This window comes from Carassius auratus, chromosome 43 (genome assembly GCF_003368295.1).
Source record: "Carassius auratus strain Wakin chromosome 43, ASM336829v1, whole genome shotgun sequence".
Taxonomy (NCBI): Eukaryota; Metazoa; Chordata; class Actinopteri; order Cypriniformes; family Cyprinidae; genus Carassius; species Carassius auratus.
Window position 1 is genome coordinate 20,053,254 of NC_039285.1, and position 72,089 is coordinate 20,125,342.

At 37.8% G+C, this 72,089-nt stretch overlaps 1 protein-coding gene across 5 annotated transcripts; it reads right to left on the reverse strand.

The window, feature by feature from the left end:
• Positions 1-7,786: 7,786 nt before the first annotated feature.
• LOC113061862 (semaphorin-6D-like) lies at positions 7,787-27,017 on the reverse strand. Of its 5 annotated transcripts, none has more exons than XM_026231336.1 (19): positions 26,808-27,017; positions 19,564-19,729; positions 18,354-18,465; positions 18,150-18,210; positions 17,850-17,912; positions 17,646-17,747; positions 17,426-17,516; positions 16,670-16,789; positions 16,315-16,403; positions 15,570-15,787; positions 15,351-15,482; positions 15,011-15,166; positions 14,326-14,499; positions 13,849-13,989; positions 13,610-13,687; positions 13,255-13,313; positions 12,872-12,928; positions 12,231-12,389; positions 7,787-11,290 (listed from the first exon to the last, which is right to left on the reverse strand). In XM_026231336.1, exons 2-19 carry the CDS (start codon positions 19,676-19,678, stop codon positions 9,999-10,001), a joined length of 3,219 nt encoding a protein of 1,072 aa, XP_026087121.1. In that variant the 5' UTR covers positions 19,679-19,729; positions 26,808-27,017; the 3' UTR covers positions 7,787-9,998. The 5 variants fall into 5 exon arrangements, with proteins under 5 accessions (XP_026087121.1, XP_026087119.1, XP_026087120.1 ...); XM_026231334.1 differs by having other exon boundaries at positions 12,219-12,389; positions 26,808-27,015; XM_026231335.1 differs by lacking the exon at positions 26,808-27,017 and adding an exon at positions 26,235-26,764 and having other exon boundaries at positions 12,219-12,389.
• Positions 27,018-72,089: the final 45,072 nt, after the last annotated feature.

Genomic DNA, 72,089 nt, shown 5'->3' on the forward strand with positions numbered 1-72,089 from the left:
GCATGTTAAATGTTGTTTTATCATGCATAAATGAAGCAGAGTGTGAACCATATTTAACATATTTAACTCTTTATCTTTTTATAAGTAGCAGGCCATAGTTGATTAGATTGGCACTCTAATGTGGACTGGTGCATGTTTTTTTTGTAATTAACATAATACTTGTTCACTTCTGATTGCCACTATGAACAATCGTACACATGCTGGCTGGGCTGTATAGAGACTTTTTAGGCATCTATGCATCCTGCAAAGACCCTAAGAAAGAAAGACCCCCAGCAGGCTTTTAATAAACCTTACCCAGACCCCCCACCCTAAGACACACATAACACAGAATCTGAAGTGCCCCTTCTTCTCAGAAATGGAGAATAAAGCTTTTATCACAGTCAGGAGAGTTGGAGAAAAGAAAATATCAGACAAGCAGGTCACATTTTTACAAACCTTACATTTTTTCTTTTTTAATTCTTTCCTGCAGCGTGACAATTATGTTTTTTTGTTGTTGTTGTAGTTTTTTTTTTAATTTTTTTTAGAAATGAATACAAATTGAAAAATAAATTAAACATTCATATGTCAGAAAGAATATTTCCTTATATATGATATGATCAATTTATGACATGATCAATCCATTAAATTATTTAAATGTTTATTGAAAAATACAGAATAATATAATGTGTTAATATGTTGCAATTTATTGAATACATGCATAAGCAATTGTCACTTGTCATATATTGAAAAACATGATTATATATTTCTAATAGATACATATTATTTTAATCATAATGTATTCCATAATACACTTCTATATAATATATAATCAAAATTATGAGGATTTATTTATTTGTTTATTTATTTTCTCAATCTGTTAAATTAAAAATCTCATTTTCCACTCACCATGTTGCCATGACTTTAACAAGGCATCCAATTGTCCATATATATATATATATATATATATATATATATATATATATATATATATATATATATATATACCATATATATTTCTTTTTTTTTTTTTATCTTGGTAAATAAGATTTTCTTCACATCATCATGCATATTTTCATACATGAAATGCGTAACTATGCAAACAATACAGTGAGATGAAACCTTTTTTTTTAATGTGTTCAACCTTATATAATCTCATAATTCAGTAAAACTACATATTACACTTTTTGTTTTCATCACATGTACTTTAAATTCTTATCAATATATATGCATATATTGTATCATGTTAAAAAAATATAAGAACTATATATGGAAATAATAATTATTTAATATATCAAATATGTTCAGTGACTTAACACGGTGTGCGGAGGAGGCTGATGCAGTAAGAGTTTATTGGTCTGTAGATGTCATCATACACGCAAGCCCTTTGTTCTGCAGTGAATGTGTTTTTAATGCTGTGTTTGTGTATTGGGATGGGATGGGAGTAGCGTGTTATGACAGTGATCAGGTGTTCTTGTGTTGTCTAGCTGCTTTTTTGTTGTCGGGTTTTTCCGTGACCCTCCTCCTGAAAGCACGCACATGCACTAACACACGCTTTGCCCCAGGGACAGGCCCAGCTGAGTGCGTGCCACAATTACGTATGTCTTTAGAGCTCCTTTTGATTCTATTTAAGAAGTGAAGTATAAGCATTTTTACATGTGCAGACCAACACACACAATGCATCAACACAGCTTAGCAAGAGTGATTTTATATAGTGTAAACTTGTGTGCTTTTAACACACACTTCATTTGAATGATGTGTTGGCTTAAAACAAGGGTGTCAAAGTTATCTCATTTTCCGGAGCTAAAAAAGTCCTGATTTAATTTATGCTGCTTTTGGGAATTATTATTGGTCAAATGTTTATTACTGTTTAAAGGAGTAGTTTACACTCTTCTGTGTTTGTATGCATATGGATGAAAGTGAATAGAACAGGTCAAGTGTGACCTCACTTTGATCTTTTTGATGCTTGCTGACACCAGTCACAATTTTATCTGCTCATTGTTTAATGATATATAAAAACCTCCAAAAAAATGTGTTCAGACATCAGCATCACTTTCAGTCTGCAGCCTTGCAACACCTGTGGGAAATGCTGAGTTAATGTGTCTTTAGCATCACACATCACTGTGTTATAATCAATCATAATTTTTTTTTTTTTTAAGTAAACATTTGAAATGAAAATGAATAAGTCTGTCATCACTTACCCTCATGCAATTCCAAACATTAAGTACTTTATGGGGCTTTTTCTTGGAGCCTGACAACCCTGGCCCCCATTGCCTGTACAGTATTTTTTTTAATTAATTAATTTATTTATTTTTAACATTCTGTGTTCCACAGAAGCAAGGAAGTCATGTGAGTTTGGAATAATGACAGGTGGCTCTTCCTTCAAAAAAATGGAGCTGAGCATGTTGATAGATTAAATTGAAATGACAAGAGATGCTTTAGTTCAGGGGAAAGTGCTTTTTTTTTTTTTTTTGTTGTCTAAACTGTGAAAAATTGGTTTAAAAAGCAGAACTGAATGTTAAAGCCTGTATCTTGAACATACAGTATATCTACTGAAATTACTAAAATATCCTTGTAGCGAATATGATATGTGCTTTTTATTCTTCGAGTGTATGTTCATGAATTGAATGTTAGGTGCATTTTAAAATACTTCTCGTTGGAAAAAGTATTTTCTAGTAGAGCATGAAGTGTGTTGTAGACACCTTTCCCAGAATACAGGCCAAATGATAATGATACATTTTCTAATAAAAGACAGAGAGGAAGTATTTGTGCAGCGCAGGGTAATTGCTACTTTCTAATCACCAAGAAAAGACTTTAGACATTTGTCAAGAGTGCAGCTTAAGGGGTTGGAGGAGCTTATGTTGCATTTATTCCAGTAGAAGTGTGAATGTAATGAAGAAACATTTAGGAAAAATTTCATTCCAGAAAAAAAAGAAAGAAAGAAAAAAAGAAAACTCTAGTGTAAAAAAACCACTTGTTCTCATTACTGTAATACTATTATAAATATCATCCTGTCAGGACACACAAATCGATGCATGAATTAAATTTAATCAGCACACAAATTAAATGTAGTGTTCAGTGCTATAAACCCTACCAATGGCATACGTTGTAAAATTAGCTTTACATATCTTCATTGGAAAGGGTTTAAACAATGTTTTGCATGCTTGCTCAATGAACCATAAACAGTTATTGCAGATCCACTTGTGGAACAGACAGCTTACAGGCGGTAGGCAATTAAGGTCACATTTACAAAGAGACCTTTCTACTGACTCTGGAAAATACCAGAAGAAAGATCCACAGGGTCCCTGATCACCTGTGTGAACGTGTCATGGTCCTGCTCCAGGGAGGCATGAGGACTGCAGATGTGGCCGAAGCAATAAATGTCTGCAATGTAAAACGTATAAGACAATGCTACAGGGAAACAGGAAGGACAGCTTTTGCATGTTTTTGCAGTGTCAAACAACATGTAACCATGTGTCCCTCCAGTAATGTCTAGGAACTTTCAAGTGTCTTGGAAGAGTGGAGTAACATCTCAAATTTACAAATTTGATGAATGAGGATGAACTTTAGATTTTTTGTTCAGGTACCATTATTCTGTTTCTGTTAGTAAATTTCAGTGAAACTTGTTCAATTTATGCCTATGCTGCTGAGCTAGATACATTTTAATAGCAAAATTGCAATGATCAGAACTTGCTGGGAAAATATGGGACAGTTCATTTAAAAATTATTTAGATCAAACTGCTTGATCCATAAATTATAAACATTACATGATGCCTTTATAACCTTCATAAATTTCATTCAGAACCACTAAAGAAAAAAACAGTGCAAATCATTGGTAACGTTTTTTTTTTTTTTTGTTTTTTTTTTTGCTGTTTTTAAATGCCACAGTTTTGAATAAGAACCACTTTTAATTCTCAACCTTCTTGGCAACATTGGAAATGTCCCCTAGGCTCAATATAGCTCAGTAACAATAATTCAATTATTTCAGCTTTACAGTAATTTGGTGACCTTGGGTTCCTTTCGAGCAGCTTGTATTTGTAAAGGCAAACCCTATCTCTTCTCTCCATTCGTCTGCTTTTCAGAATATCAGATCCCAGGCATCCCAGATGCCCTGTATAACATTATGGGGATGTTCAAACACACAAGAGCATCTGAGAGCAGCAAACACCCAGGAATGTGTGAATGCAAAGGATGTGGAACGCCTCGCTCCAAAAAAAGAGACTGTAGCAGTGAAAGAGCGAGCGGGGATGGAGGCTGCATATAAATGTGGCTTTCTAGAGCTGGGCCTCTCTGGGAATTTGCTACAGCTATGTGTGAGGAAATGTAGTGACCCCAGTATGTGTGTGTGTGTGTGTGTGTGTGTATGAGAGAGAGAGAGAGAGAGAGAGAGAGAGAGAGAGAGAGAGAGAGAGAGAGAGAGAGATTTTTTAAAAGGGTGTGATTCTTCTAGAATGCCTGCTAAAAACAAATGAAGAGCCTCTTGTGCTAACAAAGACAGGGCAACATTGACTCACAAACAGCCATCTGATGTCTGTCTCACATCAGATGTCTCAAATTAGGCCCATTTAAATCCCCTCAGGCCTGCATTTGGCTTTTAATGCATGGAGCACTGTGTTGAATGGGACATTGATTGGTTGAGGTTTCAGTCAGGGGTCACATCAGTGAAATCGCATGTCCAAACACTCTTCCCTTGGATAAACTCCTCACAGAGGATGACAACATTTATCTAGGAGGAATGTGGGATTACCTGTAGTGTGTATCTACCTGTGCTAAGATCAATAAACACTTTTGTATTTTAAATACAGGTTGAAGGCATTTGGTTTTATTACTGGTTCTAGGACGTATGCACCTGCCAATTAACTAAATTACTACTATTCATTTCAGGTCAGTTCAGTGTTGTTTCAGTTTAGTTCAGTAACTCTGTTCATCAATTATGATATGAAGCATGTTTAATTCAGTTATATACAGCTCTACAGAAGGCAAGTTATAGTGTCATTATTCAACTCAAGTAATTCAGTTCTGTTCAATAGCAGGGCCAATGTTGCAAAATGTTATGAAACAAATCTTATTCAGTTATGAAGTAGCTCTACAGATGAAAATAATGTAATTATCCAGCTCAATTCATTTAAAGTTTTGTTCATATCCAATAGAGTTTAAAATGATAGCCTAAACTTGCAGCACTGTCAGTTTAAACCAATTTAGGAACTAATGACTCTATTAAATCAAACAGACTTATAAATTAGTTAACCAAGAAAGTCTAAATAATATTTGATACAAGTTGTCTGTTAGCATGGTCATTTCAATGATAGTTGCTTGGCTGGCCATGCAGCCTTGAAAGTATGATTTGAAATCTGCCATCTTTGTGGGTTTTCAGTTCTGTATCATCCTACTTGTTTTGAGCCAATCACGAGCCACAAATACACACACAGTCGCAAACTCTTTACTAGCCAATATCCAGAGCTGTGATGTCAAAAGACAATTTAGTTTTTATTGCATCAGAGTACTTATCAAAAAATACTCATTGCAGTCAGATGGTGTAGTTACAGCATCTACCAGCAGGGGCAAACAGGGTTACGCATCCAAGCAAAACCTTGACTCTTTTTCTCCAACAGTATTGGGCTCCAGACATTTTAACATTTATTTGAAATTTGGGGTCCTCACACAGATTATAAGTGATTCAGAAAGAGGAAAGGAGTGGGTGAGATGTGACAACTGGATTATGGATAGCTCACATTTAAAGCTTTGAGATCCAGGATGTTCTGGTACTAAGCATCTATTGTTCCCTCCTCACATCCCTGAGCTTGTTTGTGTGGGTTCAAAGTCTTAAATTTGAGGTGAAAATGATGAATGTCTAACTCAAGGTGCTTTTGTGTTCATGTTAAATGGTGAGAAATGACTTTTATGTGTGTATGTGTCTGGAGTGTTTGGTCAGACTCCATTAACCAATGCTTGGTCTGCAGGTACAATGACAACACCATGAATCAAAGCCCATAAGCCTGAGGACTGTGTGTGTGTGTAAGCGAGATGGCAGTGCTTGTTGAAATATTTCCCCGCAGGCTGATGTAATTACAGATCACGCAAACCCCCTTTACAGTGACTAGCTGTGATTTCTCACCATTTAACCTATTATTTTATTTTCATTCAAGTGCTCTCCTCTAAAATATTGAAATAATTCAGTACTTTGAAAAGCAGCTACGTGGCTGCAGATTAGAGAAGTGTTTAGATTTTACGCTATATAATCTATTAGCTGTTAGCTCGTCATCCAAAACTAGTTAGCTGATGATATATTGACTAGTCTCTTTACAGTATGCACTTTTTTCACAGTTTTAACAGAATTGCATTGAAGTTGATGAATTTAGAGATGCAGATTCCCTGAGACGGTTTTAGCATGCTTGGGGGATGTATAATGTTAGCCTTAGACCACACTGTCCACATTCCCAAACTGTAACTGCACAAAACTGCAGTTCTTGCCCAGAATCAGCTACAGTTTGATATGGCTTTCTAGCTATTTCTCTGAAATTCTATAAAGAACAGTTAACCATAAAAAAAAAAAAATGCTAATTTGCTGAAAATGTAGTCACCCTCAGGGAATCCAATCTTCATTGGAACAGATTTGGTGAAATTTAACATTACATAATTTGCTCACCAATGGATGCTCTGCAGTGAATGGGTGCCAACAGAATGAGAGTCCAAACAGCTGATAGAAACATCACAATAATCCAGAAGTGACCCCCACAACTTCAGTTCATCAGTTAACATCTTGTAAAATGAACATATGCATGTTTGTAAGAAACAAATTAAGGCATTTTAACTTTAAGCTGACACTTCCAGTCAAGATACCATTTATTATCCATAATAATTCATCCTCCAGTGAAAAATGCTGACTTCCTGTTGTCCCCTCACATCAAAATTAACCAACGTATTTCTTTAGATCTGTTTTGGACCATTTTTGCTTAAAACAGTGCTTGAGCTGTGCATACTTGTCTACTGATTCAGATGAGACAACCTTTTCTCTACTTTAGCTGGTGACCCGAGTTCAATTCTCATCTTGTGGTCCTTTGCTGATCCTGTTTCCGTCTCTCTTCCCTATGCTTTCCTGTTTGATCTGTTCTGTCCTATGAAGGCACAAAAAAGGCCAAAAATATAACTTAAAAATTAAGTTATGATTATTATAATTAACCATAACTAAATCACTCTGTGGTAAATTCTTGAAGATACCAGGCCAGATGTGACTGACCTAATGATTCAAAAGATTGGCCACTACTGAAACTCAAGAGAAGTCTCTCATACAATCTTGGATATCTGATGCTATCAGTGTATTTTCTGTGTGTGTGTGTGTGTGTGTGTGTTTGTGAGCTTATGTGTTTGTGGCTATAGTCTGAGCCAGTGGAGCAGATGTTTGGTGCTCAGCTTACAAATGACTTTGGAGGATTTCCCAGTGAGATGTGGAATGGCTTATTCTCCAACAAGAATTCAAAACAAGGGTCTAAAAATAAAGTATGTGCTAAATCTCTCATCAGTGAAGACGATAAAAACATCAGTCATGCAGCTCTTGAGTTTCAGCCCACAGATCCAGCATACAAAAGGATTGTCAGCGTGTGTTGGGGTTCGGTGATTATTTGCAAAATATTTGCATTGCACTGAAACTTCATCCAAATATGAACTGCTGGGTTTGGCATCAAGAATGACAAGTGCCATGGTTCCTGAGTATCCCAAGAACCACAAATGCATATTATATTATCAACTGTCTTACAAGTATGTGTTGGGTTGTTTCATTCTTAATTAACAAAGAAGGGGGAATAAAATGTAGTAATATTCTGTGCAGTAATATTTTATTTCAACTATACATGCTGTGTTAAAAAAGTCAACAAAAATATTCTTAAACAATGACTGTAATTATTTACACTTTCACAGTACAGCTTTACAATATCTACACATGAAAATATTCCAGAAAAGAGAAGCTGTATTCCAACTGCCAATTTTTGCACAGTATTAAAAATAAAAGGTAGACCAGTCTGGTTTCTTTGCACACAGAGTGGTGACTGAACAGTAAAGGCTTGAAGTCAGATTTATATTGCAATATACAAGGCAGTTCAACATAGGACAACCTGAACCAGAGCACAGGATCTACTCTTACTCCTTTAATAAAACTTAACTTTAGCAGGTGATGATGCACCAGTCTCCACTTAGCTGCTTTAATACAATCAGAACATGTAAACAAACATGAAGCTTTGGGCTTGAACAGGCAAGTTTCCCCTTAATATACTGACATTCCCAAGTAATTTCAAACAAACATTGTGTATCTAATTGCAGATGACCCTCTCTAAAAACACTCAAATCTCGATTTGACCCCATTAAATGTTGTGAAATATGGTGAGCTGAGAGTCAGGTGATATACATTTTAGATTTATAATACATTCATTACATGGCATCTCATCATCGCAAATTAGCACCTTCCAGAAATGCATAAGAATAAAATTACAATAAGAAAATGTCTTAGTAATTATAATCTTTTCCTTTTCCTAAAAAAAAAGAAAAAAAAAAAAAAGAAATTTTATTATTATTATTTATTTCTCTCAAAGAAAACCATTCTGAAGGTCCAGCCAAATCATGGTATTCCCATCCAGGGTTAGATTACTGGTCATATCCAACCAAAAATCATTTGTTTGATGATAGTGAAATGTTGAAAATCAAACCGCACTCCCATTACTTTAATAAGGCACACAAATACACTGATCCAGGTAAACTTGCCTTGAAAATATCCATACTTGAATAGTTGTATATTCACAATGAAGCTATCACTGGCACAACTCTGCAAGACACACTGGTAGGTACTGTAGTAATTGTACACTTATAGTGAGTATGGAATTGAGGCCTCTTTTAAACAAGCAAAGTGAAACGTAACTCTCAGATAGGGTCTAGTATGGAGCTGAGGTTGGGTTTTGCCACAGAGCTGAAAAGTGGCTTGTAGTAAGGAATGTGCTGTTTGCAGTTTTATGTAATGCTTTGCCCAGGAACTAAAAAGCAAACTCTCTGAAATGGTGTAAACTGCAAGGAATACTTAAGAACGTAAAAGGAGACTTCATACACCCAACAGCAGTGCTTGGCATGTAAGAAAGGAGAAAGCTTAATAAATGATCTGCCGTATAGCATAGTTGAAAGTTGACTTTATGGGTTTACAGGATTCCCAGTGATTTACTGAAACTAAAAATGACCAAAAAGAATATTGTACATTTGGCCAGCGTGATCCTGTGCTGAGCCTGTGTGTTTAAAAGCTTGACGCAGCTCGACACACAGAACTGCTGCATGGAATGCCACACTGTAGTCTGTTAAACATTGTCATCGTCTACACTTAGCAGCACAAATGTTGAGGGCACTTTTACACTGTGAGTTTTTAAATCAGTAGTCCAAGCAGGAGCCCTGGACATTTCTTTTGCACGCATAAATGATTAATTTATGTCTGGAGTTCTGTGTCCAAACACATCAGACGTTAATGCACCAAAAATTTAATTTATTTTATGACAGCGATGACTCAAGCTTGTTCAGAAAACAAACACATGATCAATGAATGCACACTGGTTAGCCCCAGGGACTAATCAAACAGAGACACGCAACATGTCCCTTTCACTCTGTCTGTCTTCTGGAGAGATTTCCAAGCAAGAATATCATATTTTCCAAACAGTAAAACAAATACAGTTCACATTGATGGGGTTGAACAGTGCACTGGGAGCTTACGCTGCCCGATCGCCGCAGCAACTACGCAGCTGCTTTATGCTGCACGTCAGCTGAGACCTGTGACCTCAGGCGTCCCTGCCGCCTTGAAGATCAGAATCTGTCACCTGCCACTCAAGCATGACAGGACAACGTCATAGCGAAATAGCACAACTACCCCAAAACAGAAGCTCTGGCATCCAATTAATTTCCCTTCATAGGAAACAGAGACTGGCACACCATATCTCTGTGGACCGAACACTTTTACTCCCACCGTCCATTAATGCACGAGTAAGATTCGGCTAAGCATTTCAGTAGCTATACTTGTTCACTGCCCTCATTTGTGCAGTCTGTGGTGCAAAGCCATTGGGTATGGGTGGCACATCTGGCTTTGACGATGCTGTCCGTTTGATGGATGTTCGTGGTAAAGACCCATGACCACTGTAGCTGCTCTGCCGGGATATGGAAGGTGTCATAGCCATTGGTACCCCGTGAGAGTCTAGTCTAGTGGGTGGGGTAGGAGTTGGGGGCATGTACCCACCTCTGTTCAAACTAGGTTGCCGGGACACTATGGCCCCACCAGGTGAGTGCAGCCCTTTGGGCGGTGAGGAAATGGAGTGTCGCTGGGATGAACTGCGTTGATACCGCTGTCTCTCGAGAGTGCCCATCTGCCCTGTGGGCGATGTTGGTGTAGTTGGCACATCCAGTCTCTTGGTTGGGCTATTTCTGGTTAAAGAGGAAGATGGAGAGTACAAGGAGGCCTCTCGGCTTGGGACTTTGGGTGGAATCTCCGTTGGGCTTACAATGGGTTCCAGCATTAGGTGCTGTCGGGATTTGGGCATCTCCACCATAATAGCTTTGGGGTGGTTCTCATTCAGGTGCTTCAAGAGGTCATTCAGTGTGTTCCTGGCATCCACATTACACCGCTGGTCTTTACGGCCAGATCTGGAACCATGTTGATCACTATTCTGGATCTTCTTTTCTGCTTGAGACCCTTCAGGAGTACTGAAGGATTCCCTGTTCTCATGTGTGGCATTGGGCAGTACCACGGCACTGGGGATGTGGGGGTTGCTGACAGTGGAATGGGGTGGGGGACTGGAAGGAAGGTACGGATGGATTTTGGTTGGTCCATCTTTGCGGGAGCCACTCATCTTTCCATGAGCTCTCTCCCATTGGTTCTTAATTGGCTGAAGACTCTTTTGTTGCAGCACTGGTGTGGACTCTGGTGTAGGCAGTGCTGCTAGTTCTGGTGGCTGCCCACTCAAGAGCATCGTCTTAGTGTCTCCGGTGGTTGGTACCTCCCTCCCATTGGTCAACAGGTTGGTGTAAAGTTTAGGAGTATCTATATTGGGTTGGTACTCTTTCACAGGACTGTCGAACAGACCATTGAGCTTGGCAAAACTGCCAGTGGAATCAGTGCATGACTGTGCTGACTCTGCATCTTTTTTGATCTTGCGTGGAGTGCGAAGGAAAGCATCTCTATAGCAGTAAACGACCATGCCCGCGATGAATGCACCGAGCAGGAATGCAGCTAACACACAGGAGACAAGGATATTCATATGCACCATCTGGTTAGATTCACCTGCTTGTATTTCCCATACACCTGCAACACAGATAGCCAAATACCATGTTAACACACTCGCACCGTTGATCACTGAACAATTCTCTCTTTAAGCAAAAAGTCCCAGCCCCACCACAATTTGGTGTGAATCAAAAGCATACAACTGTTATTTCCAGCATTTAAGAAGCTTATTAAAGAAATATACCAAGAAAGAAATTCAAAAAATACAATGAGATATCCTGTTTATCTATATTAGTAAAGGAAGCAAATTAGTAAAGAGGTGGGGTGGAACATTTTATTGCAGAAGGGTTGCATTATCAAGTGAGTTAATATGTTGTTGTTTTACACAAGAGTTTCCCAAAGAGAATTAAGCCCGCTGTCTTTGTTTAGTACCCAGGGGTGAGTGTTGTTAGTGTCCGCATATATATTCGAAAGAGTTAGTTGGTGAATAATGTTGCTCGAGAGGTGCTTAAAAGTGTTGCTCAGTGGCAAGGCCTTTGGAAGATTTCCTAAAACCAAAAACCATTGGCAAAGAAAGAAAAGGATGGAAGAAGATAAATATGTAGCCATTTAAGACAGACTGAACAAAAAATGTCATAGAAAATGCATTAAACTAAAATATATATAAAATAAAGTTAAATGTGGAAGACAAATCATAGTAACATAAAAGACATTTAAAAGTAGGAAAACTAATAATAAAAAGCTTTATATGCTGATGGAATCTAAGTATAGCTGCCTGCATCATCTCAATAGACTTTAAAAAAACAAGGCATTGTGCTGACCTGAAAGTTTTCAAGAGCACTTGCATCCCTACTTTGTTAATGTAGTGTGACTGACTGCAGTATTGCTTATCATGCCAATGGGCTGCTATCAGAGATGTATGCACTCTCTCAGTAGACTAGCAGCACTAATAGCAGCTATTACCCAGAATTCCATGCAGCAGCGCAAAGCGCACCGGTCAAGGCCTTACCCTCCAGCACACCTGGTATATGCTCAACAGAACGTGAAGTGGCTGGGTCATCGTGGAACACAAATTTCCGTGAGCCAAAGAGTTGGGGAATCTGAGTGGGGATGGTTTGAGGTGATTGTATGGGTTCAGAGGTCACGGGCACTGTGACTGACGATGATGGCAACTCCATGTCTGTAGCAACAAACAAACTGTATCTGAATCTGAGCCCATGATTGGCACAACGTAATGATTGGGGTTAGTGCATACTGACAGGATGTCATACGTCAGTTTATAGGATTCTTTGAGGTAAATTTTTAGAGATTGACTCTGATGTTATGAACCATTACAGGGATGTAATGGCTGTGCAGAGTCTCAGGTAAGGAAAATTTCAGCTTGAAAGGAGGGAAAGGATGAAGATTATCTCTAATAGAATGAGGAGATGACAATATAGTCCAGGGAGATGATAAAGTGGAGACAGCATATATCCATGCAAGAACGAAAGAATGAATGAATGAAATGATAGACAAGCTGGTGCTGAGAGATCAGGTGCCTCTCAGTGATAATGGTGATGATATGATGAAAAGCACAGGAATAAGTGTAGGTGCAGCAGTAGAGGAGAAAAGAAAGGGAGAAAGATCTCAAGGAATGAATCCAGTGCAGTACAGGAAACTAACCAGAGGTTGGGTCGCCATATGATTTGAAATCTGGCGCTGATGTAGTGGCCAAAAATTCTAAAAGAATTAAAGGAACAGGAAATCAGCATAAAATAACAAAAATAAAAGTCTGAAATTATAAAAACGCTAAAATAGTTTTTACTACAAAAGAATAAAAAAGTGTTTGTTTTCCTCTGGTTTACGCTGTATCGCTCTTTCACTTTCTGTAATGTTAAGCCCTACACAATGTATGTGTAAATATGTGAGTGTTTAATTGTCAAAGGAATTAATATGATGTTCGTGTGATATGTGTTAATTTCAGTCAGCTGAGAGTGTGAGGGGGTTATTGACGTCACAACTTCTAACTAATGTTTCTGAAAAGGGGCATGTGTTGATGAGCTCACCATGACAGTCGCCGAGGTGAGCCGTGTTGCCGTATTCGACATCTTGCTCATAACCAGTTCTGCAAAACAGGAAAAAGAGTAATAAGATAAATGAGTTTGTACTACGGATACAAGTTCTGGGCATCATCATTAACATATACTGTTTTGCCTGTTTCAAAAATAAAAATAAAAACTGCAGGCATCAAAACTAAAAAATATATTTTTCATGAAGAAAATTGGAAATGAGAACTGTTAAGTTAAAAGAAGAAAGAATCTAGCTCAGCTTTTTAGGAAATCGGTTGCAGTGTCAATTATTCAGTTTAGTGTTCTCAGTATATCCTCTAGGTAAATCTGAATATTTTCGTGATTGACTTACTGCACAGCTGCAGGAATGCGCTCACAAGCTCCATGTGACATCCAGCCGCAGTAGGGGTCTCTAGATGCAATACAAGACCTGCAACACACCAAAAATATTGTTTATACCAACACAATATGAAAAAAGAACACACTACACAATGGTTAATGAGGCTTTGTGCTGTTCAGACTATAAAATTGAAACATATTTGAATTGGATATGCCAAAAACTGTATAAACAGTGTTGCATTCAGGACTCACTTTTGACAGGAACTGTGTCGTTCACAGCGGCTGAGAGGTATTCTGACCACACAGCTAGAAAAGGCCACATAGAGTGTGTGGGTGTCTTTATGTAGATGGAAAGACAGAATTCGCCGATCGTCCTCATTGCTGGATAAACACCTGGGAGAAAAACAGAGGGAGGGAGATGATGAAAAACAGATAAATCACATGTTATCGGATCTATCCGTCAGTCGCTGTTTTCTTCAGTCACAATTCAGCAGAAGGAAAACAAAACACACACACACACACACTGACGAATGAGAGTGAGAACATTTCGCTTTCACAGTAAACAGATCTAATCTCATCTCAAAGGTTCCAAAACTTTATTCAGGTCACAATTTGGGACTCATTTCTGGCTAAATAGCCAAGACTACTTCATAAAAAGACCCAGAATTTTAAGTCAACGAGAATGTGTCTAAAAACTAATCATGAGACAATTATAGGATGAAAACATACTTGGCTTGGTTGAAAACATCGATCTCCTCTAGTAGGATGCTGTCATTTAAAGACAGCGGGGACGTCTTAGCCAGCACTTTTAGGACGATGCCTGCCTCAGAGCCAATGAAAACCACCGTGTAATTCCTCTGGGGTCCTGCAGTGTTATCAACGGCGAGTGCCGTGAGCCTGTACCTACAAAGACAAAGGAAAAACAGTTGAGTACAGGGCCGCTTTTCAGTTGCAAGGAGACGCCTAATTTACAACAGCTTAACTTAAGCTGACACAAGACAAAACATGTTGAAAAGAGACACATCTATCAAGACCTGAACTAGTTAAATTAGGCGTGCCAGTTGTTTAGAATGTGAAACCAACGCTCTTTGCTGGGAGGGTTAAAATGTTTACCCAGTATTTATTTAACAGCTGACATTGGGTCAAGATGGCAAACTATTCAGTGTGTTGTATTGTAATTATGTTTTTATGTACAAATCTGTGCTAGTATTAGATTTCTTTCTGATGGATTGCAACAATTTTTTTCTGTTTATGAAATATAACCATTTCAGTTAAATCAAACAGAGCTGGTGGCTTTTCCTGTCAAAGCGGGCAGACTTTGCAGTTTGTCAGAAGTCTTGGTTGCAGCATATCCTGCGAGAGTGTCAGACCAAGGTTCTTCAGACTGGGCTGAATGGTGGCACTGTGCCCGTACCTGACTCTTGTTTTGGTGAACCACGGTTCGTCTCCAATGGAGGGGACTGAGGAGTCCATGAGTGGGTGTGACTTGATGAACTGAAGGGTCTCGTCTGGAAACTCGATGGAGGTTTTGTAAGACTCTGCTGAACCGTGTCCCGCACAGCAGCCGGGTCTGAAAGGAAAGAGAAAAGTTGAGGCAAAGGGGGCAAAGATCCATGTGCCCCATGCCTGTAAATCTATACCCGCCTCCAAATGGTCACTGCGCACACAGGTTAAATATGCAGCGTGTCCAATTACCTTATGTTAATTTTTTATGTCGCAATGATTAGCTGTCATGCACTAGTGCGTTCACCAACCTGGGCTTTGGCAACTTCTCCTCTGGAAATGGTGTCCACACCGAATCTGCTGTTTTTTGCTCTTTGAAACGGCCATGGAATGCTTTCTCAATGTCTGCCATGGAGAACGCACACACCGCAGAGCCAGGGATACTGAATAAGTCAAGAAACAGTGACATTAGCGCTATTCAGCCCGTTTCCATGTGAAGATTTTGTGGAAAGGCTTGTGACAAGCTTTACCTGTTCAACTGGGTGGTGAAAACTCCAACCACAGAAGGCACCCCATTAATGTCGATGATGTCCGTAATAGCCTGAAGAACGTCAAAGTAGAAAAACGATTCTCCGGGAACGGAACAGTTCAGGCGAGCCTTAACAAAAGTTGTCCAGTGTTTTTCCAGCACCCGCTGAGACCCTCCCATGTCATTTTTACAGATCCGAGCCACTCTGGAGTAAACCGCCTGCAGCGAGAGAAAAATAGCGGGAGAAACTCAGCATCACTCTCTAAATAATAGATCTATCTCCCCGGCGGCTAAGTTGAATCTAAATATACGCAAGAAACATCTTTTTTTCTTTCTTTTAGAACAAAACTGCAGTGTGCTAGAGGGCTTGAATTAGCACCATGTAACCATCTTAATAATTCACTACTGTAAAACCTGCTCTCGATGCAGGTGTTGAGTACAATATTAACTAAACTTAAATATTAATTAGTCTGTGGAATAAAGAAGTCATTATATGGGCCAATTTAAAGCAAATCCTGAGGCAATGGATGATATATTGACCCTCTGGAACAAACATTCATCTCTAAATAAATGCCTATGAATACTACATTAACATACAAATCTGAACTACATTATTACAGTTCAGAAGCCAAGGTATAACCATCTGATACCATCACTAACACCATGGTGCATTACTTTTTGTGTGTGTTTTGTGAACATTTTTAGCAGTGTTAGCATTGTACTGTACATCACATTGCGTGTCATACCTTTCCCAAGTTGTTGTGCTCGGCTGCGATTTCTCTGAAAAAGAAGTAGACAAAATCCCCATAGTCCACGGCGTGGAGAAAATGTGGCTCTGGAAGAGAAAGAGAGCATTAGCATCCCTGCAGCTGACCTCAAGTTAAATTTTTATGCGTTTTTGTTGGAATGGCTGAGTGTTGACCTAGTTTGTGCCACAGGAAGCTGGATTTTACATCAACAACCACCGTTTTCTCTCCTCCCCCATTGACTTTTTTAAGGTATGGTTACAGGTTATAGATTAGATGTGTACTGGGTTCAATAAGGTTAGCATAAAATGCTGACTAGCATGTACGTTTAGCAGACAAGCAAGAGTTTCTGTACCTTTTAACCACTTGGAGTCATATTTGATGGTGCGAAGGGCAGAACCGTCTCCCATGCTGCGATAAATCACAGCATCGCTGGCCAGGAAGTCTGCCACCGTCGCTGAGTACAGCTTACCATCTATGACATAAATATGTGAGCTTAAAACACACTTCAGCTTCACTACGCAATTACACACAACTCGAGCAAAGTTGAGAGGAACACAAATCTCAGAGGAAAGGTCTATTCAGACCAAAACAAAAAACACTCATTTTGAGATGCAATATAGAATGAACAAGATATACAATTTTTACTTCATTGCACCTGCTCTTTTATATGTTCCAGTTACTGAAAAAAATAATAATTTTGCTGTCTAAATAATAATAATAATAATAATGAATACAGTTTATTGTTTTAATGAAATTAAATTTAGTGAGTTTAATGCTTAAACAAAAAACAATGTCAATATTTGAACTAGAAAACAAGACAAAATACTGATGGTACTGTTGTTGTTGTTTTTTTTGCTGTGTGTGGCCTGTACAGACTCATTCAGATGCAGGTGTGATATCAAAGTGTACTAATTGTCGTCAGGTTGTGCTGTTCCTGTCTGTAGCCTATGCTAAAAGAGCTGGCATGAAGACAGGACGTTCTCGTGGCTTCTGATTTATGTTCAACGTCAGTCTTGGCTCTCATTGGAGCATTAATTTGATCCAAAACCTTTAAAAATCATGGCAAAGTTATTCATCATCCCCCTCATTATCCTGACAGCTCTCATACCAGCAAACAGGGCAACGTTTGTCTGCTTTGCATCAAACGGGCATCGGGCCAAACCGCTGATCTCTTCCCCATCAAACTCCAAGTTATCCAACTAAATAACAGAGAGAAAAAGAAAATATAGAGATCCAGAGTCCTTATCTTCATTATACTGTAAAACTGCTCCCATTCATATTAACCAGTCACTTATGAGAGGAAATCAACATACAGACAGTTGACTTACCCTGTAGTAACGGCACATGGGGTTGAAACCATTTGTTCCGCAGATGAACACAAGATCATCGTTTCTCGGAACCAGGACTTTAATGAAGTTATGGCACTCGTCCTGAGAGAAAGTCAAGACAGAGTGATTTATGGTTGCTTCAGTGCTGTAAATACTACAGAACCAGTGACAAGTGATTTATGCAAAAGAAGGAGGAGGACTCACTCTGTGCTTTCCCTTCATGGCACACGTCTCCCTGTCCGCCTGCCCCGACCGCCACGTCAGCTTCTGTGACATCACACACCATCACCATTAGACACAGCTTCCCACCCGCACACTCTTAAACATTAACAATGTACTACACCATGGGCAGGGACAGAAAGACAGAAACAGAAACCTAGCGATTTACAAAAAGCGCTGCCATGACTGGATTCGGATCTTTGATTAACAAGAGTTTTTATCACTTGTCACGCCTCGCAAGAGACAAGAGCACTTTGGTCATAAATTAATTTACTGTGAACCCACCCTGTATGGAATAATCTCGTTCCTGTAGGACTCTCTCAGACTCACTAAATATACCTGGTCCCTGCCAGAGAGAGAGAGAGAGAGAGAATTAGTTCACACACAAATTTCTACTCATATTTCTAATGGTCATCGACCAGCTCATCTGAACTGTCTGAACAGGTCAAAAGGTCGAAGATCTCACTTCCACATCCTGTGCTGACTTACCTGCCCGCAATGAAAAGCGTATCATGAATCTTGGTCATCAGCTGAAAGTCCAGTTTGTGCTGAGATTCGTTGCCAGAGGGGCGTCCACGGAACACGGGGTACTGGCGTGCATCTGTAGAACAAACAGATGCCCCGTTATTCAGTATTAATGTCAACAGAGATCGATGTTGGTATTGATCGGCTGTGGCAATTGCATGTTAAACTACCCTGAAGAACGACTTGGCTGAAGTAATGAATATTACACCAGCAGGTCCCGCATTGACGTCCAGCGAATGCACTGTCAGCATGCTGGAGTGTTTTCTCACTGCGGAGCACAGCAGCACTAATGCAGCGACTCTATTTGTGAATGTCTTCTTCCAAAGAATGTGGATGACTGTTTCTTCAACCAAATACAGGCACTTTCATGTCCCTAAATTATTACTTCATAAGTTCTTTTCATTCCTTACCATAATTTATTTTTGTAACCTTTCAAATTACTTTGAAAATGACTTTTTATTGGTTTAAATTTAGTCCCAAACCCAGACTTTCAATACTGAACTATAAAAATCCATTATAAACATCATATTATTTTTATTATGATGTTGTGTATTATAACAATAATTAAACAAGCCACTTCATTATTTAAATATTCCTAAAATATTCTATGTTTCCTTTAATTTGTGGTGTCATTTCCAGCACAAATAATTTAGCTACTAAAGTTTTTTTATTTTTTTTATTTTTTTTGTTAGTGTTAGTCAAAAGTGTCAATGAAGAAAATGTTTAGGGTAAAATATAGACCTAAAACAAGAAAATATTTGCACAAGAAAAAACATGGTTACACCTCAATTTATTTGTAGTATATTACCATATATCAGAATATTGTTGTCTTGTCAAGAGTAATTTTGTTCAATTATGCAGAAATTATGGCCATTTTTGTGACTCCTTTTTTCCTTTGAAAAACAAAAAATGTTGTAGGTATATCCACTAGCCACTGCTTATGGGAAATGTGATGCACAAGTAAGAGTTTAGAAAAATGTGTGCTTTACGACTTTCTAAAAGCCTGCAGTTCCAAAGGTGCCTCTAGCTGAAGAAAGACCTGTGTGTGTGTGTGTGTGTGTGTGTGTGTGTGTGTGTGTGTGTGTGTGTGTGTGTGTGTGTTTTAAAGAACTTGATAAAGATCTCATGCAGATGGTGGCAATTAATAAACAGTGTGGTGTCTGCTGGTTCTTACAGTGTCGGTCCACAACATCTAAAGGGATGTTGTCCTCAGGAAAGCTCACAGCCTCCAGATGGGACACCAACAGCAGCAGTAGCAGCAGGTCAATCGTCAGTTCTCGCCACCCCATTGCTGGCACAGAGGTCACACACCTCCTGTACTGCACTGACGTAGATGTTACCTGCAACATACACAAACGCATGCAGTCAACACCATCAGCCACTATTCATAACTGTTTTCTCTTGTGTTTTTGTGCATGACCTCTGTCAGGATTTGCTATGTAGATTAGGACGTCTGTTTTTTGTGTGTGCATGCGAGTAGGTTCACTCCCAACAGATCATTTAGAGTGTGTGCGTATGTGCATGTGTATTTGGCAGCCAATACCCATGATTGAAAATCTGTCCACGAGAGGAAGGTCAAAAAACAGACAGAGAGGGGGTGGAAAGCGAGAGCTTAAGACTCCACACATGCAAACGTTGTGCTGTCAGCTAGCTCTGATACACACTTTAACATGTACACTGTATTTAAGGATGTCATTTGTGTACTATTAAGTGTGCAGAGTTTGTGTTTGGATTGTGGAATATAATGGGGAGTGTGTTTGTCTCCAAATGGACATTCAAACAGGAAGATTTTCAGAGGTCTGTGTGCTGTGGTTGGGGTCTTCTCCTAGAGAGACAATCATCTGTGCATATTGATGAGCAGCGTAAAGTCAAATATTTATAAAGCTACAAATTATTCATGCCAGCAAAGCCCGGACGGATATAAGCAATTTACATGGAGACAACAAACAGCTTGGCGGAAGGATAGAAAGTGAGTGAGTCAGGCCTCAACCACTTCCTGAGTGCGTCCCGCCACACATGCTTGCATACAGTATTGACATTTTTGCAATTAGCAGCCCTGCACACCTGCTCCCATGCTGTACTATGCATATGCTGCCTGTACCACTCTGCCTTTATTGATTAGGTGTTGATTGATCAGTTCTCAATTAATCAGCTGAATGGGATGTGGCCTGGGGAAATTCTCCAACAGAAATACGATCCACAGTCCTTCAAGGAAAAGGAGATTCTCTGCTCATCTGTTGCAATATTGGATCTTCATTTCAACAGACTGACTACAAGGGATTCTGGGCTATCATGCTTTGATCGGATCAATAGAAATGACTCTTTCTCTGGCAGTTATTTTATATGAGATAAGAGAAAAGGCTGATGATATGAGAAGACAAAGTTATGGAAAGGGAGACAAAAGACAATCGTATAATAGAAGACAAGAAAAATGAAGGAAAAAAGTGAGGGGAAAAGGCAAGATGAGACATGGTGAGAAAAGGAAAGATGAGAAAAAGGAAAGAAGAGGTGCTGAGACAAGCAAGAAAGACAAGATAAGATGAAAAGAAGAGATAAGATGAGAAGACAAGAGAGAAGACAAGGCAAGAACTGAAGCAAGGAGAAGAGCTGAGAAAAGGATGAGAGGTGAGATGAGAATCGAACACATGAGACAAGAAGTGAAAAAGGAAAGAAAAGATGAGATGAGAAAAGAAATCATTGAGATTAGAATAAGACAAGAGGAGCTGAGGCGAGACAAAATTAGTATAGACAAGAAGGACAAACCACAAGAGATGAGACAAGTATTAGTGCAAGATGAGACCAGAACCAAAATGAATAAGAGGAGAATACAAGAAAAGGAGAGGCAAGACAAGACCAGAGCCAAGAGAAAGAGTGACTAGATGAGAAGAATTGACACGAGACAAGGCAAGAATTGAAGAAAAGTGAGACAAGGAGAGGACATGAGACAGGGATTGAGACAATAGATGAAAAAGAAGGGACAAGATGAGAAAAAAGAGACAAGAGAAGCTAAGACAAGACAAATTATTGTTATAACTACAGATACTATGAGAAGTATACACCAGATTACATTCGAGAAGAATGAGATGAGAAGAAAAGGAGAGACAAGATGAGACCAAAAGTGAAGAAAAGACAATATAAGGCAAAGAATTGAAGCAAGGAGACACAAAGAAAGACATATAAGATAGGGATAAGTGTCAAAATAAAAACCAGAACAGATGATTCCAAAACAAAAGAAGAGAAGAAAAATGACAAGGTGAAAAATGGATACAATATGGAGAAGTATGTAAAGAAAGAGAACAAACAAGATGAGGAAAACACACTGGATGAGACGAAACAAGCATGAGAGACAATATGAGATGAGAAGAGAATGATCAAAATGAAAACAAGATGAGAGAAGGAGAACGAGGCGAGACAAACATGAAGATGAAGTTGTGAGCTTGAGTGATTAAAAGCTGTAATGTTTGGACAATCAGTGAAAGTCAAAGGCCAAGGTGTCAAAAAATGTGTCTATCATAACCGAGTTCCAAATGCATTTCTTTTCCCATGTGCATCCTCTATAGGCACAGAAGTGCACACATCAGCAGCATGGCGCTCTCGGAAGGGTTCAGGAAACACTGAATGGATTAAGCGATGTGTACAAGAGGAGCCCCAGTTTAATACAGCACAGAGAGTCTAATCACAGCTTCACAGCGCCGTTTCATTTCCTCCGCCTGGATATTGATTCAAGAAATAAAGAAGGATATTTCCAGCACCCTGGAACATACTCATTGTCAATGCCAGAAATCCCTCACAAACACTAATCATTTTTCATAGAAACACCACAGGGAGTTACGCAGACACACTACAATAACACAACAATTCCAGTGCACGGAAAACACCAGACTTGGGCAAAGAGAGCGAGGGAAACCTAATGCAAAACACAAACAAAGGACATACAAAGGTCAGCCGTCTTGAATTTCTTTTCAATATACATCGAGCGCAACATGTTTTCTATTGAACGTCTTGGTTCGGTTTTCCATTCTTGCCCTCCGGTGTATGAGCCTGGACAGGCCCTGCGTGGAGAGAGTTGACTAGTCACGCAACCTGTTAGTGTTTAGCTGCTCCCCGGCTATTCTCATTACAGCCTCTCTCCGCGCGACGCAATCACACACTCGTTGATGTTTTTGGCTGCGTTTCCCGGGATGCTGGCACGACGCTTGAGTTGGCAGGTCGTTCCAGTAAGATTGCCTGCAGCAGATCCACCCAACACCCGCCTGCGGGAGTCCAGCTGCAGGAAATGTGACAGTGAAGGCCAAAAGAACAAAGCCAGTCAGTGACGCTATGTGGCTTCAGTTAACCTTATGAAATAAATGCTCCCCAACGGAAGAAATCGGTGTAGCTGATGTGCTAAGGCTAGTTTCATGCATCCTGATGCAGGAGAGAATAATGTCATTTAAGTGAGGAATGGCATTTCACAATCACTTTGCTTTAGTTTAACGTGAACCCTGCAGGTCTGCCTGAGGCCTGACACTCAGAGGGAAAGTGAAAGAATATATCAATAGAAGCTCTAAAAGAGGGTTGGTCAGTATGATCATATATACCACACAACAGCAGAAATATGCCAGCTGCTGAAATATTTGCTATACCACGGTAGATATATACAAGCAGCTATCAGTGCTCATATATATATATATATGCGTTCACACACAAAGCGTAGGTCCCGTAATGACACATGGCATCAGGATGTGACGTGTAATGCACGAGTAGAAAACGCTAGGCACGTTAACTTTCACTTAAGCTGGCGAAAGACATCAGCTTCAATGCGGATAGTGAGGAGTTAACTGATCTCTGCTTCATTACAGTTTGCACAATTTTTTTTCATCGCGAACATTGATCTGCCTTCAAAACAACCGGTAAAAGAGCATTATCACTACGACGCACCCTTTACGGCATTGGTTCTGGCTTTTGTTTACACAAAGCTAGTTCCGGGACTGAACCCGGCAATGTTACTAGATCCCCAACCCGGGATTGATCCAGGAATCAATTCCGGGACGTGTTTGTGTTCACACAGAAGGCGATCCGGATTCCTGGACCAACATGCAGTGTGAAAGGGGCTAGAAAAATTCACGCTGAGATTAGAGCTTTCCCACACAGCCATTAAAATCACAGTTGTTTACAGACAGATCACAACTTGTTACTCCACAGCTGTAAGACGGGTCACCGCCCCACCTGTGCACCTTATTCCCCACCCCCACTCTCCCAAAGTCATCTCCTGCAGGTGTGTGTGTGTGTGTGTGTGTATTAAAGGAACAACAGAGAGCATGAGGTCCTTTCAATCCCGGCCAGTGAAGAGACCTCCATGCTTTAAAGGTTAAATCAGTTACTCAGGCCTGACCGAGGATGAACACAAGACAGCAGGACTGGCGTGGGCTTAGTGGACACAATGTGGCCAGCTGTTGTGACTGACTTTATTCACAAACACATGAAAAGTGCTGAATCTGCTTCATGGTAAAAGTTTCAGTAGAGGTAGATGTTATCTGCCGCTCTCTGAAAGAGGGTTCAGCAGAGATAATAGGAATTGCAGGGGGGCAATGCACTCTTGTGGTTTGCATTTATATTATTTTTAAGAGATGGGTCTTTTAAACTCAGTTTACACGTCACACATTCATGAAGGACAAATAAACAAAACCATAATTTGGGAAAACAGCATATCCCATTAACTTCCATATGGTCAAACAACAAGAAATGGTTAGAAAAGAGCTATGGGGCGCACTATCATACATGACCAGCACCCTTCTGAGGTCACAGTAGAAGTCATAAGACTAATTAATTTGATATACAGTACATCCACACATGCCCTTTTCCCCCTTTCTTTTTTCATTGTGGAGATTTCCTTTGATATTGTCTTGGTTTTATATTAAGCAAATTTATTTTTTTCTTCCTGACCCTTAAACCTAACCCTCACAAAACTGCTTTCTTGAATTTTAATTAAGACAATATTTTGTTTGTTTATTAAGCTGTTTTCTCGTGGGGAACGTTGGCTGCTTCGCAGGTGATTTCAGGTTTTACTGTCCTTGTGGGGACAGACGGTTCTCACAATCTAGACAAAAGCTCAGCACTAACATGTTCTAGTTTTTAGCTGACATTTTAGTTGTTTAGCTTATGTTGTATGTATTTGTTCTACATTTATTGCTCACTGGTTTTTAATAAAAAATATTTTAATAGTTTAAACAATTGTTTAACCTTGTAAATTACCATGTTTAAAATATAATTGGTGGATAAAGGTTATGGGATAATTATTTTTTTGAAAGAAAATTAAGTTTGATCTACAAAATATGTACAGAATTTAAACGTATGTTTTCTTAGTCTTACAGCATGGTAGGCCTATATGAAGTTATAAGACATTGCAATAAATAAATTAATTTATGATCTCAATCTTCAGTCTCCCCCATTTCATGTTTTGTTCTCAACATTTACCTCAGTAGTGTTTTGCCTCAAAAAGCTTACACAGAGAGAGAAAAAAAAAAAAATTATTGTGCCATCTCCTCGGACTACTTAATCATTCACATAGTTCATTCATTCTTCTGACGGTTTTCACTCACATAAAAACTAATTTAGTTTAATTTGCTACGTGCGTATACATTACAGCGCGTCTCGGATGTTACTCAATAGTTTATCTATGATCGATTCAGCCCAGATGAACAGCATAAAGCATCTTCAAACTAAACCTTCTCCACTCGGAACCCCGTCTATGGAAAGAGCATGTGAATCAAGGCGTTTAAGCTGGAGCCGAGGCATGACGAATCTCTTGAGTTGAGGTAAAAGCATAAAGACAACAGAGGAGTGTTGGGTCGTTAATAGCTTCTGCTGGGAAATTGATTGTGTTAATGCATGACCATAGGCTCCATACCCACTTTACACAACAACAGCAACGCTCTCTCTCCCTCCCTCTGCCTCGAATATTCTAAACAGGGAGTAGAGATGTTATTACTGTTCTGTTTCTCATGAGATTGTATCAGTTTGAATTATATGATGCAACTCCCAGGCAAAGGTTAGATAAATGTAAGGCTCTAAATCTTCCTCGTTGTAGCCTACTACTATGCGAACTTGGCTCCCTTATCCCTCATCATTACGGGACAGGAGAGGGGGGTCTGAAGTGCATTATGATGATATATCGGTTCCACTCACTGTCAGAAATTAACTGTAAGTGATTTTCAGGGGCATTTATGACCTCTATGAGGTGTTTTTCTTTTTTCTTTTTTGTTACACAATCATGTCACCCAATGCCAAATAGTCTATCTCAAATGAATTAGCCAACTGAAAGTGTATTTCTATTATTTACCTTTCACTTGTTAGGTACAAACAGGGGAATTCATTGGGACAGCATGTTGCCCCCATATCATGAATATCTGTGACATTTTAGCCTAAGTCGGGTTAATTTCTGACCCTTGCCTTGTGCCATCTATTCCGTTTATTATATGCAAGAATAGAAACGAGACAAGGCTTGAATCAGCTTCTGTTTCAGCTCTGTGTGTTTTCCAATATTGAGTTGTTTAAATTTCGTTTTTGTAGGCTGATTTATATTTCATTTTATTATTATATAGTAACAATACAACCACTATAGCCTATGTAAAAAATAATTTCCCTTTAATCGAATAAACGCATTGTATCAGGATGTTTGGCACTGTTTCTCTCATTAATAACGCCAAATAAAATCAGTTACTTTTATCCAATCGCTTCCAGTCGTCTTGAATTAACAGTCTAAATGCAGAAGCTAAAATTTAAACTTGTAGAACTGCACTATAGCCTACTCCACTTACTCCAAAATCTTTGGCAACAAAGTGTGAAGGAAAACAGAAATCCTACCTGAATGTTCTCCAAACGAGCATGTAGACTACGACACTCTCCGCGTTATATTCCAAAGTGTTTTACGCTATTAAATCCAGTGAGATCAGATAAGCATGTGTGCATCTCGGTCCATAAATCCAGAAGATCCTTCTGTGTTTGTTTTATCCGAACCACGCAAAACAATTCCCGGAGCCCGAGGGTCTCGTCCAGCTCCTCTTCTGGATAAAGCTTTGTGATCTTCAAAAGCTCACCGATCAAATGGCACCAGGACCCTCCCTCTCCTCTAGTACCATCCCCCCGTCATTCACCAAATCAATACAACCCAAACCAAATAAAACCAAGTAAGTTATTACCTCGAGATCTACTCTTCAGAATGAAGAACTTTACGCGCGTGCGTCACTCCGATAATAAACAATCCGAATCTGTGTGAACGGGTAACAGGATGATAAAAATAGCTCCAGTTCTATTTTTGCACTGCACAAATAGAACTAGAGTACTTCTGATGTTTTGGAAAATTTTTCCTTGTCGTTTCTTTTCCTTTCCCCCATTATTGTTATTTTTTTCTGCATTTTCTCTTTTAAATCAACTCACCTCATCTGAATCCGTGATTTTCTTTGCGTGATTTGGATTGCAACAACTCTAAGTCGAGCTTGAAGTGTCTCTCTGCGTTCCGAGCGGGGGAAAACAAACTAATGCACGGCAAATGGTGTAACTCGATCCATCCCGAGTCCTTCCATCAGAAGAGCCAACCACAGCCTACCTTAGAATCTGATCCCTCCCCATTCACTCTCTCTATCCCTCTCCCTCTCCCTCTCTCTATATTCACTCTATCCACTCCAGCGCTAGTAGATGTGGTTTTTGGCTGCTTTTCCCTTGCTCTGCTGGGTTTTTTTCTTTCTCCTGCCAGAGTTTGAGACCTATATTGTCTGTATATGTGTATGCATTTATTTTTGCATTTAAAGAAATTTAATATTATTAATGCTTTTGCGATGTAAACACCCTTTAACACAAATAAAGCGTTTTGGATCTCTTGTGTGTGTGTGTACTTGCCCGAGGCCCTAACATCTTGGTGACCCTGAGGGCCCCCCACTTTTCCAAATCCCTTCCCCCAGCAGTAAGCTGCTTGTTAAATCTTTTCCACAGAACTGTTTTGGGAAGGAAGGACAACGAACCACACTCCTCAGAACTGCTCTTTGGAAGGAAATCTTAACTTTCAGCTTGAGGCGAAAAAGGGAAGGAGCCAAGAGAATTTATTTTGACACTGTGCTCCCATGCATTCTCACCATCAACCTTTCAGAACCATTTTCAATAATGGAAGTCATGCATAGAAAACATTCTCTTAATTTGTTCATGAAATGCAGCTGTGATCCAAGTTTTGAAAGTTTATTGTTCACATACGCAGCACAAATAAAATTCAAGCCTGCTTTATGTGGTTTTGAAATTGTACGGTGATCAATTAAATATTAACATAAGCTGCTGTATGAATTAGTTACAGATTCACTTTGCACTGTATTGTGTATGAGTGTGAACATTAACTCATATGAGTTGATAGTCAAACAAAGAACATCGGAGAGTGCTAAGAGGAGGGGGCGCTGGACTGGGCGTAAAACCAGTACTGATTACCATTGCCCCAAAGGAAGAGAAGGCCCTTGAAAAGTCAGGAATATATATTTTGAAGAAGGGGGTGGGGTGGGGGGGTCTCCCATTAGGACTTCCTATGCATAGGGCCCGGGATCTTGTGCAGCGCCCCTGTTAAGAGGATTTGGCAGTTGTGCAGAGACATTGCCTTTAACAGTATGTTGTATTGTGTTTTTTTTTTTTACGTGCATAAATGTTGCTGTGAAATGCACATACGAATCTAAAAGTCAATATTATCTCTGCTCTAAGCAGTTGCTAAATCCCTCTTCACTGCAACTGGAGTAGATAATGATTAGAACATTAAATGCAGATATAACAGTGGAGAACCAACTCAGAATTCCAACATATCCTGCAGGTAACAGGACAGACACACATGCGTACAGGTAATAGTTTTAGAATTTGTTCCACTGACCTAGTTGAGGACGTTGTTAATAAAATCTTCAGCACAGGTGAAGACATGTCAGGGCAATAGAGCGGGTTGAGGAAACTGGAAAGTGAAAGTTGTATATCCCAAGACCTCACAAATTTTTTTTTGTGAGGTTGTTCTTGTATACGCTTATGAGACATAATCAGGATCTCAGTTACACTTTGTTTCAACTTTATCCCAGATGTTGCTACCAAAATTCATTAAATGTGATATTAATAATCAATTGTTGAAATATAGTAATAGTAGAGCTATAGCCTAAATTAGATGTTCATAATGAGATATTTGACTTGTGATCACAGACTGTTATTTTGGATAGTTTTAGCATAGCATAGTATATTTTTATTTAGCATAGTTTTATGATTACTGAGACATTTTTCAGAAACTCCAGAGGTTACACATTTGGGACTTTTTCTAAAGGGAATCATTAACAAGAGACGTATGCTGAGGTCAAAAGACAAAATCTCCAAAAGTGATTTTCTTTCATATGGACATAACCTTCAATACTGCATGTTCATGCTAATCAAATAAATACATCCAACATAAAATAATTTCCTGTATTCCTGTATTTATTGTAATAGCCAGATAAAATGCATGCAGAGGCTTAATAGTCTTCCTCGGGAGTCCAGAGTTTGCGGCAGCGATAACACCTGACCCTTCCCCCATACATTTTTACAATTACATACATGCATAACACTCACACACACTCTTGTGACACACACCTCTCCATTATCACCCACAGTACTGCTCGTTAACATTTGAATGTTCAGCAGGAAGGCAGAACGACTTCTAAACTACTTGCTACTGGTCTTCCATTGTCTACTGTACGTGTGAGATTGACGGCAGAGGTGGGCACTCCCAGCCTCTTGAGAGCTTTGCGGGGGGTGTAGGGTGAAGGGTTAGCCAGCAGACCTCTGCAGCCCATCCAGTCTCACTGCTCAGCCAGATTTAGTACCGTCCGGCCCCCACAGATGGCACAGAGAGACACACACAGGGAGACAAGCCTGTGGAAGTGCAACACTTGTGTGACAAATGGAGCCCAGACCAGCATCATTCCACAGACACGCTCTTAATCGGACAGTGTGTGTGTGTGTGTGTGTGTGTGTGGGACTGGAGCCTTTGAGTCCGACTGCTTGACACCCAGACTGCATAAATCGCTTTGTCATAATGTCATGCTGAATTCTGTGTGATACTGTTTAGTATAATTTATTTGGCCAGTTTCATATTTCCAAGGGAAATGTCCATTAGTACACAAATTAAATACTGCAGATAATTGATTTTGAATAAATATTAGTATAGTTAATTGGCAGAAAGGACAAATTTGTTTATGCCTAATCGTGAAAACCTGTACTCCACTCTCACTTCCTTCATGGGAAATCATTTTTTTGTCACAACCTGTTGGTGAAATCGCGTGCATAGAGGGTGTGTTATTTGTGTTGAACATTATGATTCAGCGATTTAATGTTCATCGTTCTGAGAGACTTAACCAGGCTTCGACAAGCCCGACCCCTCCTGCTTCTGAGACCAACTGCTCTGGCATGAAAACCTTCAAAACACTTCACACAGCTGAGTACAATAAACAGTCCATAATTACACTCATCTGCAGACGACGAGTCCTAGATTCTTTCTTTCTTTGGATAGTCCCTTCCTAGAGAGTATTTAGAGAGCAGATGTGATAAAGTATAAAAGTATAATGTATTTAAAAAGTTAATGTGTGTGCATACATTACTGTAAAACGACAGACAGACAGACAGACAGACAGAGAGATAGATGGATAGATAGATAGATAGATAGACAGACAGACAGACAGACAGACAGACAGACAGACAGATAGATAGATAGATAGATAGATAGATAGATAGATAGATAGATAGATAGATAGATAGATAGATAGATAGATAGATAGATAGATAGATAGATAGATAATATTAGAAAGGCAGATAGACAGACAGACAGATTAGATAGATAGATAGATAGATAGATAGATAGATAGATAGATAGATAGATAGATAGATAGATAGATAGATAGATAGATAGATAGATAAATATAGACAGACAGACAGACAGACAGACAGACAGACAGATAGACAGATAGATAGATAGATAGATAGATAGATAGATAGATAGATAGATAGATAATATTAGAAAGGCAGATAGACAGGCAGACAGATAGATAGATAGACAGACAGGCAGACAGACAGACAGACAGACAGATAGACAGACAGACAGACAGACAGATAGATAGATAGATAGATAGATATAGACACAGACAGACAGACAGACAGACAGACAGACAGACAGACAGACAGATAGATAGATAGATAGATAGATATAGACAGACACACAGACAGAGAGACAGAGAGATAGATAGATAGATAGATAGATAGATAGATAGATAGATAGATAGATAGATAGATAGATAGATAGATAGATAGATAGATAGATAGATAGATAGATAGATAGATAGATATAGACACAGACAGGCAGACAGACAGACAGACAGACAGACAGATAGATAGATAGACAGACAGACAGACAGACAGACAGACAGACAGACAGACAGACAGATAGATAGATAGATAGATAGATAGATAGATAGATAGATAGATAGATAGATAGATAGATAGATATAGACAGACAGACAGACAGACAGACAGACATACAGATAGATATAGACAGACAGACAGACAGACAGACAGACAGACAGATAGATAGATAGATAGATAGATAGATAGATAGATAGATAGATAGATAGATAGATAGATAGATAGATAGATAGATAGATAGATAGATAGATAGAAATGTCTGTCTCAGTGAGAGGTCCAGTGTTGGCAGCAGTTTTTATCTTACGATTTAAAATGGGCCAACAAAAATAAGGATGACTGTTTTTGTTCTGATTACACATGATGTAAAGTGTCATGGTTCTGGGTCACTGAGCTGTAACTACGGTCAACCACCCTCTGAAAGTGCGCTGTCCCTGAAGACACAGCCCTGCACACGTCCTCCAAACAGTCAGATCCCCTAAACATTAAAAAGTCCTGTTTGTTTCTACTAACACAGTTGTCCTCAGAACTTGTGTTAAAATCGCAACAGGAAGCTGCAGACAGGATGTGTATATGGTTTAAAACTATGGCACAAGAACTGGAGATTTTTGTTGACACTTACATTAATTATGAATGTACTGAGCTATCACCGTGGCTCAGAGAGACATAATCATATTCATAGTCGCTGCCGTAGGTAATTTCCAGAGGGATATGTCAGTGTCCGTGCGAACCAACAGATTGAAGACAGGAAATGACATCCGCGCTCATTATTTATTGACTCACTGCCATGAATTTTATATGCTAAATAATTTTCATTTTTTAGAGATTCTAGGATCTCATTCTCCTGGAAAATGTCATATATTCTCTCTCATTCCAGCTCTCTTTTGGACTCAGGTAACATCTTCCCGTTCACCGAAGCTGCTCTTATCTGGTTCTGATAATAGCCGTCTGTGCTGGGGATGTTCTGCTCAATGCTCATAACCTGTTGTTTGCTGAAGGACACGTATCTGTTGTTCCTTCAGATCAGAGACTGAAACTAATTAGACATTGAGCTATTAGTCCACATCAGTACACCGTTCCTAACTGACACTCATAATACCACATCAGAATCAGATCTTCTTCTCTTTTTTTTTTGTACTGTGATGTTACAGGTTCATTTATATTAAGAATGATAAGTATTTCTGTTTGAAATTCTGGGACTTAATCTGTATTTCCTAAACAGCAGATCTGCTGTGTTAATAAAAAAAGTATCATAATCTAGTACTTAATTTGTATACTACTCTGACCCTTCTTGGCTCAAAGTGTCAAAATTCATGACAAATCATCACATTTGTCCGTTTTTACTCCTAGATGATGACCTCCTTAAATTGTGTACTCGTTTCTGCAATCCTTAATAACCAAATTTGTTAATTTACTTTTTTACAGTTATTAATGACACATATTTCTCTTTTTATTAAGTTTATGTTTAATAGATTTCAAAGGAGCCATCTTTCCATGAATGGTATTATTGGTCATTAAGAAAATACATCTTTTGTATATGTTCAGATGGGGTGTACTCATTTATGCTGTGCATTTTAAATACAATTCGTATATAATTCATATACAAATACAATTCAAACCTGATTGTACATTAGACTGCCATCAATTTTATGGTGATTTATTTTCTTTTTTTAGATGTTGACAGTCCCCCATACTGATTTTACTGGCCAAATTATAATTAAACTATATGATAAATACTGTATATTGTAAAGAGCTGTAAAGAGAAAATATGTAAATAAATGAATAAATATATGTGTGTGCGTGTGTGTTATAAAAATATGTATTAAAAAAATTATATATGTATTTTTTCAATACCTTTGAGATTTTGGAAATATATTTAAATATATTTAAGTGTGTGTATATATATATATATATATATATATATATATATATATATATATATATATATATATATATATATATATATATATATATATATTCCTACTATTCATTTAAACTTTGTTACAAATTAGTTTTTTTTCATTGTCCTTTTGTGGGTCTCACATAACTTACTTACTGTATGACTGAGGGTCGAATTCAGACCAGCTCACGTCTATTTCAACAGTAACACACTCACACACACTTGCACAACACAAGCACAAGAAGCATATGCATAAACAATGTCACACACTTTCATACCCTAACAGCAGATTTTAGCTGCATCAACTGGTAGTGTGAAAGCTTGTTGAGGCTTGTTGCAGATTGAAGTGGATCTGGTGTGCAGAGCAGAACAGCAAGTATGAGTTTGTATGTTTGTTAATGAGCCTAAAGGTAATCAAGGCTGGTTACTGCTTGCTACAAGCAGAGCAAATAAAATCTGCCCACGCATCTACAGTAAAGTAACACAGACACACCCTTGATGTTATTATATTTGAAATACAGAAACCATTCCCCCATCATCTGCTCACTACTTCCTCTCACAGAACAGATGTACAGGAGCATATGAAGATTAAACACATAGATGGGATAGATGTTTGTATTGAAAAGAATGACAATTAATCATTTTAAACACTAATATTTTTTTGTCTACTTAAACTGGAGTGCATTTGGTTATTGGATAGGACACTATTGAATGGGTTATTGATCTATTGTATGCAGATCGATATATTTTTAACCATTTTTGTATTTAATAAAATCTAAGTGGTCTACTGTTGATTCAGTATTTTCTTCTGTGTCACACAGTACAAAATAAATAAATAAATGAAATTCATACAGATTTGTAATGACAGATTTTACATTATTGGGTGGAAAATACCTCTAAGTCTATGTGAGTCTATGCCGAGATGAGACGTAATAACTCAATACATTTTAAACTCCCTCATCTCTAATGAAGAGTGTTGCTCAACTAATCTCCACAGTTTCCCCACAGGTGCCCAAAGGTGATAATACTGGATGAAACACTTGCCCACTGAAGGATTGTCACCTTGGGAGAATCCATGCAGGCATTGTCATGTTGAAAAAATGTAGAAAATGAGGAGAGGGTTTAAATTTTTTTTAATCACATCACACAGTGGTGCGTGAATTCATGATAGCATTGATAAACCAGAGCTCCCACACACGTTCAGCACTCATCTATCCCTATACAAGAGCTTTACTACCACCAAACTAAATTGTGGGAACCAGCCACTTTTCTCTGCATTCCTCCTCTAGCAAAACACCAAAACATTTTGGATGCCGTAAGATCCGAAATGATTGACTTTTTTATTCAAGATTATGGATTCCCAGAGGGCTACTGTTTGTAAATATGGGCCTTGGAAAAGGCTAAATTAGTTTATTGTGCTTATCCACTCTTTTCATACCTTTTCTAGGTTGGTATTTCTTCTGATCTTTTTCTGGCTAAAAAAATAAATACATGAATAATAAAAAACTTACTTAATTTTAGCCTGTTTTTCACTTACATCTATAGCATAACTTTATAAGGATTAATATATAATGCATGACTCATATGGACTACGTATGTAAAAACTTTTATAGTGGTTTTGTGAAGCTTGACAGCCTTTGGTCACACACTACTTTTGTTGTAAAAAAAAGCAAAAAAAAAAAAAAAAAGCATTTGTATTCCACAGAAGAAACGCATTTGGAACAACATGAAGGTCAGTAAATCATGACAGAATTTCCATTCAACTGCTCCTTTAAGAATTGGAGACAGCGACAGGGGTCCTGCTGATAGACTCATCAGAAGGTTTGTACATCCCCTGCAGGGCAGGAACAGTAACATATGTCTCACATTTGCTGTGTGTATGTGTGAGAATACACCTTCGTTTTACTATCCTGTTTGGTAATGATGAGCTATAAACCCTGATTGGAGAGAATTGCCTTTAAATGACTGAATAGATCTATGCTGAACAGAGGTTTGTAGAGAGCTCGGACTTCACATTAGTGTAATAGGATTTTAGAAACAAGTTCTCGCAAGGTCATAAATCACTGCGTATGGGTGCAATATGCGATAAAGAGAGAGCTGGTTTTTCAAGGTTAATTGTCAGGCTAACACCTCTCTGTTTGCTCTGGCACGATACTGTTTGCAAATATATTGTCTCGAGGTGAAGAAATTATTAACATAACGAAGGAAGCAAAGAAATAACATGGAAACAGAATACAATCATTAAAGAAACATCCTCCGAGGTGAAAGAGCTCATAACGGTCCCTCTCTGTCGCCTCAGTGGCTGCGTCCTGCATGTTAAAGGCGACGCTGCTCGGAGACGTGCTCTTTTGTCTTGACTTTGCTTTTGTAAATGAGGTAATGTTGAAGTGGGGATTTGCGAGGGGATTTGGGGCGGTCTGGGCGGTGGGACGCCTGTGAGGGCAGAGCTGAAGGGAAGTGATGAATATTAAACTGCTGAACGAATGAGACAGAAAGATGTTCCAGGGGTCATTTACCTCTCCTAGCATTGTCTCTTTTACTCACATTTCCTTTGGCACAGAGACAAGGAGAAAGTCAACAAGTTCAGTTCACACCATTGCATTACTGGAATATTTGGAGGAACGGATCACTAGTATTAGTGTCACATAGTGTAGAACAAAGATTAAAACTTAAAGTGAAGGGTTTGTTCAGGTCTGCGACTCTCTCTGTGCCATGACCATCAAGAAAACCTCAAATAGCGTGGCTTAGGGTTACTTTTTAACATCACTTTTCTTTGATTATACTGTCTTCCCAGCCTGGTCATAGCTGGTTTGCACTTCTTTAGCTGCTCAGCCTGGTCTTGGCTGGTAGACCAGCTCACCAACCAGCTAAAACCAGCTGAACACCAATTAGTCTGGAAGACCAGCTAAAAATCAGCTACAGCTTAGGGTGGCTTAAGCTTTTTTATTTTTATTTTCCCCAGCAGACAAACTTTGCATATGGTGAATGAAAAACAAAAAAACATCCCTAACCCTAGCAACCATTCATAAACCAAACCATCTTCTACTAGATCAACTAGCCACTAATAAGAGTGTAAACTCCACCAGAGTATGTACAAATCTTTTCTGGAAAGAAAAACTCTGAACTGCCTCTAGAAAGTTTTACTACTGGAAATAAAGCTTGGGTTGTGTTGTGTCACAAATGGCCAAAGTGTGTGTGTCAGGGTTTGCCAGTCACTCGTATGAATAGGCCGTGGATCTGAAAAGCTGTGGTTTCTGCTGGTTTCTGAGATGGGGACAGTTTAGATAAACACGTTTTTTTTCTTTCCTCATGTCTCAGTGGCCTGACTGACTAAAGCAAGCGGGCCAGACAGTGTCAGACTCTTGGAGAGCGAATATTACGCATGTCTTCTCAGTGTGTGTTTTATACAGCTGTAAGCTGCTGGGGACACGTTCATTGCTCTGACCTCATTAGCCTCTGCGTGATTAACTTTAACATTTCAGCGCTGCAAACACGCACGCGCTCCTCAGCTGACATGTGTGATCCATATTTTGTAAGTCGTTTGTAAATCAGGCTTGTTATTCCGAGCTATTTTTGGGTTGCGTGCTGAATGTTTGCCAGCTACAGCTTTTATCTGGGGTTTGGATTGGAATTACAGAGAAAGAGGTCACTTTAACACTTGCGTGTATCTGTGTTTCATGTTGTAAGATTGCGAAAATGGCTAGGGTTACAGCGAGAATAATAGTTAGGAATGTTAGCATTAGCTACTATTGTGCTGTAATTGAAATTTTTCGACAAAAACTCAGATTCTGTAACACTATTAATGCATGTGTGTGTGTATCTGTCTGTATGGGTGTGTGAGAGACATGTTTACACCTGAGATAATTCTAACACACCTGTAGGGGAACGGGGGGAGGAATATTATGGGTGTTTTCATATTAAAGCTTTTGCATGGATCCAAGTCCATTTGGCATTAAACTTCAGTGCTTTCAGTAAACGTGAAAACCGTTTTACTTTTTTTTTCTTTTTAATTCTGCTATTCACAAAGGAACTACGTGTGTGGTTAATGCACAAGAAAGTTTCATCCTTGTCAATTGTCTGCATTATTTGTCCAGAAATTCAGCTTGTCAGTGCTGGAGTTGTGGTCTCCAGTAGTTTGTTGTTGTTCCATCTCATCTGTTTCTTTTTCAACTTTGAAACAAAATAATCAGTGCAAAAAAAATCAGGACACATATGCATATCCAAGACTACAGAATATGTGTTTAGAAAAATAAGGCAACGCATATACAGTATGCATGTACTTTGCTGATTACACACAATCTACATTACATGTATAAAACAAAACAAAAACAAAAAAAAAACTTCCTGAGAATCAAATCTGTGATCGTGTCATTGTTAGCACCATGCTCTACTGTTTGAACTACAGGAATAGCTATGGACAGCACAGTTCAGCTCATTCATTGATAAATATTCTTATGACTTTGTCACTATTGTCAACAAGTTTTGTTGAGATCTCATTTGAACCTGCAGAGGAGACACATACCATTATAGGATCATTTGTTTTTTTCCAGGTGTACAATCTGAAAATCTGAGAGGGGTGAAAAAAAAGAAAGAAGCAAGAATATCTTGATAAATTGTCTTCATGCTTAGTTTGTTTTCAACAATCAAACATTGTTGTATGAATTAGATCCTATAAATTCAAAATAAGGAATTGCATTATGAAAGTGTCTTAACAAATCTTGTTCTTTGTTTTCTTGCATTGCTGTTTTGGAAATGCACTTAATTAAGATACTGAGGTGCATGAACCTGGATTCTGACTGAACTTTGTATTGTTGGCACCTCCCATGTTTTTAACTCTTTACGATGAATCATTGTTTGGATAAATAATAAAAATATATATATTTACACGTAAAATGTAAATGTAACCAGTCTAATTAAGTGGAATAACCTGACTTCTGCTTTCTCCCACTCACACAGAGTTTAGCATAATCTGAAAGAACAGCAGGTGTATGTGTTTGTCGGAGAGACATTCTTGACTGAATGCCAAATGCTTAGAGAGGTCTCTGAAAAGTCCTTTAGCAAAACTGAACAGACAGAACTCAAATCTGACTTGTTTAAACTTGTTGTTGTTGTGTGTGTGTGTGTGTGTGTTTGTGTGTTCCAAAATATTCTCTTTTATCGTGGATGTAAAACAATTTGTGACGTGCTCTAGAAAGGTGCTACAGATATAAAGTACTTTCTTACTTACTAAAAAACTCCCTAGCTTACAAGGAGAAGAGGGACTGCTGTATATCAGCACAATCTGTCTGTTCCTTCCACCATATGAAAAATCTATGATGTCTCTGCTTTTCACACGAACCTATAATTACTATTATTACTATTCCTAAATTTCTGATCATTCTTAATCATGTCATCATATTATTTTTATTTGAATTCATATTGAGATCTTGTTGTTGTTATTATTTATGTTGTTCATTTGGCATATTCTGTATTGTACAGTTTCCAAGTATAGCTACTGCTGCTTCGGAAACACACATAGCGATCGCCGTGATTTCGCCAAATACGACATGTTCCTGGATCAACATCTTTTGTTGATCCTGAAACAACATTACCCCTAAACCTAACCCTACCCATAATTTATTCCTAAAATCAGAGGGAAATTATAGCTGATTAACAAGGGTGTAGAAGCACCTAACCCTGATTTTAAACCTAAAACAGATATTTCCTGAAAAGTTATATCTCAATTCTGATTGGATAATAAAGAAATATAATAAATTGGATAATAAAGAAATAAAGAAGGATATTTCCAGCACCCTGGAACATACTCATTGTCAATGCCAGAAATCCCTCACAAACACTAATCATTTTTCATAGAAACACCACAGGGAGTTACGCAGACACACTACAATAACACAACAATTCCAGTGCACGGAAAACACCAGACTTGGGCAAAGAGAGCGAGGGAAACCTAATGCAAAACACAAACAAAGGACATACAAAGGTCAGCCGTCTTGAATTTCTTTTCAATATACATCGAGCGCAACATGTTTTCTATTGAACGTCTTGGTTCGGTTTTCCATTCTTGCCCTCCGGTGTATGAGCCTGGACAGGCCCTGCGTGGAGAGAGTTGACTAGTCACGCAACCTGTTAGTGTTTAGCTGCTCCCCGGCTATTCTCATTACAGCCTCTCTCCGCGCGACGCAATCACACACTCGTTGATGTTTTTGGCTGCGTTTCCCGGGATGCTGGCACGACGCTTGAGTTGGCAGGTCGTTCCAGTAAGATTGCCTGCAGCAGATCCACCCAACACCCGCCTGCGGGAGTCCAGCTGCAGGAAATGTGACAGTGAAGGCCAAAAGAACAAAGCCAGTCAGTGACGCTATGTGGCTTCAGTTAACCTTATGAAATAAATGCTCCCCAACGGAAGAAATCGGTGTAGCTGATGTGCTAAGGCTAGTTTCATGCATCCTGATGCAGGAGAGAATAATGTCATTTAAGTGAGGAATGGCATTTCACAATCACTTTGCTTTAGTTTAACGTGAACCCTGCAGGTCTGCCTGAGGCCTGACACTCAGAGGGAAAGTGAAAGAATATATCAATAGAAGCTCTAAAAGAGGGTTGGTCAGTATGATCATATATACCACACAACAGCAGAAATATGCCAGCTGCTGAAATATTTGCTATACCACGGTAGATATATACAAGCAGCTATCAGTGCTCATATATATATATATATGCGTTCACACACAAAGCGTAGGTCCCGTAATGACACATGGCATCAGGATGTGACGTGTAATGCACGAGTAGAAAACGCTAGGCACGTTAACTTTCACTTAAGCTGGCGAAAGACATCAGCTTCAATGCGGATAGTGAGGAGTTAACTGATCTCTGCTTCATTACAGTTTGCACAATTTTTTTTCATCGCGAACATTGATCTGCCTTCAAAACAACCGGTAAAAGAGCATTATCACTACGACGCACCCTTTACGGCATTGGTTCTGGCTTTTGTTTACACAAAGCTAGTTCCGGGACTGAACCCGGCAATGTTACTAGATCCCCAACCCGGGATTGATCCAGGAATCAATTCCGGGACGTGTTTGTGTTCACACAGAAGGCGATCCGGATTCCTGGACCAACATGCAGTGTGAAAGGGGCTAGAAAAATTCACGCTGAGATTAGAGCTTTCCCACACAGCCATTAAAATCACAGTTGTTTACAGACAGATCACAACTTGTTACTCCACAGCTGTAAGACGGGTCACCGCCCCACCTGTGCACCTTATTCCCCACCCCCACTCTCCCAAAGTCATCTCCTGCAGGTGTGTGTGTGTGTGTGTGTGTATTAAAGGAACAACAGAGAGCATGAGGTCCTTTCAATCCCGGCCAGTGAAGAGACCTCCATGCTTTAAAGGTTAAATCAGTTACTCAGGCCTGACCGAGGATGAACACAAGACAGCAGGACTGGCGTGGGCTTAGTGGACACAATGTGGCCAGCTGTTGTGACTGACTTTATTCACAAACACATGAAAAGTGCTGAATCTGCTTCATGGTAAAAGTTTCAGTAGAGGTAGATGTTATCTGCCGCTCTCTGAAAGAGGGTTCAGCAGAGATAATAGGAATTGCAGGGGGGCAATGCACTCTTGTGGTTTGCATTTATATTATTTTTAAGAGATGGGTCTTTTAAACTCAGTTTACACGTCACACATTCATGAAGGACAAATAAACAAAACCATAATTTGGGAAAACAGCATATCCCATTAACTTCCATATGGTCAAACAACAAGAAATGGTTAGAAAAGAGCTATGGGGCGCACTATCATACATGACCAGCACCCTTCTGAGGTCACAGTAGAAGTCATAAGACTAATTAATTTGATATACAGTACATCCACACATGCCCTTTTCCCCCTTTCTTTTTTCATTGTGGAGATTTCCTTTGATATTGTCTTGGTTTTATATTAAGCAAATTTATTTTTTTCTTCCTGACCCTTAAACCTAACCCTCACAAAACTGCTTTCTTGAATTTTAATTAAGACAATATTTTGTTTGTTTATTAAGCTGTTTTCTCGTGGGGAACGTTGGCTGCTTCGCAGGTGATTTCAGGTTTTACTGTCCTTGTGGGGACAGACGGTTCTCACAATCTAGACAAAAGCTCAGCACTAACATGTTCTAGTTTTTAGCTGACATTTTAGTTGTTTAGCTTATGTTGTATGTATTTGTTCTACATTTATTGCTCACTGGTTTTTAATAAAAAATATTTTAATAGTTTAAACAATTGTTTAACCTTGTAAATTACCATGTTTAAAATATAATTGGTGGATAAAGGTTATGGGATAATTATTTTTTTGAAAGAAAATTAAGTTTGATCTACAAAATATGTACAGAATTTAAACGTATGTTTTCTTAGTCTTACAGCATGGTAGGCCTATATGAAGTTATAAGACATTGCAATAAATAAATTAATTTATGATCTCAATCTTCAGTCTCCCCCATTTCATGTTTTGTTCTCAACATTTACCTCAGTAGTGTTTTGCCTCAAAAAGCTTACACAGAGAGAGAAAAAAAAAAAAATTATTGTGCCATCTCCTCGGACTACTTAATCATTCACATAGTTCATTCATTCTTCTGACGGTTTTCACTCACATAAAAACTAATTTAGTTTAATTTGCTACGTGCGTATACATTACAGCGCGTCTCGGATGTTACTCAATAGTTTATCTATGATCGATTCAGCCCAGATGAACAGCATAAAGCATCTTCAAACTAAACCTTCTCCACTCGGAACCCCGTCTATGGAAAGAGCATGTGAATCAAGGCGTTTAAGCTGGAGCCGAGGCATGACGAATCTCTTGAGTTGAGGTAAAAGCATAAAGACAACAGAGGAGTGTTGGGTCGTTAATAGCTTCTGCTGGGAAATTGATTGTGTTAATGCATGACCATAGGCTCCATACCCACTTTACACAACAACAGCAACGCTCTCTCTCCCTCCCTCTGCCTCGAATATTCTAAACAGGGAGTAGAGATGTTATTACTGTTCTGTTTCTCATGAGATTGTATCAGTTTGAATTATATGATGCAACTCCCAGGCAAAGGTTAGATAAATGTAAGGCTCTAAATCTTCCTCGTTGTAGCCTACTACTATGCGAACTTGGCTCCCTTATCCCTCATCATTACGGGACAGGAGAGGGGGGTCTGAAGTGCATTATGATGATATATCGGTTCCACTCACTGTCAGAAATTAACTGTAAGTGATTTTCAGGGGCATTTATGACCTCTATGAGGTGTTTTTCTTTTTTCTTTTTTGTTACACAATCATGTCACCCAATGCCAAATAGTCTATCTCAAATGAATTAGCCAACTGAAAGTGTATTTCTATTATTTACCTTTCACTTGTTAGGTACAAACAGGGGAATTCATTGGGACAGCATGTTGCCCCCATATCATGAATATCTGTGACATTTTAGCCTAAGTCGGGTTAATTTCTGACCCTTGCCTTGTGCCATCTATTCCGTTTATTATATGCAAGAATAGAAACGAGACAAGGCTTGAATCAGCTTCTGTTTCAGCTCTGTGTGTTTTCCAATATTGAGTTGTTTAAATTTCGTTTTTGTAGGCTGATTTATATTTCATTTTATTATTATATAGTAACAATACAACCACTATAGCCTATGTAAAAAATAATTTCCCTTTAATCGAATAAACGCATTGTATCAGGATGTTTGGCACTGTTTCTCTCATTAATAACGCCAAATAAAATCAGTTACTTTTATCCAATCGCTTCCAGTCGTCTTGAATTAACAGTCTAAATGCAGAAGCTAAAATTTAAACTTGTAGAACTGCACTATAGCCTACTCCACTTACTCCAAAATCTTTGGCAACAAAGTGTGAAGGAAAACAGAAATCCTACCTGAATGTTCTCCAAACGAGCATGTAGACTACGACACTCTCCGCGTTATATTCCAAAGTGTTTTACGCTATTAAATCCAGTGAGATCAGATAAGCATGTGTGCATCTCGGTCCATAAATCCAGAAGATCCTTCTGTGTTTGTTTTATCCGAACCACGCAAAACAATTCCCGGAGCCCGAGGGTCTCGTCCAGCTCCTCTTCTGGATAAAGCTTTGTGATCTTCAAAAGCTCACCGATCAAATGGCACCAGGACCCTCCCTCTCCTCTAGTACCATCCCCCCGTCATTCACCAAATCAATACAACCCAAACCAAATAAAACCAAGTAAGTTATTACCTCGAGATCTACTCTTCAGAATGAAGAACTTTACGCGCGTGCGTCACTCCGATAATAAACAATCCGAATCTGTGTGAACGGGTAACAGGATGATAAAAATAGCTCCAGTTCTATTTTTGCACTGCACAAATAGAACTAGAGTACTTCTGATGTTTTGGAAAATTTTTCCTTGTCGTTTCTTTTCCTTTCCCCCATTATTGTTATTTTTTTCTGCATTTTCTCTTTTAAATCAACTCACCTCATCTGAATCCGTGATTTTCTTTGCGTGATTTGGATTGCAACAACTCTAAGTCGAGCTTGAAGTGTCTCTCTGCGTTCCGAGCGGGGGAAAACAAACTAATGCAGACAGACAGACAGATAGATAGATAGATAGATAGATAGATAGATAGATAGATAGATAGATAGATAGATAGATAGATAGATAGATAGATATAGACAGACAGACAGACAGACAGACAGACATACAGATAGATATAGACAGACAGACAGACAGACAGACAGACAGACAGATAGATAGATAGATAGATAGATAGATAGATAGATAGATAGATAGATAGATAGATAGATAGATAGATAGATAGATAGATAGATAGATAGAAATGTCTGTCTCAGTGAGAGGTCCAGTGTTGGCAGCAGTTTTTATCTTACGATTTAAAATGGGCCAACAAAAATAAGGATGACTGTTTTTGTTCTGATTACACATGATGTAAAGTGTCATGGTTCTGGGTCACTGAGCTGTAACTACGGTCAACCACCCTCTGAAAGTGCGCTGTCCCTGAAGACACAGCCCTGCACACGTCCTCCAAACAGTCAGATCCCCTAAACATTAAAAAGTCCTGTTTGTTTCTACTAACACAGTTGTCCTCAGAACTTGTGTTAAAATCGCAACAGGAAGCTGCAGACAGGATGTGTATATGGTTTAAAACTATGGCACAAGAACTGGAGATTTTTGTTGACACTTACATTAATTATGAATGTACTGAGCTATCACCGTGGCTCAGAGAGACATAATCATATTCATAGTCGCTGCCGTAGGTAATTTCCAGAGGGATATGTCAGTGTCCGTGCGAACCAACAGATTGAAGACAGGAAATGACATCCGCGCTCATTATTTATTGACTCACTGCCATGAATTTTATATGCTAAATAATTTTCATTTTTTAGAGATTCTAGGATCTCATTCTCCTGGAAAATGTCATATATTCTCTCTCATTCCAGCTCTCTTTTGGACTCAGGTAACATCTTCCCGTTCACCGAAGCTGCTCTTATCTGGTTCTGATAATAGCCGTCTGTGCTGGGGATGTTCTGCTCAATGCTCATAACCTGTTGTTTGCTGAAGGACACGTATCTGTTGTTCCTTCAGATCAGAGACTGAAACTAATTAGACATTGAGCTATTAGTCCACATCAGTACACCGTTCCTAACTGACACTCATAATACCACATCAGAATCAGATCTTCTTCTCTTTTTTTTTTTGTACTGTGATGTTACAGGTTCATTTATATTAAGAATGATAAGTATTTCTGTTTGAAATTCTGGGACTTAATCTGTATTTCCTAAACAGCAGATCTGCTGTGTTAATAAAAAAAGTATCATAATCTAGTACTTAATTTGTATACTACTCTGACCCTTCTTGGCTCAAAGTGTCAAAATTCATGACAAATCATCACATTTGTCCGTTTTTACTCCTAGATGATGACCTCCTTAAATTGTGTACTCGTTTCTGCAATCCTTAATAACCAAATTTGTTAATTTACTTTTTTACAGTTATTAATGACACATATTTCTCTTTTTATTAAGTTTATGTTTAATAGATTTCAAAGGAGCCATCTTTCCATGAATGGTATTATTGGTCATTAAGAAAATACATCTTTTGTATATGTTCAGATGGGGTGTACTCATTTATGCTGTGCATTTTAAATACAATTCGTATATAATTCATATACAAATACAATTCAAACCTGATTGTACATTAGACTGCCATCAATTTTATGGTGATTTATTTTCTTTTTTTAGATGTTGACAGTCCCCCATACTGATTTTACTGGCCAAATTATAATTAAACTATATGATAAATACTGTATATTGTAAAGAGCTGTAAAGAGAAAATATGTAAATAAATGAATAAATATATGTGTGTGCGTGTGTGTTATAAAAATATGTATTAAAAAAATTATATATGTATTTTTTCAATACCTTTGAGATTTTGGAAATATATTTAAATATATTTAAGTGTGTGTATATATATATATATATATATATATATATATATATATATATATATATATATATATATATATATATATATATATATATATATATATATATTCCTACTATTCATTTAAACTTTGTTACAAATTAGTTTTTTTTCATTGTCCTTTTGTGGGTCTCACATAACTTACTTACTGTATGACTGAGGGTCGAATTCAGACCAGCTCACGTCTATTTCAACAGTAACACACTCACACACACTTGCACAACACAAGCACAAGAAGCATATGCATAAACAATGTCACACACTTTCATACCCTAACAGCAGATTTTAGCTGCATCAACTGGTAGTGTGAAAGCTTGTTGAGGCTTGTTGCAGATTGAAGTGGATCTGGTGTGCAGAGCAGAACAGCAAGTATGAGTTTGTATGTTTGTTAATGAGCCTAAAGGTAATCAAGGCTGGTTACTGCTTGCTACAAGCAGAGCAAATAAAATCTGCCCACGCATCTACAGTAAAGTAACACAGACACACCCTTGATGTTATTATATTTGAAATACAGAAACCATTCCCCCATCATCTGCTCACTACTTCCTCTCACAGAACAGATGTACAGGAGCATATGAAGATTAAACACATAGATGGGATAGATGTTTGTATTGAAAAGAATGACAATTAATCATTTTAAACACTAATATTTTTTTGTCTACTTAAACTGGAGTGCATTTGGTTATTGGATAGGACACTATTGAATGGGTTATTGATCTATTGTATGCAGATCGATATATTTTTAACCATTTTTGTATTTAATAAAATCTAAGTGGTCTACTGTTGATTCAGTATTTTCTTCTGTGTCACACAGTACAAAATAAATAAATAAATGAAATTCATACAGATTTGTAATGACAGATTTTACATTATTGGGTGGAAAATACCTCTAAGTCTATGTGAGTCTATGCCGAGATGAGACGTAATAACTCAATACATTTTAAACTCCCTCATCTCTAATGAAGAGTGTTGCTCAACTAATCTCCACAGTTTCCCCACAGGTGCCCAAAGGTGATAATACTGGATGAAACACTTGCCCACTGAAGGATTGTCACCTTGGGAGAATCCATGCAGGCATTGTCATGTTGAAAAAATGTAGAAAATGAGGAGAGGGTTTAAATTTTTTTTAATCACATCACACAGTGGTGCGTGAATTCATGATAGCATTGATAAACCAGAGCTCCCACACACGTTCAGCACTCATCTATCCCTATACAAGAGCTTTACTACCACCAAACTAAATTGTGGGAACCAGCCACTTTTCTCTGCATTCCTCCTCTAGCAAAACACCAAAACATTTTGGATGCCGTAAGATCCGAAATGATTGACTTTTTTATTCAAGATTATGGATTCCCAGAGGGCTACTGTTTGTAAATATGGGCCTTGGAAAAGGCTAAATTAGTTTATTGTGCTTATCCACTCTTTTCATACCTTTTCTAGGTTGGTATTTCTTCTGATCTTTTTCTGGCTAAAAAAATAAATACATGAATAATAAAAAACTTACTTAATTTTAGCCTGTTTTTCACTTACATCTATAGCATAACTTTATAAGGATTAATATATAATGCATGACTCATATGGACTACGTATGTAAAAACTTTTATAGTGGTTTTGTGAAGCTTGACAGCCTTTGGTCACACACTACTTTTGTTGTAAAAAAAAGCAAAAAAAAAAAAAAAAGCATTTGTATTCCACAGAAGAAACGCATTTGGAACAACATGAAGGTCAGTAAATCATGACAGAATTTCCATTCAACTGCTCCTTTAAGAATTGGAGACAGCGACAGGGGTCCTGCTGATAGACTCATCAGAAGGTTTGTACATCCCCTGCAGGGCAGGAACAGTAACATATGTCTCACATTTGCTGTGTGTATGTGTGAGAATACACCTTCGTTTTACTATCCTGTTTGGTAATGATGAGCTATAAACCCTGATTGGAGAGAATTGCCTTTAAATGACTGAATAGATCTATGCTGAACAGAGGTTTGTAGAGAGCTCGGACTTCACATTAGTGTAATAGGATTTTAGAAACAAGTTCTCGCAAGGTCATAAATCACTGCGTATGGGTGCAATATGCGATAAAGAGAGAGCTGGTTTTTCAAGGTTAATTGTCAGGCTAACACCTCTCTGTTTGCTCTGGCACGATACTGTTTGCAAATATATTGTCTCGAGGTGAAGAAATTATTAACATAACGAAGGAAGCAAAGAAATAACATGGAAACAGAATACAATCATTAAAGAAACATCCTCCGAGGTGAAAGAGCTCATAACGGTCCCTCTCTGTCGCCTCAGTGGCTGCGTCCTGCATGTTAAAGGCGACGCTGCTCGGAGACGTGCTCTTTTGTCTTGACTTTGCTTTTGTAAATGAGGTAATGTTGAAGTGGGGATTTGCGAGGGGATTTGGGGCGGTCTGGGCGGTGGGACGCCTGTGAGGGCAGAGCTGAAGGGAAGTGATGAATATTAAACTGCTGAACGAATGAGACAGAAAGATGTTCCAGGGGTCATTTACCTCTCCTAGCATTGTCTCTTTTACTCACATTTCCTTTGGCACAGAGACAAGGAGAAAGTCAACAAGTTCAGTTCACACCATTGCATTACTGGAATATTTGGAGGAACGGATCACTAGTATTAGTGTCACATAGTGTAGAACAAAGATTAAAACTTAAAGTGAAGGGTTTGTTCAGGTCTGCGACTCTCTCTGTGCCATGACCATCAAGAAAACCTCAAATAGCGTGGCTTAGGGTTACTTTTTAACATCACTTTTCTTTGATTATACTGTCTTCCCAGCCTGGTCATAGCTGGTTTGCACTTCTTTAGCTGCTCAGCCTGGTCTTGGCTGGTAGACCAGCTCACCAACCAGCTAAAACCAGCTGAACACCAATTAGTCTGGAAGACCAGCTAAAAATCAGCTACAGCTTAGGGTGGCTTAAGCTTTTTTATTTTTATTTTCCCCAGCAGACAAACTTTGCATATGGTGAATGAAAAACAAAAAAACATCCCTAACCCTAGCAACCATTCATAAACCAAACCATCTTCTACTAGATCAACTAGCCACTAATAAGAGTGTAAACTCCACCAGAGTATGTACAAATCTTTTCTGGAAAGAAAAACTCTGAACTGCCTCTAGAAAGTTTTACTACTGGAAATAAAGCTTGGGTTGTGTTGTGTCACAAATGGCCAAAGTGTGTGTGTCAGGGTTTGCCAGTCACTCGTATGAATAGGCCGTGGATCTGAAAAGCTGTGGTTTCTGCTGGTTTCTGAGATGGGGACAGTTTAGATAAACACGTTTTTTTTCTTTCCTCATGTCTCAGTGGCCTGACTGACTAAAGCAAGCGGGCCAGACAGTGTCAGACTCTTGGAGAGCGAATATTACGCATGTCTTCTCAGTGTGTGTTTTATACAGCTGTAAGCTGCTGGGGACACGTTCATTGCTCTGACCTCATTAGCCTCTGCGTGATTAACTTTAACATTTCAGCGCTGCAAACACGCACGCGCTCCTCAGCTGACATGTGTGATCCATATTTTGTAAGTCGTTTGTAAATCAGGCTTGTTATTCCGAGCTATTTTTGGGTTGCGTGCTGAATGTTTGCCAGCTACAGCTTTTATCTGGGGTTTGGATTGGAATTACAGAGAAAGAGGTCACTTTAACACTTGCGTGTATCTGTGTTTCATGTTGTAAGATTGCGAAAATGGCTAGGGTTACAGCGAGAATAATAGTTAGGAATGTTAGCATTAGCTACTATTGTGCTGTAATTGAAATTTTTCGACAAAAACTCAGATTCTGTAACACTATTAATGCATGTGTGTGTGTATCTGTCTGTATGGGTGTGTGAGAGACATGTTTACACCTGAGATAATTCTAACACACCTGTAGGGGAACGGGGGGAGGAATATTATGGGTGTTTTCATATTAAAGCTTTTGCATGGATCCAAGTCCATTTGGCATTAAACTTCAGTGCTTTCAGTAAACGTGAAAACCGTTTTACTTTTTTTTTCTTTTTAATTCTGCTATTCACAAAGGAACTACGTGTGTGGTTAATGCACAAGAAAGTTTCATCCTTGTCAATTGTCTGCATTATTTGTCCAGAAATTCAGCTTGTCAGTGCTGGAGTTGTGGTCTCCAGTAGTTTGTTGTTGTTCCATCTCATCTGTTTCTTTTTCAACTTTGAAACAAAATAATCAGTGCAAAAAAAATCAGGACACATATGCATATCCAAGACTACAGAATATGTGTTTAGAAAAATAAGGCAACGCATATACAGTATGCATGTACTTTGCTGATTACACACAATCTACATTACATGTATAAAACAAAACAAAAACAAAAAAAAAACTTCCTGAGAATCAAATCTGTGATCGTGTCATTGTTAGCACCATGCTCTACTGTTTGAACTACAGGAATAGCTATGGACAGCACAGTTCAGCTCATTCATTGATAAATATTCTTATGACTTTGTCACTATTGTCAACAAGTTTTGTTGAGATCTCATTTGAACCTGCAGAGGAGACACATACCATTATAGGATCATTTGTTTTTTTCCAGGTGTACAATCTGAAAATCTGAGAGGGGTGAAAAAAAAGAAAGAAGCAAGAATATCTTGATAAATTGTCTTCATGCTTAGTTTGTTTTCAACAATCAAACATTGTTGTATGAATTAGATCCTATAAATTCAAAATAAGGAATTGCATTATGAAAGTGTCTTAACAAATCTTGTTCTTTGTTTTCTTGCATTGCTGTTTTGGAAATGCACTTAATTAAGATACTGAGGTGCATGAACCTGGATTCTGACTGAACTTTGTATTGTTGGCACCTCCCATGTTTTTAACTCTTTACGATGAATCATTGTTTGGATAAATAATAAAAATATATATATTTACACGTAAAATGTAAATGTAACCAGTCTAATTAAGTGGAATAACCTGACTTCTGCTTTCTCCCACTCACACAGAGTTTAGCATAATCTGAAAGAACAGCAGGTGTATGTGTTTGTCGGAGAGACATTCTTGACTGAATGCCAAATGCTTAGAGAGGTCTCTGAAAAGTCCTTTAGCAAAACTGAACAGACAGAACTCAAATCTGACTTGTTTAAACTTGTTGTTGTTGTGTGTGTGTGTGTGTGTGTTTGTGTGTTCCAAAATATTCTCTTTTATCGTGGATGTAAAACAATTTGTGACGTGCTCTAGAAAGGTGCTACAGATATAAAGTACTTTCTTACTTACTAAAAAACTCCCTAGCTTACAAGGAGAAGAGGGACTGCTGTATATCAGCACAATCTGTCTGTTCCTTCCACCATATGAAAAATCTATGATGTCTCTGCTTTTCACACGAACCTATAATTACTATTATTACTATTCCTAAATTTCTGATCATTCTTAATCATGTCATCATATTATTTTTATTTGAATTCATATTGAGATCTTGTTGTTGTTATTATTTATGTTGTTCATTTGGCATATTCTGTATTGTACAGTTTCCAAGTATAGCTACTGCTGCTTCGGAAACACACATAGCGATCGCCGTGATTTCGCCAAATACGACATGTTCCTGGATCAACATCTTTTGTTGATCCTGAAACAACATTACCCCTAAACCTAACCCTACCCATAATTTATTCCTAAAATCAGAGGGAAATTATAGCTGATTAACAAGGGTGTAGAAGCACCTAACCCTGATTTTAAACCTAAAACAGATATTTCCTGAAAAGTTATATCTCAATTCTGATTGGTTGATAGAAATGTTGTTCCAGGATCAAAAAGGATGTTGATCCAGGAACATGTTGTACTTGGTGAAATCACGCTTACCCACACATAGCAGTGTTTAGTTCATGCAAATATGATTGTCAGTATATTTAATTAACATTAACAGAGGATATAAATGTGTTCAAAATTATAAAATGTCAATATGTTTCAGATATAATTTTAATAATGTACTGAATTTGGCTTCAGTACATTGTGACAATATAAAAGCTAAGTTTCAGCTAATGAAGTTTTTCTGTTATCATCCATTATATTTTTCTCACACAGTGGTCATCACATTTTGTGCTCCTTGGCACTAAAATAGTATAAAAACCACCATTTAATAAACAGTTTGGTTAATTTTATTATTTATTCAGGTACCAATAAGAGTGCAGTACACTCAGCTCCGTTTTACCACATTTAAATCTGTTCTTCATAATTTTGCCAGAAACTGCCCAGGAAATGTAAAAAAAAAAAAAAAAAAAAAAAAGGTGGGGGGCTTGAGTTCTGAACAGATGATCAATACCACTTTCAGGAAATGTGTGTGTGTGTGCGTGCGTGTGTGTGTGTGAGTGAATTATGATCTCTGTACATCACACTCTGTCAGTGCCTAATGCACCCTGACACCCACACATCCATACTGATCTCTTTATCAGCGCGAGAGGGCCAGAGAGAGAGAGCATTGTGGGTTTTTCTCGAGAGAATTGAGGCTCTATTGTGGGTTTAAATCGACATTGTTCAGACCCCTGAGAGTTTTTTAACCCCCATACAAAGTGACTCTCATTAGCATATGAATGGGAGGGTGGCAGGGTCTCTTTATGGACTGTTTGCAAAGACCCCAGCCCCCCCTCCTCACCCAACTCTGAACACTGGCCTGCTGGCACTCACATTGCTCTGTATGGGAATGTGCCCCAGTAGCATTCACACAACCGTATTTGTTCACTATAGCATTTCCTCCCCTCAGCTGCAGAACTGTCCTTCTTTCTGTGTGTGTGTGTAGGAGGTGAAAGTTAAATATGTTTTGTTTTGTAAGAGGTCAGAGTGTAAAACAAAAAGGTCTTCTCTTGGCCAGGGACATCTGGTTGCTAGGTGAATAGACCTGCAGCTAGAAACAGTCGTCTGCTGGTTTAACTTGTAATGGCTACAGGAGGAAAATGGTTAACGAAAGACTTTGTGTATAGTAGTAGGCCTACTAATTTAGTTTTAATCGTTTAATCACCAGCACAGCGTCTTGTCTCCATTGGCAACATGCACACGATTTGTGTTGATTGCGATCGACGTCACAGGTAGCGGAGAGTGCAAGTAGCCATTGCAAGTTACATTGTAATTTAGTTGTCTTTTTTCTTGTCTTCACCACTTGGCTACTGTTGTAAAATGTTGAAAGATTCAAACAAAAAGTTATCAATAAATAGATAATAATAATAATAATAAAGACTGCAAGTGACGTCGCTAGCGGAATCACAAGTGTCTGAGAGTGCAAGTCTGAGAATGCAAGTCTGAGAGTGCAAGTGCAAGTCTGCAGCCAGACCCTTCTCAAAAGATGTGATACTCTGGATCTATGAAATGTAAATTGAGTAAAAGTGATAAAAGAAAAAGTTCTAATGAACTGTAAAAAATAAATAAATAAATTACAAATGTCATGAGACAATGAACTATTTTAACAAATATGTGTAAATATGTTCTATATTTCTATGCTTGAGTATTAGCTTAGCAACATGCTAACATCAAACTAGAATTAATTGTGAGTTGTGATTGTGAGTGGCTTGTTGAACTGTTGCCCAAATCAAAGACAATCACTTAGGAGGTTACATTTATGATGCTGCATTAGAAATCAGCTCACTTGGTTTTGGAACCAAGCTTATGAAGAGTAGTTTTCAGGCAAAAGCTGTAGGACGTTTTACATATGTTGTATGTTGTATCATCGTCAGACTGTAAAAAGTCTGATACAGGTATTAGTCTTTTCTTTTTTTTACGCTATCTTTCCCAAAGTGGCTTACAGTATACTGACTCTTACAGTACTTCCTGTGGTGAATGACCCAATAATGATTACAGTAATTTGCCTGTTCATGAATCACCCATCTGGGATTGGAACCTGTCATGATCATTAGTGGTCCAACTCTTACCCGCTGCTGATTGTCAAGAGTTTCATGTCAATATAATCTAAAATGAACATTTTCTTTTGGCTTTGTTTGCCTTGGGTAAAGTTCATACTGCATATCTCCTGAGCCGCTGTGATATTTTGAGAGTTCTCTCATACACACAACAGTCCCTAATATTAATCACCTGTTTTTGATGGAGTAAATCCAATCTAGCTCAAGAGATGAAGCAGGTATTGTGCTTCAATACCTCAAAAAACATTTAAAAAGTCTAAAAACATCTTCTCTCATATGATTAAAGTGTGTGTGTGTGTGTGTGTGTTGAGGGGGAAATTCCCTTCGCTTCACCAGAAATCCACATCTAGAGGAAGAGTGACTCATTTTCACTGACACACGGCGTGATGAAGCTGTTTTTGCCATGTTTTTGAAGTTTCGTTCTGGTTCAGTCTGCCTACATATGCCTGTGTCAGCCTTAACACTGAACAGATGGAGTCAGCAAAGACAAATACTCCACCCTCTCATCCTACCACATGCCTCCTGCAGACAGGTCTGGACATGTGTCCATTGTCTCTCAGGGTAAAGCTGTCAGCTCCTTGAGGAAAATCTTGGGTTATCTACTATCGCAAAGGAGGATTGCTCCCACACTGCTATCAAAACTGTTTGTGTGTAACTCTCAGCAATGACCTTCAGCTCTATGTCCAGGATCAACACACTGGACATAAGCCAGCCTTTAAAGTAATGTTCCAGGTTCAACACAAGTTAAGCTCTATTAACAACATGTATGGCATGATGCAGATTATCACAGAAAATAATGATACATTTAAAAAAAAAAATAATTATAATAAAATTCACAATCACAGTTGCAGTAATGGAAGTAAATAGGCCCAGTTTGTTTAAGGTTTAAAAGCAGAAATGCATAGCCTTAAATTCTTTCTTATAAAAATTTTCAAGAATTTGAGATGAAAGTGTTCTTAAACATTCTTCTTGTGTTTTTTCAATGCAACATCTCATGCTTTTGTACCTTTGTGCATTAAATGTGACAATTACTGGCTTTTACCATGTATATGGTCATGACATGAATTGAAATATTGGCTTTGTTGTTACCATAGACAGTAAAAGAAAGCAATGGATAGAATAGAAGGCAATGGAGCCCTTTATACATTGTCGTGTATCTTTAGAAATAAATAATGGACAAACAGAGTCTTTAAACGCCTCAGATGTAAAGTTATTCGCTGTCAAAGTGACGCCAAAATGAATCAAACAAAAGAAACAAATTTTGAGCATCACAGTTTCTTTTCTTTTCTTTATTATTTGAACCGCATTTTATAACTTTATAGCCTACCCCATGCATAAAGTCATACAAAATGTGGGCTTAAACAATTTGGGTTTTCACAGAAGTTTTCACAAACAATTGACAGCCATGACTTGATTATTATTATTTTATTTTATTTAAAATGATCAATACGAGATATTGAATTTGTGGCATGAGTTGTGTGCACATAATCTTAAATCGAAATCAACAATTATACGAATTGTTAACTGGAGATTCTTTCTGACCAGATCATTGAATCAGTGCGTGGTTGATTTATATCAGTCCCATTTGTGAATTAATCAATATATTAGCAAAGTGATTTAACAGGTAAATTAAAAAGAAACATTTTGTTCAATAATCTTGGAGTAGGTTTTGATTTCTTCAGTTTCAATGAAGAATGAGGTTGAACATTTATTTATTTATATATTGGTTTGTGAAATTAATAGAAACCTATTTCCTCTACAAAAAAAAATAATAAAAAAACCCCCAAAAAACAAACATGCTTTAAAAAGTCAAAATTATGATATAATTAATTAATGATAATGTTTGATGATGACATCAAAAAATTCTAAATTAATGACTTAAAATGTTGACGTACCAAGTCAAAATTAAAACATTTTACTTTGGAATGCTGTGAAGTTAAACTTTCTCAAAATAATACAAAAAAAATTCTGATAAAGTTAAAATACTTAAAAATTTTACTTAAAAAATACGCAGTTTACTGGACATCTTTCAGTTTCAGGTGATTACATGAAAGATGATAAATGGATAAGTTTCATATTTGTCTGATGTTCATTTATGTTTTCCATGCTTTCATGAGCAATACGTTCATACAACAAAATATTCTGGGGTCATAGCACATCACAAGTTTTTATTTTTTATTTTTGTGCTTTGTTTCAGCAATAAAACAAAATAGTCTTTTGCCTAAATTCACATCTATCTACAAACATGATACAGAATGTCACTTACTGTATATATTCACAGTAAATCATGGCCCTACAGTGCCTTATGTTGCTGCCTCATGTTAAAATGCTAAAATGTTTTTTTTTTTTTTTTCACACATCAATCTACACTCCATACACCATGATGGCAATAAAAAATAAAAGATTTTTTAACATTTTTAACAAATTTGTTAAAAATAAAAAAAACTTAAATGATTCCATTGCATAAGTATACATACCCTAATCTGTGACAGTTGAAATTTAACTCCGAAGCATTCATATCGCTTATAGATGTTACTTCACTTCGAGTGAAGTTAACTCGTGGCAAATTAAATTGAATGGTTATGATTTGAAAAGGCACACAACTTTTGATAAAAAAAAATAAAAATGCAGAAAATGCATATTAGAGCATAAACCAAACCCGGAGGTCAAAAGAACTGTATAGCTCAAAAACTGGATTGCAGATAGAATAAACCTACAGAAGGACAAACATCACTGCAACACTCCACCGATCTGTTCTGTATTGCAGTGTGGCCAAACTCAATCCTCTCCTCACTGAAGACACATGAAAACACATTTGGAATTAGCAAAATAAAATAAAAATGTTGTTGCTAGATCTTGAACCCAGAACCTTCCTGTAAGGGCATCTCTATCAAAGACTCTCACCGCCAAATCAATCTCTTTTTATTTCTCAAGCTGAGTTTGAGTCACAGCCAGTCTGGCACTGCTCATATCCTTTTTTAAAGTCCGCTGAGAGCTGTTCTACACACATATACGGGCGGTCCGGACTGAATGCTTCTGTCTTTCCTCTCTGGAGTGCTGTCTAATCCCCTCCGCTCCGTCCACAGTGTGTTGTCAAGCCTGCTAATAAGGAGAGAGATCTAGCTCTACCGGGCCAGTTCGATTGTGTGGCTGAGCCCATTGAGTGAACAGCACCACAGATGCAAGCATTAACATGCAGTCTGAGAGATGAAAGATAGTGTTTCTACATTAAGTAAAGCCCTCCAGAGCGTCCACTCTGTTTGTTTGCAAGATTGGGGCCCAGCTGAGCGCAGGGTAAAAAAAGGGGAATTATCCTGCAAACAGAGAAAAGTCATAATCACACAAACGGACACACAGCTGCAGTAGGTTTTCATCCACCTTTGTTTTCCTGCTTGGCTTTACTTATGAAGCCCTGACCCAAAGAGGAGACATTAGGGCATTTCACACCACCGGAACCATTTCATAGTACTGTATCTAATTGTGGAACTACCCACTTTTGGGCATTTTCGCACCACTGGAACTAGGTGCGATTTTAGTACCGGACTGCCTTTTTCGAGAACCAAATTTGGTCCTTCTCCGGAGCAGGGTCTTACCAGCTCAACTGGTACTACCGTGACACAAGCATACAACGCCCTCACCCACCGTGATTTAAAACGCAGGTTTAAAAGAACAGTAAACATTGTGTCAACATATTTAGCAAGTATGATGAACAGAGATAGATGGAGGGAGGCAGAAGTGCAGGGACTTGTAGCAAATGTAGCACTGCCAGTTGTCGTTGGAGATTCTTACTAGATACTTTACGTATACATCGACATTCGACGTCCATTATTGTGAAACCCGTGAGACACAACAAAACCACAGATCTGATCACAGCGTTCTCCATCCTCCTGTTGTTAACGTTGTTGAATGCCATGCACAAATGACATTGCTGTCGACCGGCTTCCGTCACTTCCTAGTACACACTGTCGGTGCGATTGCAACCCTTTAAATGGTGCTAGGAAATAGTTTGCGCAAAATCGTCCCAGTACTTTAGTACTGTACATTTTGTTCTGGAACTAAAGTGGTGTGCAAGGCCCTATTGCTAGTTAAAAATATTACAGTGATGTTTCGATCCTCATCAAGTCAGTAAAAGGGAGCTGATGTCCTTCTTTAGGGCAACAGTTGAAAAGTTAATGGATTTATGCACACCAAGCATTTGTATAAATGCTTAAAAAAATGTGCCTACCTTTTATCTTTTGAATTTTCACTGCCCTAAAAATTAGGTCAGGCTGAAAGAGCCAGTATTTTTAGTAGTATGTTGTCCTTATATAACATCACTTATAAAATGTTAAGGTTTAATAGCCAGATTTTGTATGCGGATGTGTGTGTTGCTTTTATGCACTGCACTCTTTAGTTTCCTTTTGTGATCATGGTGTTTGGCAAAATGTTGTTATCATGGGTTCGATCCTAGGGATTGGACGTGCATGAAAATGTATATGCTCATTAAATCATAATTTAGCATGATTTCTGTGAGGGTTAGGTTTAGGGCTGGGGTTAGGTGTGGTAATTCGAACGAATAAGCCACCTACAGTAGTAAAATATGTAGGAAATACTGTGAGATCGATGTAAAACGCCCACACATTGCATTTAAATAAATGTGCGTTTTGATTGGTAATGACGTTATACGTCAATTCATGACGACAGATGCAACGCGATACTGTCATTATTTTTAGGTCGTACTAAATGCTTGCACAAACGACCTATATGGTCGTTTTTTGTTGGAGGACATGCTGCATAGGGACTAGTTATGGAGACTATAGGTAAGTTGCATTAACCGTTGATAATAATACAAATAATTATATTTATAATGGTAACAAAAATGGTAATGGTTATGTACAAAAAGCACATTCTTATTCACCTGAAACCTTCCCTTTGCTGGTGTTCGGATTCTCTTTTGGATTCTGCATATTTAAAATGAATGATATTTCAGAACTGCAGTAAAAAATAATAATAATAATAATGTCCCGCTTTATATTAAGTGGCATTAACTACTATGTACTTACATTTACAATGCACTTATTGTGTACATATATGATTTTTTATGTAGTCAAAACAGGGCCAAATATACCTGAAAAAGAATATAAATGGGCAAAAGCATTAATTTTACAATACATATTTTCCATGGCCAAAGCTCCTAATTTATTTGCAATGGTGCGTTTATTTTGCGTTTCAGTCAAGTGTTAGCTTGCGATACCATTTCTTTCCCTTTGCATTTCACGTTTCTGCACGTTTTGACATGGGGGTGGAGTCAAGGGATGGGGCCATATACAACAGGCCTGAGCAGGCTTTCCTCGAAGCTACATCATCAGCTGGAGAGTTAAAGTGCAACAGATGGATCCAGGATTGCTGAGCAGAGGCAAGTGGTTGGATTACAGGTTTTGCAAGTGGATTGTTTCCTTTTATTTGTAAAAATTAGTATTGTTTTGTTTACTCAATGTGATTACCATTAACATTGTATGCATTTGCATTTTTTCTTGCAATACTTAATTTTCTTTTGCAATTCTTAAATCCTTTTGCAAGTATACTGTATGTGGCCCTGTTTTGACTCCATAGTTTTACATTGTAATTAGATTTTAAAAAATACCTGCAAGTAATAATATCTGCAATTAGTTTTTGTAATTACATTTATAATTACACTGTTGACCCATCCCTTACACCTTAACCCACCAATACCCATACCACCAAAACCTGTCCCTAACATTACCCATATCACACTTCAATAGCAGTGTTATGAACACAATAAGTATATTGCACTTATTCACACATTTATTTTTTGATGTTAGTACATAATAGTTAAGGCCACTTAATATAAAGTAAGACCAAAAATTTAACAGAATGACTTAAATGTTACTCTGTTCTCCACAAAAAGCTATTTAATGATTTTAAGACTTACAATATAATCATATGGACTGTACTTCACTTCATGTTTGCAAGTCCCCGTTATAAAAAAGAAAACGCTTGACAATCCGTAAAATATGTTTGTGTTTCATGGATGAACTCATATTGGTTTAAAACAACTGACAATACATTTCATTATTTGTATCTAGACTTTTATTAAATCACTTCTTTAGTGGGACTGTCTATAATTTGGGGTATTGTAGTTCACCTAGATTAAAGGTTTTTGTTAAAAGATAAAATATTTGCACCTCAGACAATGGGACAACAGCAACCAATTCTGCCTTCTCTATAAGTCCCTCATGACATCAGTCCTCAAACTCATCTTAAAGGTTTGCTGGATGCAGGACAGCTGGATGATCTGTTTTAGACTGCATCCTTGCTTGTTAAGTCATAAGCAAGCAGTACTGGAAACAGACATGTTAACCCTCTGGGGTTCTTCATTTATGAGTCACACTCAGGACCTTCGGGTCAAAAATGACCCAGAGGCCGGGATTCAGGTATACTTTTTTTCAGTAAAATCAATCAAATGTATTTTTGTTCAATAATATTTTTTCTTTCTTTTTTGGTGTTTTGAGAGAATTTTATGATAATAATGAATTTTTATGCAATAATTATGATCCATTTTTTCCCATTGAATATAATAGAAAATTTATATATATATATGTATTTTTATTTTTATTAATGCTGTATTTTATTTTAAAGTACAGCCAAGGCCTATAGAAAACAATTTTTGAAATTAGATTGGTGCCATCTGGTGGACAAATTAAGCATTTTTATCATGCAATAGCACATTTTTACCACTATAGAGAATGTACAGCTCTCTGTAGAAAGGCTTGTGAATTCTAGTGATTTTTGCACATATTTGCCTATTTATTTCAGGTTGTGGATTTTAATATATAATCACAGATTCTCAAAGACTATTTTTGTCAAGTTTTTTTTTTTTTTTTTTTTTTTTTTGTTTGGTTGATTTAAATGGTAATTTCAAGTGCCAGTTTTACTTTATAATACAGTCAAACCTGAACATTGCACTAGAAAGAGAACAAATGGAAAGCATTTTGTTACCCATTGTTTTAATTCTAACTTAATAAAAAAAATTACATTATTTAAATCATAACATATTTTTATTTACCTTTTATTATAAACATTTCCATTAAAATTATTTTTTGCAATTCAATGAACAGTAACTCTTCAAAATTGCCAACAGCAATTATGAACAAAAAACAAAAATAACAGCAAACGTATAATCATTTTCAAACAGTACATGTAAATGGAAAATAGAAAAAATAAAAAAAGTGTCACGCTGGGCCTGGGTCGCTCGAATAGGCCTGGAGGTTACTAGGGAAGAATTCCATCCTTTGACCTTACTCTGTTTGTGCGTGTGTGCGTGCGTGCGTGCACACGTGCTTGTGTGTGTGTGTTTGTGTGTGTGTGTGTGTTCAAGAGAGAGACATGGTGTGTGACTTTTGCATTTTGGATCCAATGTCTCCCCTTTATTTGATTCATTGATTTTATTTCACATATTCTCACATATCTCTGTTACAGTTTCACCAGTCTCATATTTCCCTATGTGTGTGTGTGTGTGTGTGTGTGTGTGTGAGTGAGTGTGTCTATTTTGCAACCTTGATGGCTTACAGCCTCATGCTTTTATTGCTGTGCACTTTATTTCTTACATTGATGTATAATTTCTTTTATTTCACACATTTCCCAAAATTAGCTTTTGCAATGATACTTTCATTTGTGTGTGTTTTTGTGTGTATAAGTGTGTGTGAGTGTGTGTGTGTGTGTGAATTTTTTTGTCTGTTTTGCACTCTTGATGTTTTAGAGATTCACCCCTTCACTGTTGTATGCTTTTTTTCTGCATCGTGGCTGATTTGTAGATTGTACACACAAAAAAACTCAGTATTTTCATATTTTTGCAAATTTCCCATTCATTTCCTATGGCGGGTCATTTTTGACCCGAAGGCCCTGAGTGTGACTATTTTTTTTTACGACCACTTAGACTTTTAAAATCCTGTCCCCAATTTTTTGGGGTGTTCATATACCAAGTACCAAAAAAGTCACCAAGTTTCGGACCATTCCGATGAAGCTACGATTTGTAACATTTTTTTAAAAAAAAATTTTGGGTCATAAATGACCGAAGAACCCCAGAGTTAATATGTTACTTTTAAGAAATGCTTGTCCCAAAGCTTTATTTTAAACCTTGTTCTAAACTATGGTGAAGCTTCACTGAACTTAAGCAATGAGAAATATCTGTCACTCATTCATTCACTTCCCTGAGTGCAGTTATCCAAAGCTCTTATTACTGTATATGATTCAATGTGTGTATGTGTGTGTATTTTTATATCACCTTAGATAAATATCAGATATGTAGGGAGATACACATGCATATACGGTTAAATTTAAGATATTTAAGATTATTATTATTATTATTATTATTATTATTACAGCAATAAGTATTTGACAGGGAATGTGGACATTTAATTTTTATTAATTATTAATTGCAATGAAAAACAAAACATGAATTCTCATAAAAAAAGATAATTTTTTTTTTGGGGGGGGGGGGGGTACACACCTTAAGTTTAGCTTCCTGCATTTTTGTTTTTATTATTATTATTATTATTATTATTATTATTATTATTATTATTATTATTATTATTATTATTATTATTATTATTTTATTTTTATTTATTTATTTTTTTAGTGAAAGCCTGGGTGGGTAGAAAAAAATCTGTAATATGATTTTTCTTTTTCTTTTAACAATTGTTATTGGATATCAAAGGAAAGTGAATAGACTTTTTCATCTGATTCTTCTTGATCAATGGGTTTCTTTGATGAAGAATCCCTGTCTGGTCACTCCTATCAAAATAAACATTACAGCAGTCAGAGACTTTAGCAAGCAGACATATTGTGCTTCTGTCTGAACAAAGACGCTCCTTTCTTTTTCCCTGCCTCTCACTCTCTCTCTCTCTGTCTCTCTCTCTCTGTGGTAAATAAGATCTGGCACCTGTGTCAGTATTGATCATTCATTCATAACTCCATTTGATATATGATTGATGATTAATGCTGGACTGGGGACATTGGCTAGACTGTCTAATATATAATAGTTAATATTTACAATGAATGTTATATTATTTTGGCTCACATATCTCAGAATGTTCAACCTGGAGCATTCAGAGAGAGAGAGAGAGAGAGAGAGAGAGAGAGAGTTGCTGCAGACTTCGGCTGTAGGAATGATCTGAAATATGGAAAGGGCACTCAATACAAATTGTATAAGCTTGGCTTATGAATATTAATTGGGTGACAACATTATTCGGTTGCACTTTGTTTTACAGTACGTGTACTAACATGTACTTATAGTGTACTTACAGTGTATTTATCTAAGAAAGTTCTGGTAACACAAGTTAACTACATGGGATAGGGCTAGGTTTAGGGGTTAGGGTTAGATAACATTTTTTTAAACCGAAACCCAGCAACAAGTTAACATTTTAACACTTTTTTTAATGGGTTTTTGGTTTTCCTGAAATAAAGTATGTGGTTAACACAATCTCAGGATGAATTAAATTTTTTATTCTGCAACATACAATACATCAGAGATACCCCTTTGTTTCTTTTACCTGACTAAAAAAAGGCAGTTGCTTACATGGATAAATTGGACTACATTGTCGGAGAAATTAAATGTCATCACACCTACTCACTATTGCACTCTTCACAGTCTCAATGTGTTTACGGGTGCTTTCACACGTGCCTCATTTAGTTTGGTTGAATCGTACCAGAGTTCGTTTCACCGTTTGGTGCGGTTCGTTTGGGCAGGTGTGAAAGCAGCAATCGCACTCGGGTGCGCACCTAAAGCGGACCAAACAAGCGTATGGGTAATATGGAATAATTAATCACCGCATAATTAATATGGGTGGATATTCCGGAGCAACTTGGCATGTCTGACTGACCCTTGGCTATCTTGGTTTGGAGGGGAAAAAAATTTAAACACAACATCTTGCCACTTGGTTGCAATGTATAGGATGATGCACCAGGGTCCATTGAAGAGGCTGATGTGCAACTTTGCCATAAAAACCAGTGCAAATTCAAGAAAATGCTTTTTTAATAGCTGTCCACTATAGTGACCACTATTCATGAAAGGGTTAAAAATGGCATCTGTTTCTCTGAGTGCTTATGCATGTTCTAAAGCCAAAAATGTCCCAACATAATATATAGAAAATGGAGTGAATTCAAGGTAAACCCCTTTATTGTGTGGTATTTTATTTATTACAATTTAATTTCTTTTTAAATCTATTTACATTAGTATAGTGCTGCATCATGCATAAATTACATTTGTATATTTCTATTTACATAATTCAAATAACCTTTCTATGCAAATTAGATCCCCATCACTCCATCTGTCAACAAGAGTTCAGACTTATTGGATTCAGTTCACAGCTCAGAAAAGACACGTTCGTATCCGATTGCGCCAAACATCCATGATAACTATCCGGATATGCTACCAAATCTATACTAACATTATGGTCAGAGTTTATGTTAGCATTTTGTAGGTGTTGCAATTGGAGTCGGTGGTAGGATGGGGTTTGTACTTAACTGGTTTGGAAAAACAAAATCACTATTTCAATAGGAAATCAACACAATAAACGGTGTCTTCAAAGTCTTTGTTGCAATGCCTCCGCAGCAGATAATGTGAAAGAATGTGTGTTTGTGCCATTGACAGTAAAGCAGTGGGTATGTGTGTGTTGGTAATTGAGAGCAATGGTTGTTAATTAGAAGAGTAGAGGACATGACGGGTTTTGGCTTGTCTGTCTCAGCAGTGCTGTTTTACTGTCTGTCGTTTAGCCGTTTAGCCTGGCCAGGGCGGTGCAGCAAGCGGGACATATTACGGAGTGTTAGGGGAGATAGCAGGTGCCGACAGAAGTATAAATCATGCTAGCTGTTAGTATGAGGCGAAGCTTTCTGTCCCAAGGGGGGGACGGAGAGAGGAGCAGGGCAGAGGAATCATGTGGTTTGTCTTCACGTCCCAGTAGCTTTCAGGCTAATAAACGGATTAGAGTCCACTTTGAGCGAAAGACAAAAAGGGATTTCTGCTGTTCGTGCAGAGAGAGAGGAAGTGGGAGAGTACTTGAATGAGGATGGTTTGGCTCTGAAAGCAGGCCAGCACTACAGGGAGAAACTGTGTGGGCTCCTGTCGAGTTTTGAAGCGACTGGAACGCGTATTGCGTTTGATGAGACATTAGCGGCATATTGTGTCACTTATGAAACAGCAAAGAAAAAAGATGTATGAATAAGTACTCACCGAAACTGCAGGCAAACACTCTCAGAGTGCCTGCAAATGAATGAACAAACGTCAATCTCAGTGTTGCATAAGTTTTGCTATTAGCATTTGGCTGCACAGTTTAGGCTCAAGAAGTTTCTGCCTAAGAATAGTCTGTCTGAAAATAATCTAGAGACATTTTGTGTATGTTCTAAATGACAAGGCATGAATCAGACTTTAGTTTACTTCAAAGCCATGAATCATTATTTGTTACATACTTCTGCTTGTCAGAAGCAGGTGGTAGTTATAACCTGAATGAATGTGTTTCCATTCTAAAGACTATTATATTGGAATGGGGACAGGGGCGGAGTGGCAATCGGGACGATCGGGACTTTTCATGTTGATTAATTTTTATGATCGGCCCATAATAAATTATTCATAACGGCCGTGAGAGTGGCCGGAGCGGGAGCGCGGCGGCCAGCACTGTATTTCTCAGTCAAAGTTACCCCCCTGCACACTCATCTCATCTCCCCCGTCATATTCTTCATACAGAACTTTCATGGTCACAAAAAAACAAACAAAAAACGAGCATTTAATTCATTTGTTTGTTCTTAAATTAACATAGAATGGAGTAAAACCTCCTGGGAATAGGGAATTCATTTATCCAATGAACCGATTGCAGGTCAAGTCTGTTTGCAGAAATGTAGGGAGATAATGAGCTCCCCCTGCCCCCTTGTCTAATAGCATGACCCAAAAATGGCACACGCCAGACTAGAGAGAGAGAGAGAGAGAGAAAGCGCGCAAATTCTAGAAAAAAATTTAATAAATGGACAGTCAGGAAGGATTAGCGTGTTTGCATAACATTTAACGATACCCTATGGAAGGCAAGAAGAGAAAGGAAAGGGGCCGAAAAGGCCAGAATGAAGAAGAAGCGGATGCTGGAGGAGAATGCATCAAAGTGCTCAAAAATTACGGATTTATTCCGAAATCAGGCATCAACAGGTGAATTGACAGAAAAAACAGTGGCGCCGCTCAAGCATTAACGTACGTTATTGCTAGCCGCCCGTGAACTAGCACAAGCTAGTAAATGTTGGTAGCCTAATAATAATTACAAATTTAATTAGTGGTAGGTAGACAGTGGTGTGTGTATTATATATATTCATGCTATAATGACGTCGCCAACGCCAATTAATAATCAGTAACACTTTATAATAAAAGTTCAGTTGTAAGTAATTTATAAGTGGTTAGTTTATGATAAATTATACAATTTACAAAAACATTCATAAATGATTAACAAGTAACCATAGACCACGTGACCAGTAGCGGTGGCTTTCTTAATATATTTAAAATAATTTTGCAAGGGTTATGACGTTAGTAGTATATATTTTTTTAGCATTTTTTAGAATTTTTTTGACCACCGAGGGCCGGTGGTATACGAAATTTCCCGGTAGATTTTTTGGTCCCACTCCGCCCCTGAATGGGGAAATGTATCCTCTTCTTCAGATGAATCAACAATATTTTTTTTCAGATTTTCCCTGAAAAGACAGTAAGTTTTAAATGCAGACATCATATAGACTAGCATATAGATTGGCCTCAAATATAGCAGTAATGGATTAAAAGAAAACATAATTTTTTTATTTATTTTGGTGGTGCTTATAGGTTCGAATACATGAATGACTTTTGTGCAGGTTTTCTCCCTAATTACAGCCTGGGTGAATTGACACTAGTTGCCAAAAGTCAAAGTCTGTCTGCAGCTTAGTGTATGATATAAGCACAGAATCAGATCTTCAGACTTCAGATTCCATCCGGTTGGAGGGTATCAAACATGTTTGATATTTTGATTTTTAGAACACATAATGTTTTCGTTTGTAATGTTTCTCAAAGCAAAGATATATATATATATATATATACATATATATATATATATATATATATATATATATATATATATATATATATTTTTTATGTGAGTTTATTGTGTTTGGAATGACTTGGAAGTCTGGTAGTGTATGATCTACTGTCGTTTAATGCATATTGTCCAGTTTTTCCTTTGTAACCATTTACAAAGTCGGCAAGTTTATGTCGCCTAGTGCTTTAAAATCTGTTCAAAAGTTGTGGAGTGTATTGTAGCCTTAAAGCAGATTAAATGCCTTTTTTTGAACAGTACTAGCTCATTTAAACATTCCATTAATGTAGGGGATTTTCAGGAGTTTTGATTGTCTATATTAGGAAAGCACTTGTGTGGTGGATGTGACTTTATAACTCTAGGAGTTAGAGTCCAAAACGTAAGTTTCAGAAAAATAATAATTTTTCATTTGAAATAAAGTTTAAATAAAATATCATTATGTTGGCTTACTCAAGACAACACAATAAAGAAATTATTATGAAAGGCATTGTTCCATTCTATCCTATAAACAACCAAGACGCAATTCATGAAGTCCGTAGGAGTGTTTCGATATTGTCCATCCCAGCTTTTGTGTAACTTCTAGCGTCTAGCGTGTCGAGGAGAGGGGGAAGTTTTGCTCCTGACCTTGTCAGACTGATCCTGAGATGGCCGCTAAGGGCCCCTCACCCACTCAATGCATTCTTTCAGCTCTGCTCTGGGATCAGCCTCGGGGTCACAGGCAGAAAGACGAGCCCTGGGTGCCAAATTTAGAGGGGAAAAACATTGTTTTGTGAAGGTTCTGAAGGAGCTTTACAACTTCCGAAAGTTTCCCCGACCGCCCCAATAACCCCTTCCCATGATTCTGAATTTTGTATGTTAATACGCAGTAAAAAAACCTAACAATACAATGAGTAGGCCTGGATTCGGAAACAACAAGAGAGTGGGCGGGAAACCGACCCAGCCTTTGCTTGTCTTTGCCCTGAATTCTCTGGTTAGAAGCGTAAGCTTTGATACTTCCATTTGACTTAAACAGAAAGACTTAACTCTCAGTAATGTGCCGAAATGGAGATTTACCACAGCTGGGGAATAGCTCAAGCGAAATAAATCCAGAATAATTATCTTTGACCTTTTTGGCTTGTTTGTTTTTCCTTTTTAAAAGCTAAAATTGTATATATAGGCCTAGTAATAACTATACAGCGACTAAACGCCATATCATTGAAGAAATGATAGGTCCATTTTGAGAGCAGTGAATTAAAAACCTATGATTCCTCAGAGCTGTAACTACTTCTTGCAGTAAAGGTTTAGAAATTTGTAATTCATATAGTAAACTGTCATACCCAGAGGAAAATTTTCCTTTTCTTTCATAATTAAATATAATGAATTGAGTTCTTACAAAATTAAATATAATTAATTGAGAATTAAAGGTGTATGCTACTTAAAATGATTGTTCAAACAAAAAATTATTTCCAAAGAAATTATTTACTCACCCTCATTTTGTTTCAAACCTGTATGGTTTCTTCTGCAGATCATTTGTCCATACAATGAAAAAAATGTTTAAAAAGAAAGAAAGTCCTACAGGTTTGGAATGACATGAGGGTAAGTGAACTTTTCAGGGGGAACTGTCCCAGGTGTCACGTCTCAGACGTTCCTCCAAAAATAATTTTGGAGGCTTACAAAGAGAGAGAGAGAGAGAGAGAGAGAGAGACACACAGAGAGACAGAGTGAGAGAGAGAGAGAGAGAGAGAGAGAGAGAGAGAGAGAGAGAGAGAGAGAGATTATTTTGGGATCTCTGACATTTGATTGCAAACACTGGTGTGTTGGTAAATCAGAGTGCTCTTTGATAGGTTTTTCTCTCTTCGGAAATTAGAGGAGACAATAAAATATCTTGCTTCTTTTCAGTAGATAAATCTGAAAGGCTGGGGACACTTTTAACTTGTTTGCCCTCTGACACAACATTCATTTGTGGGCTGACATCACAAATTCCAATATATTTTTAATAATAAATATCCAGCATTGCCTGTTGACTTGAATGAGATCTCACCTGTGATTATTATCTACAGGATTTTTTCATAACATTGACCATGTTTAATTTTTAATCCAAATTTTATTTAATCTTTACATGGGCTAATTAATTCAAATACAAAATATACATGGAATTATTATTATTATTATTATTATTATTATTTGATAACATACAATACAAGTGTGCTTTATGGCTGTGTTTAAGATAAAAGCTACAGTAAATTAATTTTTTTCTAAATTTTAGTCCGTTATAATGAACAAACTGGTTTATTGACTGGGTCTTAGTCTTGATCTTTGGCTTGGGCTTGGATTACAAAATTGTTATTATCCTTAATTATGTTAAATGGCTGTAATTGCTCAGTACAGTTAATGGTTTGTCAAATTATTATTATTAATTTATGATAGAAAGTATGTACAAACCATCTGTCACTACTGTAACTCATTTACCTCTCTCCTTCTCTCTCTCTCTCTCGCTCTCTCTCTCTCATCCATCTGTCTCTGGCCAGTATACTGTGTAATATGAGGGTTGACCTACTGGTGTCCACTGCCTCTAGTACACACATGGCCGTATAAAGGACGTCGCAACCTCCCCTCACTCACTGTCTCTCACAAAAGGTGCCAAACTCTGCTTGTTAATTATTCATTACACAGCCCTGCCCTGAGAACACCATCATGCTGTTTTAGTCCAGACGTGGATGGCTGCCATAGCATGGAGCACGCTCGTTCTATACTACTGAATGTTTGCAACTATTGCCAAGGTTCATTGCATCAGTGTGCAAGGGGATGTTTGATTTTTTTTACACTCTGTTTAGTGTTTCCTGTCATGTCAGATCCATATTTCCTTCTGGTTGGACTGTAATGGGTGCATTCGGGGCGCCTGCAGGCCGAACCTTCTCTGCTAATATTCCTCTCACACACGCAGTATCTCGCTTGCTGCATTGATTACATGTGTTTGTCCTCTTGCATCTCATCAGTTTCTCCTTGCCAAGGCAAGGAAAACCAATATTCGTAAGCTGTACGGTACCCTATGTGTCCTCTTTCTCTCTCTCTGAACATCCTGTCCTATCGCTCTCTGTGTTGACTTTGTTTAAGACAGTCCATTATTTTTGATAAGCTCATTTTCTCTTCATCTTATCGAACTGCAGGCAGAAGTGGGAGAGAGATGTGGGTGAGGTTCCTGAGGGCCGATGGGGGCCGGTGTTGTAGGGCCAGTGCAAACACTAATCAGCTAAATTTCAGCAACTTTTCACAAGGGGCTCTGTGTGTGTGTGATCTGTATTTACTGCTCAGTAATGGGTCTTTTGACTGCAGCTGTTGAACAATAATCTCAGAACTTACACAGAATGTCCGATGTGTACTGCATACAAAAATCTGCATACAGTTAAATCTGGCAGCTTCAATCAGTTTCCTGGACATGCATGTTTCTGCCATTAGACATTTAGATGTTCCCAGGCAGCTACAATAAACGTTTTCAAGAACTACACTGTAAAAAAAAAAATGTTTGTTGGTTTAAAAAAGTATGTAAGCTGGTGGCCTTAAAATCTTAAAACCTTAAAATCTTCATTAAAAGTAAGAATTTCAGTTATTATCTAGACAGTGATTTTGTTGCTCAACTAATATTTTATTCTAAGATTTAAATATATATTTTTTTCAACAATGTAGTTTTGTTGTTATAACTTTGGATTAAATATTATATCAACTAATTCAAGCCATCAAGAGGATTAAGTAAACTTTCCAATTTAAGTTCACTCACTTATATACAGTTTGCTATAACAATTATCATAAACGTTTACATGGTCGCCTTAAAATTATGAGTTAAATAAACTTAATGTAAGGGATAATGTATTACATGGTTGCTTGCCACAAAAGTAAATATTTAGACACAAAATATTGATTTGATGTAAAATATTTGAATGCGAAACTTCTGGAAAGAAAGCAGTTGCTAGCGAGTTCAAATAGCTAGACGGATATTTAAGGGATACGGTGCAGTCATACCACTTATTACACAACAATGTAATGTTGTTAACATCAGTGATAATGTTAGTTGGATGTCTGACTTGACTCTTGTTAATGTATTTTGCCATGCCCCCAAACATATGATTCGACTATCAGTCGAATATTGGCAAGATTCTAAAATTCCGATTCGACTATGAAAACCTTAGTCGGGGACTCCCCTAACCCAAATCTTCCAACAAGAAAAAACATTCAAGCGTATAGCACCGACTTCAGTTACCCGGACCAAGCTGTGTTATTGGCTTTTTTACCAGTTGTCATCAAGGAATATGATACCTTGGAATATCATGACTGACCAATTAGAATCAAGTATTCTACAGAGCTGTGTAATAACACAAGTTAAATTAAATTTATGCATTTAGCAGACGCTTTTATCCAAAGCAATTTACAGTGCATTCAGGCTAAAATTTTTTACCTTACATGTGTTCCCTGGGAATTAAACCCACAACCTTGCGCTGCTAACACAACATTCTACCACTTTAGCCACAGGAACATAACAAGTTAACATGACAAAATCAGACCAAGCAAGGAATTTTGAGTCATGTCTCTTCAAGGAATTGTGCAGATTGTAGAGTATACATAGAACAAGAATGTCACCATACCATCCTCAGTCTGATGGTTTAATTTAACAATTTAAATTTACCTTTCTTGCTATGTTGGTCCTCTTTGTAGACGAGAACCAACAGAATTTGGAAACTCTGTTACCTTATGTTAAGATGGCATATGGAAGTATAGTGTGCATTCTAGTACAAGGTTTATGCCTTATTGGATATTGTTTGGTTGGGAAAAAGTTGTTGTTGATGTGATGTTTGTTGTGGGTGCACAAAAAAAGTTTCCAGACCCCTGTTCAGTATGTCTCAAGTGGGGCAGGTGGCCTTTCAAATGTGGTGGAGCCATTAAGTAACCTCAAATGAAGGCCTCTGAGAAGCAAAAACACCAATTTGATGTTAAATTCCAAACTACAAAGATGTTATAAAGGTCCATATAAGATCGTAGAGAGGGTTTCAGAAGTATTGTATAAGGTTCTGGACCAGGTAAAGAGATTCATCATTGTTAAGTTTAATAGAATCAAGCCTAATATTTCTTCCTCCTTGACAGTTGCGGCTGCTCTTAAGGTAGGTGGAACAGAGAGGTGGATATTCATCTATATTTAATTTAGAATCTAGTGTGATAACTTTATTCAATTTCTGTTAATGGACTTGCAGAAGGTAGCTACATATGAAATGTATTATAATGTGTTTATGTGAAGATTCTTTTAAGTTCACTTAAATTATAAGGTTTTTATAGCTTTCAATTACACTGTAAAGTAGTACTATTGTTATCTATATTTGCCTTAAGTCATGCCACCAAACAATTAAAGTATTTCTGTTGCTTCTACATTAATTTGAAGAAGATTGCTGGTGAAATTATTGCGATATAAAAGTATATTTAAAAACCATCTTCTTCCGCTTATCCAGGGTTGGGTCACGGGGGCAGCAGTCTAAGTAGAGACGCCCAGACTTTAGTCTCCCTAGACACTTCCTCCAGCTCTTCCAGAGGGATATCGAGGCGTTCCCAGGCCAACCGAGAGACATATTCCTTCCAGCATGTCCTCGGTCTTCGCCGGGGCCTCCTCCCGGTGGGACGTGCCCGGAACACCTTCCCAGGAAGGCATCCAAGAGGCAACCGGAACAGATGCCTTGTTTTTAGGTTGAGTGGGCAAATATTCTAGTTCAGTCTACTTACAATCTAGATGAGGCACTGAAAATGTAAAAGGTTAAGTTGAATGACCAAATTCAGAAGCTGCAATTTGTGTACAAAAATCAACAACAACAACAACAAAAAACAAACAAACAAACAAATATATATATATACTGTATATATATATATATATATATATATATATATATATATATATATATATATATATATATATATATATATATATATATATTGAA

Coding starts and splice junctions, on each gene's coding strand:
- LOC113061862 (XM_026231334.1), bottom strand. CDS start 19,678: ATGGGGTGGCGAGAACTGACGATTGACCTGCTGCTACTGCTGCTGTTG. Junction 13,990..14,325: donor GATGTTTTCAACCAAGCCAA/GTATGTTTTCAT, acceptor TTTTTCTCCCAG/GTGTTTATCCAGCAATGAGG. Junction 12,390..12,871: donor ATATGGCGACCCAACCTCTG/GTTAGTTTCCTG, acceptor TTGTTGCTACAG/ACATGGAGTTGCCATCATCG.